General features: G+C 38.5%; 1 protein-coding gene across 1 annotated transcript; it reads left to right on the plus strand.

The window, feature by feature from the left end:
- The first annotated feature begins 19,560 nt into the window (after positions 1–19,560).
- Positions 19,561–47,883, plus strand: LOC131167010 (peroxisomal nicotinamide adenine dinucleotide carrier). The gene is made up of 11 exons (XM_058125731.1): positions 19,561–19,873; positions 19,990–20,067; positions 20,216–20,290; positions 22,032–22,162; positions 24,049–24,103; positions 38,562–38,675; positions 45,570–45,638; positions 45,706–45,816; positions 46,012–46,080; positions 46,813–46,867; positions 47,299–47,883. The coding sequence occupies exons 1-11, from the start codon at positions 19,793–19,795 to the stop codon at positions 47,490–47,492; spliced, it is 1,032 nt and encodes a 343-aa protein (XP_057981714.1). The 5' UTR covers positions 19,561–19,792; the 3' UTR covers positions 47,493–47,883.
- Positions 47,884–72,089: the final 24,206 nt, after the last annotated feature.

Here is a 72,089-nt window from a genome sequence, read left to right on the forward strand (position 1 = left end):
ATTTTCACACTTTTTTTTTTCTTTTTAAAAATCATTATAACCTATCCAGCAGATCATAATCAACCTAGACCTGTGGGTACCAAGGATATAACAGAAACACAAAACGGAAGCCTAAGCAACAGGAAATATAAAATCATAATATCATAAACATAAAACCATCCATCACAATACTAGAGTTATTACATCCATTACATTTGTATACACACCCCAAAGAGAAACTAGGGTCACTCTTCACAAAGTCCATCTGACCCTACCAAAACACTTATCCTTCAAAAAGGGCAAACCAACCGTAGCTACCTCAGCAGAGCTTTATCCGCTCTCCTATCAGGGGCTCCTGAAAATTTCATGTAATTCGGGGTGAGACACCTCTCAATAAGGGAAATAAACTAATACTAGTGTGTGGTAACATGAGTATTTCTGTGTTCTATATAAAATCATATATAAACATATCAGTATAACTATCTGTATCATATATGGGAAACATATATTCTCATATCATGGCAAAACATACATAATTTCATAAGCATAACTCATCTCATATGACTATAATACGAACACGACCCTGGTAGGTTAGCTGGTTGTTGTCATGTATTACTCCCATATGACTGGATTGTGTCGCCCGAAGGCGGGACGTGACAATGGTCGGCCGATCACTACCAAGTCAAAAGTACAGTTTGTAAGTCCGATGGGTCTGCTAGACCTGGTTCGTACACTAGGGGTGCTCACACTTCTTAAAACCACATCGACTATCCATCCTCATGCTACTCCATACAATAGCGTTAACACAATATCATGATGATCACGAACACATAGCAGTGGTACCGTGCAAGTGCTAGCCTAAACCAAGCCAACCAGGTTCTGATAACATATAACATATAATCAAACTGTGATACATGAATATTTCATACTATTAATTGCCAAATCAATATCATCACATCAATTTGCATATTTAAATACATTATGAAAATCATTAGTTCGTATGCCGACATTTCATATTTTAACATAGCTTGACCTATACGCCGGCAAATTATATCCATAGCACGACCTGTACGCTGGCAAAATATATCCATAGCTTGGTCCGTACGCCGAAAAAACATATCCATAGCACAGCCTGTACGCCGGCAAATCATATCCATAGCACGGTCTGTACGCCGGCAAATCATATCCATAGCAGAACCCGTACGCCGGCAAATCATATTCATACCTTAACTCGTACGCTGCCAAATCATATAAAATTTCTTGGCTCGTATGCCGGTTTTTCATATTAAAAATTCATATCTTTATCATATCCCTAGAAAATAGTATTTCATTATAATTTCTACTTATGCCACACGAAATAGGTTTTATATATATTTAAACATATCATCTTTTACAGCAGTATTTCCCAACATAAAGCATATATAAATATATTTATTCTCCTGAAATCAGATGTTGTAATGACATACATACATTTTCATAAAATAACTAACTTAGTTTATCCCCTTACTTTATTCCTAAAGAGCCTTTAAGAAAACAATCCTGCACCCGCAGGGTTCCCCGTTCAATACCCTGAAAACAACATTTTCCGTAATTAAACTTTAGTATTTCTATGGGTACTACGCTTTCTACAACTATCAGGAAGTCAAATATTGAGTAGAAGGCCTTACCCTGGATCTGGGATGGATTCCGAACTAACCCCATCGATGATTCACTCCAGTAGATATGTTGAGAACTTCTCTAGGAGTGTCATGGTGGCTTCGAATCGTCAATTTGGCAGCAAATGGACCCAAAAATTGAGAGAAAAGGAAGGAGAACCGAAGAGATGGAAAGAGAGAAATTATGTGGCAAAAATCAGCCAAGGAATGGCGTTTAGGGCTACTTATACTATGGCCTTCATCGACAAGTCACGTCACCTCGTTGATGAGGCCCAGAAGACAACTCGTCAATGAACTCTCGCTTCATTGACGAAATTCAGAATTATCCAAACCCCCCCCCTCTCGGTATTTTATCGTCGATGAGATGTGTCTTCGTCGACGAGGTCCTCATGATCCTTCATCGACGAAACCCTGTGTTCGCCAACGAAGCCTTGATAAATTTCTTAGGTTATTACATTTACGTTGTTAACTAACACCCACGCTCCCGAACGCTAGGATTCTAGTTTTGGCTACCTGAAGGACCTGAAAAAAATTTGTATATTCGGGGTGAGACATCTCTTAGTAAGAAAGAAAGCGGTTTATATCAGTATATGACATACAGGTGTTATTTCAACTTAAAAACATAACATGATACAGTTCTAGTATTTTCACAATTCAATTCCAGTACATACAATACCAAATATTCGGTCAGTGTCGTCACACTTAAGCACCCGATATCCTTCAATAACCGAAGCCTCACAGCGATATCATGCTAATACGGTGTCCACTCACACCCATCGGTGATCAGCCAGAACAAACAGGTGATATTTCACACCCTCGGATATAGAGTTGGACACTCTCGCCCACGGTAATTAGCCGAGACATGTAGTCAGCGTACGGTAATTTGCCGTCTCTGCATGTTTTACAAAACCTATAACAATTTGGAACTCATGTTCCTATACCCATCAGCGTACAATAATTAGCTGCCTCTAGTTGTTTTACAAAACCTGGAACATTTTACATACAACAGTTCATTCCAAACTTATTTGAGCATACTGCAATCATATCGTTTTCAATTCGAGAATGTAGTTTAATACAAATACATGTACGATCATTCCATTACTACAGTTTTATACAATATACGATTTTCCAACGAAAATAAGGATGATACTTGAAACCCCCAATTTTTCCAAAAATTGTAACCCGAAAATCATGCATTTTCACCCAATAGATTTTCCTAAATAAGTAACCAAAACATACATATAATCGTAAACTACATGTTTATCGACTCAGATTTCAAGAATAACTGATATAAACAGAATCCCCTTACTTTTTCTTGAATACCAAAATACGAACTATACGGCTCCAAAACTACGAACTGAGTTCCCAAAACCTAAACATCCAAGAACTATACTTCACTATAATTCTTACTACTACATATATACCAAAAACGAAAATGAAATCGGACCCTTACCTCAATTTTGGGTCAAAACCTGAAAATCCTCGAAACGAATTTTCGATCCGCTAAAAACATAGAGCTTCTCCTCCTGATCCACGTGGTAACGTTGGATCGTTGATTTCGACAATTGACAGCCTGAAATCTTAGAGAGAGAGAGGGAGAGAGAGAGAGAGAGAGAGAGAGGGAGGATTCGAGTTCGAGTTCGAGAGAGAGGTTTTGAGTTTTCTTCTTAATTAAGCAACAAAAGATCCTATTTATAGACCCTTGACCCAGTCCAATTCGTTGACGAGATGGCACCTTCGTCGATAAATCATCCACACATTTCGTCGACAAATCAACTCCTTCGGCGACGAACCCTATTCCGATATTTTACAACCCATTCGGTATCTCATCGTCGACGAGACTCTGAATTTTGGTGACGAAGAGTATGAGGGCCTTCGTCAACGAGAACAATGGCTTCATCGACGAAGCCTGCAAAATTTACTTTTTTACCATTTTGTTATTTATTCAATCTACATATCTCGAGTCAGGTTCTTACACTAAGGGGGGGCTGAGCTTAGTTGTTTAGTTTATGTACATGGTTTGTATGTATGAAGTTATTGATATTATATGAGAAGCAGTTTATTTTGATATATAAATATTAAAACTCATTTGTCACACACTGTTATAATTTATTCCACCCTTACTGAGAACTGTCTCACCCTAGTGGATTAACATCTTTTTAGGTTCTTTTAGAGATCGAGTTTGAAAGCCTGGGGTGGGACAGTTTTTGGGTAGTTTCTTTTTGGGGTATTGTGAAATACTGGTATATATACAGATATATTTGTACTGGGTTATGTTTTAAATGCTTGTTATGGATACGGATATCTAGATGTTGAAGTGTTCGTTTTTGGGTTGTTATGTAGAACTCTAATATTTATTTGAGGTTATTTATTTATATTCCGCTGTGTGCATGATAATTATGGTATCAGATACAGGTGATTGGAACACGTGGCACCCGGGCCCCACTTGGCAGGCTCGAGGCTTTACACCGTAGCGGTTCTCGTTTGTTGATTCGGGCTGAATCCAGATCAAAATCTTAGAGAGAAGGTAGAGAGAGGCGTTTTAGAAAGAGAAAACAAAAAAAAAAGTGAATTCTTCGTGAAGAAGCAACCTCAAATCTTTTTATACATGATGTTGCCACGTGACTTCGTTGACGAGAAGACAGGGTTCATCGACAAACCACAAAAGGAAATTCGTCGACGAGAAGTTGCATTCGTTGACAAAACCTAAGATCTGAAATTCACTCACTCGGGATCTCTTCGTCGATGAGGGACTCTGGTAGCAACCTTCCTTGAATAAGCACTGGGCAGCTTTCCAACATCTTACTACAGAATGTTACACTCTAGTCGGTGTACCCACTAACAACCACTCATCCATCACTTGAGTTTCAACCCCACACAGTTTCACAAAACTTGCAGATTTAAAAGAATGGGTTGCTCTCAAATCAAATAAGACAATAACTCTATTCGAAAGCAATAACATGGTATCTGTCACTGTGTTTCCATCATGTTCCGCATCTACTCGAGTAAGAGAGTACACCCTCGTCGGAGCTGTGTTTGGTTTATAGTTTCCTAGAGGCATCTGATTACTCCGACGATTCTGGCTTGATGCATGCGCATTGCTCCTCTGTGCCTGACAGTTTCGGTACATGTGGCTTGATTTGCCACAGTTGTAGCAGTTATCCAAGAACGATCGGCATTCACTATCATGCCACTTACGGCACCTGGTGCATTGCGCAGAAGATGGATCCTCCCGAGGACCCTGTCGTTCGGTATTCTAGTGGTAACCTGAACCATAATTCTTCTTCTTCCACTGTCCTTGTTGAGGACCAGTCTGAGAACCAGAAGATACTAGCCTCCTCCTCTGTTCTTGTACCACCTCATCCCCCTGGAGGTCAGTCTTAACTATGGTGACTTTATCCACTAGAACAAAGAACTCTCGAATCTGCAGCATTCCCACAAGCTTGCGGATATCCTTCCGCAGATCCTTCTTGAACGTCCAAGTCTTCTCATACTCATTTGAGATCAAACACGGTGCGAAACGAGATAGCTCAATATATCTGGCAGCATATCTTTGTACCGTCAGGGTTCCCTGAGTCAGAATCAAGAACTCATAAGCTTTTGCATCACGAGTGGAAGCCGGGAGTATCTCTCAAAAAATACCTCTTTGAAGTGGCTTTAAGTCATGCCAGATGGACCAGCTCTCTGCTTCTCAAGCAGACTCACAGTCGTCCACCATTTTTCAACTTCTTTTGCCAACTGAAAAGTAGAATAGAGAACCTTCTGCCGGTCAGTGCAGTGCATAACTTCAAATATCTTCTCGGTCTTCTGCACCTAGTTCTTTGCTACTATCAGATCGGGTCCTCCAGTAAACGTCGGAGGGTGCATGCGGGTGAACCTCTCTATGGTACGACCCGTAGTAGTAGGAGAATACTCACATCTCCTAACACTTTTCCAATCTCTTGCATGACCTGCCTCGTCAAACCCCGGGGCACAGAAAGAGACTCGTAACTCGCAGTACCCTCGGAACCACTATCCAAGTTGTTATCTTTGGGCTCCATTCAGAAAGTAAGATAGGAATCGGTTAGAATTCCTATATCATATACAATTTAACGCAATCTTTGAAAGCTAATCATGTTAACTACAACTCTCACGGGTCCAGGTTTGTCCTACAACATCGACACGAAACCATCAATGGTTTGCCGTGATTTTACTGAAATCGTCATTCCAGGAAAAACATAGAACATCGCCAATGAGTCCCCATCTAGTTATAAGACAACCCTCGACCTACTCTACCCATTCCCTACATCCTATACTTTGGTATGTACACATATTCTCGCCTAACCAAGTTTACAATACCTATCAATCTGGTCTTGCTCTGATACTAAGTTGTCACGCCCCGAACCCGCAAATGGGTCCCAGGTGTGATTTTAGTAACCTAACCTATCTCTATATCAATTAAAAACATACATGATACTACACCGAATGAGGGTCTGACCCCGTGGGGTACACGTATACCCTATGCACATTCACATACATATACATACACATCACATACGCAGCAAAAATGTTCTTTCTAATACATACAATGTACCATACCAGAGTTAATACATAACTAGAGTCTGCGCTCCAAAATATGGTACGTACCCCGAGTGTCTATAAAACCCAACAATGACAACCCAGTTAAAAAATCCGTACTTACACAAGTACTATACGCAGCTAACCAACAACCACGCTCCTATTACGCTAGGACACTAGTGACTACTACTCGAAGGACCTGAAAAACATTTGTATAATCGGGGTGAGACACCTCTTAGTAAGGAAAAAACAAGTTATATAAGTGTGTGGCGTACAAGTGTTATTTCGACATAAAACATAACACATTATAGTTCTAGTATTTTCACAGTCCAATTCCAGTACATACAATACAAAACATACGGTCAGTGTCGTCGCACTCTTCAGCCGACACCGGCCGCATTACACGGAGCACCTGATAACTTGACATTAGCTGAAGCCTCACAGTGATATCGTTGCTAATATTAGCACTCGATAAGTTGGCATTAGCCGAAGCCCCACAGAGATATCGTTGCTAATACGATGTCAACTCAGACCCATCGATGACCAACCAGACAAACAAGTGATATTTCACACCTTCAAATATAGAGTCGGACTGTAACATCCTTCAATTTCTTAATATAAAATGTCACATAATAGATAAAATGGTCAACCCAAACCCGTGGGTAGCGGGGATATCTTTCAAACACAGCGGAAAACCTAGCAGCAGTAAACATAAAATCTCAACATCCAATCATAAAACATAATACCAAAGTTATTTACATTCCCAAAATACTATATTTATTTACAATCTTTCAAAAAGTCAAAAATGACACTAGGACCTTACAACAAAAATCTCCTAATCCTAGTTCAACGCTTACCCTTCTAGTAGGGAAGCTCCACTCACTCAACAGAGGCCTTGACCCGCCGGTTTCTTTGGGTTTCCTGAAAAATGTGTTAATGTTCGGGGTGAGACACTTCTCAGTAAGGAAAAATAAACTAAATACAGCTGTGTGGCAACATGAATATTTAAAATTCTTATACATATACAGTACATTTCATAACTCTGAAAATAATCATAATATCATACTGGATAATCATGTACTTTCATATTTGTTAATAAATCATAACATACATAAGCATCTGTTATAACTGTAATACTGAAAATATATCCAGGATGAATAGCTAGCTAATGTCATGTATTACCCCCTATGATGGGTTGTGTAGCCCGAAGGCGGGACCCAACAATGGCTGGCCGACCATTGCCGAATCAAGTACGTCTGTAAGTACGATGAGCCCGCCACACCCTGATCCGGACTACCAGGTGGACGTCCACACTCTACTGAAAGTCACATCGACTATCCATCTCCCATCCCCTCGTGGAATGGTTAGTACTAATCTGACGTAGATATCTGATCTACAATATAGCTACGGTACCAAGCCCTGAACTGAACTAAACTAACATCCTGGTTGTAATAACATAATACATGAACATACATAACATCATCACGACCTCGTTCCGAAAACATAGATACGGCCTCGCGTCGAAATCATAAATACGGCCTCGTGCCGATAACATAAATACATGGCCTCGCGCCAAAATCGTAAATACGTCCCCGTGCCGATAATATAAATACATGGCCTCGTGCCAAATACGTTTCAGGTATTTACATTCTGAAAATAACTCATTTATCATACATTCGTCAAAATGATCGTAACATAACATATCTTTTCATAATACCTGAAATCATACTTTGTTCATAACATCTTTCATATCATAATATGTTTACATAACATAATATTCGTGCCACACATGCACTGTATAAAATCATACTTCTTATTCTAAAATCATAATTCTCTAGCATCTCATACATACATATATGTTTCATCATAATAGCAGTATTTTCCAAACGTACATTTCACTCATAATTAATAATAAATTACATGGAAAATAATTGCTTTAGTTTATTCCCTTACTTGGCTATTGAAAAAGCCCCCAAAAATCCTAGGCTAACCCCCGTATGATTTCCTGATCAATACCTTGAAACTCAAAACTCCCAGTATTAATCATCAATATTTTCATGCGTACATCAATTTCTATAACTACCATAAAGTCTAATTTGGCTTAAAAAGCCTTACCTCAACCTTGGAATGATTTCCAACTTCACTTTCCCAACGATCCGCTCCGGCAAACTCGTAAAGAACTCCGCCAGGAGCATCGTGGTAGCCTCAAATCTTCAATCCGACATAAAGCTAGCCCAAAATCAAAGAGAGAGAGAGAGTGAGAGAGCCGAAGAGGAGAGAGAGAGAGTGGAGAGAAAGCTTGGAAATGAATAAAAATTGGATTTTTACATATATATAGGCAGCAGAATTCGTCGACGAGCCCAACCTTCGTCGATGAGTTCTTCACAAATTTCGTTGACGAAATCCAATCTTCGTTGACGAAATTCAGTCGGCTCAAAATCCCCCTCTCGGTATTTTCTTGTCGACGAGGCCCTGTGTTCGTCAACGAAATCCTTAAAGCCTTCGTCGATGAAACCCTGTGTTTGTCGACGAAGCTTGGCAGCTTCCTTCTTTATTTTTGTTTCCATTCCCCTTTCTTTTATCATTTAAATTCCATTTTAAATTTGGGTTGTTACATCCTCCCCTCCTTATAAAATTTCGTCTTCGAAATTTACTATTCATGTAATTCATCATCCCTTATGAGGCAAAAATGGTCTACTTATTTTATTACTCACCCTCACTTGTGGTGGAGGAATACCGTGGTTACAACTCAAGTTCTGGGAGTTTACATATATCAAAAGAAAATTCCTCCCAAAACTAAAATATCTCACGCTATCTAAACATTACATATACCTGTACAAAAACATTACATATTTTACTTACATTTCTAATTACATTTAAGCTTCTGAGAATAGTTGCGGATATTTTTGTCTGATCTGTTCCTCGAGCTTTCAAGAAGCCTCTTCTATTACATGATTCCTCCACAAAATCTTTACCAGAGGAATCTTCTTACTACGCAGTTCCCTCTCTCTCCTATCCAGAATCTACACTGGTACTAGGCTAGTGAGTCACTGAGCTCCAACTCACCATAACTGATAATATGAGAAAAATCTGGGACGTATTTTCTTAACATCGATATGTGGAATACGTCGTGAATTCTGGATAATGAAGGTGGTAAAGCTAACCTATAGGTCACCGGTCCCACTTTCTCTAAGATCTCAAACGGACCGATGAACCTAGGGCTAAGTTTACCCTTCCTACCAAATCTCATAACTCCTTTCAGTGGAGCTATCTTCAAAAATACGTGATCACCCACGTTAAACTCTAAATTCCTGCGGCGATTGTCGGCATAACTCTTCTATCAGCTCTGAGCTGCACTAATTCTTTCCCTGATAAGTCGAACCTTATCATATGCCTGCTGTACTAGCTCTGGCCCCACAACTCGCCGCTCACCCATCTCGTCCCAATATAAAGGAGATCGACATCTCCTACCGTACAAGGCCTCAAACGGTGCCATGCCAATACTGGACTGGTAACTGTTATTATACGAAACTCTACCAGTGGCATGAACTGAGTCCAGCTACCCCCAAATTCCAATACGCATGCATAGAGCATATCCTCTAATATCTGTATCGTCCTTTCAGTCTGCCCGTCTGACTGAGGATGGAATGCCGTACTGAATGATAGCTGAGACCCCAAAGCCTCCTGTAAACTCCTCCAAAATCGTGACGTGAATCGCTGATCCGACACAATAGATACAGGCACCCCATGAGAACGAACTATCTCCTGAACCTAAATCTCTACTAATCGGCTGAGGGAATAGCTGATCTTGATAGGAAGAGAATAGGCGGACTTGGTCAATCGATCTACTATCACCCAAATAACATTTTGGCCATGTGATTTCGACGGCAGCCCTGAAACGAAATCCATGGATATATGATCCCACTTCCACTCTGGGATAAATAGCAACTGCAACTGACCTGCTGGCCTCTGGTACTCAGCTTTTACCTGCTGGCACGTCAAACACTGGGCTACATACTCGGCAATCTCCCTCTTCATTCCGCTCCACCAGTAAAACTCTCGCAGATCCCTGTACATTTTTGTACTGCTGGGATGAACCGTATACAAAGATCTGTGAGCCTCATCTAGAATAGTCTTCTTGATGTCAACATTAGCAGGAACACACAGTCTGGAGCGAAACCGCAAAGCTCCATCATCTAAGATGCAGAATTCCTCTCCCTGACCACTCTGCACTCTGTCCATCACCTCTACTAACTCTGGATCTTCCTTCTGGGCAGCTTTAATTCTTTCCTGCAAAGTAGGCTGTACCACTAGGCTGGCGATACATACTGGAGTATTACTCTCTATCAACTCTATGCCGAGTCTCTCCAGATCCATCATGATCGGATGCTCAATCTCCATAGCTACCAACGCTGATACTCCAGACTTCCTGCTTAGTGCATCAGCTACCACGTTTGCTTTCCCTTGGTGCTAACTGATAGTACAATCAAAATCTTTAATTAACTCCAACCACCTTCTCTATCTCATGTTCAATTCCTTCTGCGTGAAAAAATACTTTAAACTCTTATGGTCAGTAAATATCTCACACCTACCCCCATATAGATAGTGCCTCCAAATCTTCAGTGCAGGGTAGTTCTTCTCATATTCTTTCAAGTGTCGTGAGGCATAGGCTATCACTCTCCCTCGCTGCATCAATACACATTCGAGCCCTTTATGGGATGCATCACTATAAATTACGAACTCCTTTTCTCCTGAAGGAATCATCAACACAGGCGCAGTGATGAGTCGCTGCTTCAACTCCTGGAAGCTTTATTCACATTCATCGGACCACTCAAACTTCGCTTCTTTCCTGGTCAATCTAGTCAACGGGCCTAACAATCTAGAGAAGCCCTCAACAAACCTGTTATAGTACCCAGCCAATCCTAGGAAACTCCTGATCTCATGCACGTTCTTTGGTCATACCCAGTCTACTACCACCTCAATCTTACTCGGATCAACAGAAATACCACCCTTGGATATAACATGTCCAAGGAAGGTAACCTGCTTTAGCCAGAACTCACACTTCTTGAGCTTCGCATATAGCTTCTTCTCTCGCAACACCTGTAACACTATACTCAGATGTTCCTCATGCTCCTCTGGACTCTTCGAATACACCATTATATCATCAATAAATACTACCATAAACTGATCTAAGTACTGGTGAAAAACCCTATTCATAAGATCCATAAACACTGCAGGAGCATTCGTCAACCCAAACAACATAACTAGAAATTCATAGTGACCATACCGTGTTCTAAATGTCGTCTTCAGAACATCTTCCGCCCTGACTTTCACCTGATGGTACCCTGAGCGTAAATCTATCTTCAAAAAGATCTGTGTCCCTTGTAACTAGTCAAACAAATCATTGATACGCGGGAGCGGGTATTTATTCTTGATAGTTACTTTATTTATTTCTTGATAGTCTATACACATCCTCATGGTCCCGTCTTTCTTCTTTGCAAACTACACTAGTGCTCCCCACGACGATACACTAGGTCGTATGAAACCTTTATCAAGCAAATCCTGCAATTGGTCTTTCAGTTCTGCCAACTCTATTGGCGCCATTCTATACGGTGCTTTAGAGATAGGTGCCGTACTCGGAAGGAGATCAATGGGAAAATCTACTTCACGATCAGGCGGCAAACCTAGTAATTCACCCGGGAATACGTTTGTAAATTCTTTCACCACCGGCGTATTTATAAGCTTCAATTCATTTTCTGACATTCTTTCACAAAAGCCACGAATCCCAGACAGCCATTCTAAAGCAGCCTCCTTGCCTGAACTGCTGAGACCATTTGAGGTAAGGACTGCACTCGTGACCTTGTAAATCTAAATTCTGGTTTCCCTAGAGGTCTGAATATCACTTCCCTGGCACGACAGTCTATAATAGCAGAATTAGCCGCTAGCCAATCCATGCCGAAAATAATGTCAAACCTGTGCATATCTAATACCACCAAATCAAAAGATAAAATCTTCCCCTGAACATCAACTAGACAACCACAAAGTACCCTACTACATCTCACCGCTGACCCGGTCGGTGTAGCCACTAATAACTCGACATCTAATGATTGCGTCTCTGCCCCACATAATTTTACACACTCCAAGGACACAAACGAATGTGTGGCACTAGAATCAAAAAGTGTAATAATTTGAAATGAAAACATACTAACTGTACCTGTCACCATGTTGCCGGCCGCCTCAGCGTCGACAACGTCAAAGCAAAAACTCTAGCTAGGGCCGTATTCCTCTGCTAGCCTCCTCGTGATGCCTGGTAACCTTCTCGTGCAGGTCTAGGAGCAGGAGCAGTACCAATCTGTGTCGGACACTCCCCCATCATATGCCCTAGCTCCCCGCGCCTGTAGTAGACACCTTGCCTAGCACGACACTCCCCCGGGTGTCTCTTCCCACAAGATGGGCAAGCTAGAGATGGCTGTGCACCCTAGAAACCATGATTCCCGGTCTCTTGTCTCCAGTCCCTATAATAGCCACCTCTCTTCCATGCAGCACGGCCGACTTCCTGCTGGGAACCACAAGGTGTAGACCTCTTCTTCTGCCTCTGTTCTTCAGCTTCCAACCGATCACCAATCTCCGCTATAGTGGCTCAGTCCACCAGTTCAGTAAAATCCTACAACTTCAATATCGATACCTGCTTGTAAATTTCTCTCCTTAAGCCTTTTTCAAACTGTCGTACCTTCTTCGCCTCATTTGGAATGATGTATGGGGTGAAGCGAGATAGCTCAATGAACCTCGCCGCGTACTGCTGCACTGATAGCTGTCCCTACTTTAGATTCAGGAACTCCTTAATCTTAGCCTCCTTAGAAGAGGCTAGAAAATACCTGTCGAAGAATGTTTCTTTAAACCGTTCCCACGTCATCTTTACAGGCACAATCCTCTGCTGCTCTAATACTCTCACCGTCGACCACCACCTCTCGGCCTCTCCAGTCAGTCTATAGGTGGCAAACAACAGTCTCTACTCTTCTGAACACTGCAGCACTGCAAATATCTTCTCTATCTCCTGCACACAATTCTTAGCGATTGCAAGATCTGTCCCACCTGAGAAAGCTGGAGGACTCATTTTTATGAACTTCTCTATCGAGCTACCGTGGCCTCTAGACGAACCACCCTGTCCCTTCGAACTTCTAGCAATTTCCGCCATCACTTGTTGTGCCACGCTGCGTAAAACGGCATCTAAATCACTACCTGCAGCGCCTGAGGATCCAGCACCCTCACTCGCACTGGCATGGGCTCTATTGCCACCAAGGTCCATCCTGAAAAACATGTAACTTAACTCAAAACCTCATTCTCTATACATATCACTCAGCTCATATGGTATATTTTCCTAATTAACTCATCACTCTTGATCTTAATTCAAGGTTCAATCCTGCAACCTAGATACCCAAACTGACGATAGTTTACAATGAATTTCTTGAAGTCATTACCTCAGGAAAATTACACAAACCACCATGGAAGTCCTGCATCTAGACTACAAAACTAGACCTCAAATTCCCTTATCCTATACTCTGGTATTATTATTGCTGCACTCTAGAGTCTACAGAACCTAATATCCTAGGCTCTGATACCAAATGTAACGTCCCTCAATTTCTTAATATAAAATGTCTCATAATAGATAAAATGGTCAACCCGAACCTGTGGGTAGCGAGGATATTTGTCAAACACAGCGGAAAACCTAGCAGCAGTAAACATAAAATCTCAACATCTAATCATAAAACATAATACCAGAGTTATTTACATTCCCAAAATACTGTATTTATTTACAATCTTTCAAAAAGTCAAAAATGACACTAGGACTTCACAACAAAAATCTCCTAGTCCTAGTTTAATGCTTACCCTTCTAGTAGGGAAGCTCCACTCACTCAACGGCAGCCTTGACCCACCGGTTTCTTTGGGTTTCCTGAAAAATTTGTTAATGTTCGAGGTGAGACACTTCTCAGTAAGGGAAAATAAACTAAATACAGTTGTGTGACAATATGAACATTTAAAGTGTTTATACATATACAGTACATTTTGTAACTCTGAAAATAATCATAATATCATACAAGATAATCATGTACTTTCATATTTGTTAATAAATCATAACATACATAAGCATCCGTTATAACTGTAATACTGAAAATATACCCAGGATGAATAGTTAGCTAATGTCATGTATTATTACCCCCCATGATGGGTTGTGCAGCCCGAAGGCGGGACCCGAAAATGGCTGGCCGACCACTGCCGAATCAAGTACGTCTGTAAGTACGATGAACTCACCACACCCTAGTTCGGACTGCCAGGTGGACGTCCACACTCTACTGAAAGCCACATCGACTATCCATCTCCTATCCCCTCGTAGAATGGTTAGCACTAATCTGACGTAAATATCTGATCTACAATATAGCTACGGTACCGAGCCCTGAACTAAACTAAACTAACATCCTGGTTGTAATAACATATAATACATGAACATACATAACATCATCACGACCTCGTGCCGAAAACATAGATACAGCCTCGCACCGAAATCGTAAATACGGCCTCGTGCCAATAATATAAATACATGGCCTCGCGCTAGATACGTTTCAGGTATTTACATTATGAAAATAACTCATTTATCATACATTCGTCAAAATGATTGTAACATAACATATCTTTTCAGAATACCTGAAATCATACTTTGTTCATAAAATCTTTCATATCATAATATGTTTACATAACATAATATTCATGCCACACGTGCGCTGTATAAAATCATACTTCTTATTCCAAAATCGTAATTCTCTGGCATCTCATACATACATATATGTTTCATCATAATAGTAGTATTTCCCAAACGTACATTTCATCTATAATATACAGGTATAACATTTGCTTTTCTGAAAATAAATTCACTCATAATTAATAATAAATTGTGTGGAAAATAACTGCTTTAGTTTATTCCCTTACCTGGCTACTGAGAAAGCCCCCAAAAATCCTATGCTAACCCCCATATGATTTCTTGATCAATACCCTGAAACTCAAAACTCCCAGTATTAATCATCAGTATTTTCATGCGCACATCAATTTCTATAACTACCATAAAGTCTAATTTGGCTTAAAAAGCCTTACCTCAACCCAGGGATGATTTCCAACTTCGTTTTCCCAACGATCCACTCCAGGAAACTCGTAGAGAACTCCGCCAAGAGCGTTGTGGTAGCCTCAAATCTTCGATCCGGGGTAAAGCTAGCCCAAAATCAAAGAGGGAGAGTGAGAGAGCCGAAGAGGAGAGAGGGAGAGTGGAGAGGAAGCTTGGAAATGAATAAAAATCGGATTTTTACATATATATAGGCAGCAGAATTCGTCAACGAGCCCGACCTTCGTCGACGAGTTCTTCACAAATTTCGTCGACGAAATCCAGTCTTCGTCGACGAAATTCAGTCAGCTCAAAACCCCCATCTCGGTATTTTCTCGTCGACGAGGACCTGTGTTTGTCGATGAAATCCTTAAAGCCTTCGTTGACGAAACCCTGTGTTCGTCGACGAAGCTTGACAGTTTCCTTCTTTATTTTTGTTTCCATTCCCCTTTCTTTTATCATTTAAATCCCATTTGAAATTCGGGTCATTACACGGACACTCTCACCTACTGTATTTAACTGAGACATGGCGTTTCACAAAACCTGAAACAATTTGGAACTCATGTTCCTATACCTTTCAGCTTACGATAATTAGTCGTCACAGCTGTTTTACAAAACCTGGAACATTTACATACAATAGTTCATTTCACACTTATTTGGTATACAACAAATCATATCGTTTTTATTTCGAGAATATAGTTTAATAAAAATCTAGGTACGGTCATCTCAATGTCACAGTTTTATACAACACACGATTTTCCAACAAAAATATAGATGATACTCGAAACCCCCAAATTTTCTCAAAACAATAACTCAAAAATCCCGTATTTTCACCCGATAGATTTGCCCAAATAAGTAGCCAAATCATACATACGATCATACATGTTTACCGATTTCGATTTCAAAAATAACTAATATAAACAGAATCCCCTTACCTTAACCCAAAAATCATAACACGAACTCAACGGCTCCAAAACTACAAACTGAGTTACCAAAACCTAAACAACGAAGAACAATACTTCCTTATAATACTATTCTCTACAAATCTACCAAAACGAAAACGGATTCAGAGCCTCACCTCGATTTTGGGTCAAAACCCGAAAATCCTCGAAACGAAATTCTGAGCCACTATCCTCGAAGAGATTCTCCTTATGATCCGCGTAGCAACGTCGGATCGTTGATTTCGGCAACAGACGACCCGAAATCCTAGAGAGAGAGAGAGAGAGAGAGAAAGAGTTTTCGTGTTGTAGAGAGAAAGAGAGAGAGAGAGGATTTTTGTTTTCTTCTCAACTAAGCAAGCCAGAAGATATTTATAACTTGGTTGACCTAGCCAGACTCGTCGACGAGACGACGTCCTCGTTGATAGGCCGTAGAAGGAAGTTCGTCAATGCCAAGGTGGACTCGTTGACGAGCTTGAGATTTCAGGATTTCCCAAAATCCTTCGGTATCTCCTCGTCGACGAGCTACTAAATCTCATCACCGAGCTAAACAAAAGGCCTTGTCGACGAGCCCTATTGATTTTTACCTTTTTAATTTTTTTTATCTTTCTTATTTATTTAATTCACCTATCTCAGGTCGAGTTCTTACAATATAAATATAAAACACAAGCTTTCATAAGCTTTTAATTTCATTTCCAAATCCATTCACACACAAACCATGTTTACCAGTGAAATTCCCAAGAACAGGGGAGAATACACGCACATACATGTAGCTCCCCTCTACTCTGATATCGTTTGTATCCTTGCCCAAATAACTTGGGTTCAGGTACAACTGATACTCACCAGGGCACTCACCTTACTCAGTAAGCCCTCAGGCAGTGTGTTTTACTTCGCTTTATTTATTTATATTATTAACTCACGCTATATCATTTCTCATTTCCATTCTCATTTCCATTTCCATTTTATTTCCTTTTCATTTCCATTTCGTTCCCATTTTATTTCCATTTCGTTTCCATTTAATTTCCATTTCATATCTAGCTCATGAGTGTCCTCGGTAACTAATACATCCGCATCTGTAACTCATGGCCGCCCTGAGGATATTTTCCATGCCATGCTTCACCCCATGGTCGAGGTCTCACTCCATATTTCACGCCATGCTTCCCCCCATAGTTAAGGTTGTGCGGCCCAAAAGCTGGACCTAGCCGCGGTTTGCCTACCCAGTTAGATCAAAATAAACATACCATATACTCGTATATAGTACAAATGACTTGCCATATACCCTGATATAGACTCAGGGGGTAAAACTACCATTCTCACAGGCTCATTCGAATTCTCATGCCACACGCTCCACGAGTTTGTGTGGTTGCACTTAATCACCGCGAGCAATGGTACCGTGCTCATTACAACAATATATCCACCCATCAGGATTCCCAATTTCATATATCAATATTTCACAATTGCAGTTTTTCATAATGCAATTTTTTCACATTTCTAGTATTCTCATTTCACATTCATATTGCAGTATTCATGTTACAATATTCACATTCTCATATTCACATTTCAATATCCATATTGCAATATTCACATTGCAATATTCAAATTCTCATATTCTCATTCCAGTGGTCACATTTCATCATCCTTATTGTAGCATTAACATTGCAATATTTCCATTTTTAGTATTCACAACTCATTTCATCATTTCAATGATATTTTATCAATTCAATACTCATTTCATCTCATAAGAACATATACATATCCAATTTCACATTATTCACATTTTTCAATAAAACATTTTCATATTTCATATTTCATCATTTCTCAAAAAATACTTTTCAGTACATATCACTTTTCATCATCTTTCACATTTCAATCTTATATTTCAATACACATTTCATAATCCCACTATTCCTAGTATAAATCATTTAACCCAGTTTCAAATGCATTCCAGTACAAATCATATGCCACACAATTTTCATTGGATATTCATATCATACTAATTTCAAGTAAAATATCATATTTCAATTTCTCATATTTCCAAACTAGTAATTTTCAGAAAAGACTGCTATAATTTATTCTCCTTACCTGATTTACTGAGAGGTCCGCTAATACCGTAAAACATACGCTGCTCAGCGTTCGTAGTTCAAAACCCTAAAAATCATATTTTCCCCAAGTCATTCAACGCAACCTTCACAATATTAACATTTAATATTCTCTAGGCTCTATATACTTCAAAATAACTATAAAAATCTAAAATATCCCACTCACCCTAGTTTTGAGATGGTGTTTCGAAACTCCAAACTAAAAATCTACTCTGCCTAAGTTGTAGAAAATCTTTCCAGGAATCTCATGACAGTTCCCGATCGTCAATCAGGGCTATAACAAAGTCGAAAATGAAGAGAGAGGGAGAGAGAACTGTGGGTTTAGAGAGAGAAAGTGAGAGGAGAGAGAAAACGATGCTGAAATGAGGGTTTACATATAGGTATATATAGGCCGCCATTTGGCGACGAGTTCAAGTAATTCGTTGATGAACCCCATGAAGACACTTCATCGACAAGGAGACTAGTTCGTCGACGAAAATGAAATTTCCTGAAATTTCTCAAACTCTCGGTATCTTCTCGTCAACGAGATACGTGTACTTCGTCGACAAAATTTATGGGACATTCGTTGACGAAAACCCTGGATTCGTCGATGAATCCCAGCTATTCCCCCTTTTAATTTTCTTTCATTTTCTTATTCTTTTCCTCTGTTTTTCCTTTATTACTTTTATTAATTTAATTTTTCGGGTCTCTACACTCTCTCTCTCTCGTTCTCCTTCTCGAAAAAAACTCTCATTCCCACTTTTTAAAACTTGTTACCAACTTAAACATAAAAAAAGATTCCTCAAAGGTTGTTGGGACCTCTCATACCTATTTCCATCTTGCAAATATGAAAAATAAAAAAAATTATAAATCTTATTCCTCATTTGATTGCATATTCTAGCATCATTTTTAAATTTAATTCTTTATAGTTTATAAACATTCGAAAATCTTATTTTGGAAAGGGTCGCCCCGATAGAGTATCTTCATACAAGAACTTCTCTTACCTGTCTTAGATAGTTTATCAACAAAATAATTTAATTTATTACATGCCTTAATCATAGTCATATTGCATTATTGTGACAACAAATTAAACTTTTAGGACCCAAGTGCAATTATTTTGATACTTTGGGACAATAATGCAATTTACCCAAAAAAGGGCAAACAGTGACGTGCAACATAAACTGCCTTGCCCCGTCGTCTGTCTCGCCGACGTCATTTTTGCTTCTTGAACGGAACCGCCGAACCAAATGAAAGTGAAACGCATAAGCATGGGGGGTCCGCTCCTGCGACGGCGAACGCCATCGGCATGAAAACGTTAGTTTGATACAGTCAAACTTACAGAATCTCTTCTCCAACTCCTTCTATCTTCGTTGCTCCAGAATTAGATCTCGTCCCTTCCTCCCTTTTAAGGACTCAGTCCTATTTTTACCGGAAATTATGTCAGACGCTTTGATCAATGGACTGGCCGGAGCTGGAGGGGGAATCATCGCTCAACTCATCACCTACCCTCTTCAAACAGTGCGATTCCATCTTTTTTCACGATTTTGAAAGAAAGTTTCGAAGCTTTGTGATTTTCCTATTTTGTTAATATTTGTCCCCTGATTTTAAATTCGTATAAATTTGTGCTGATCTAGGTAAATACTCGTCAACAAACTGAACGGGATGTGAAGAAGGAGAAGAGGAAGCTTGGAACCATTGAACAAATGTGTCAGGTTTTTTTAACTTGTTCCTTCTTCATAAATTTTTTGTATTTCATTTCATTGTTTTCGTCGTGGTTTTCTTCATGATCACCATGATCATATTCTTCTTCCTACTTTTAATGTTGTTTAGTGTGGAATGTTTAAATACGGCGATGATCAGGTTGTAAGACAAGAGGGATGGGATCGGCTATACGGAGGCTTGGCGCCGTCGCTGGTGGGCTCGGCTGCGTCTCAGGTGAGTTCATTTTAGCTGTCTCTTTGGAGTCTGGAATTACTTGTATGCGCCTTGCTTACTTAGCTGACGCTGACGTTGACTATGTTTGCTTTTGGGGGAAAAGGGCTGGGGTCTTTGATTATAATAATTTTATTAGGGTGTTGAACAGAACATTACTACTTTATTTGCTATGATGCATAGTGACTATCATGTTAAAACATGAAATAAAGAAGAAAGAAAATAAGCTTCAAGCGACCAGTATTTTTCCCCTGCTTGTGTTTGACTTCAGTCAAGATTATAAAAGCTTAAGCAAATATCAACCCGAAATGCACAATATAGAGTTTGTTGTATGTTGAAACATATTTTATTTTTCTAACCAATGAACATTCCTCATTTGAGCTTTATGACATTATCAATTGTCTTCTCAAAATCGTTGGGTTCGAGTCTGCCTATCACATGATATTTGATTTTGCTAATGGTGATTTGAGAGGTTAAGCAGTCATGCATTGGTTTGAAATGGTCCATCCGACATGATTTGAGGGTAGCTTTCCACTTCACTAGCTCTAGATTCCAAAGTGGTTATCCTCAGCAGTTAATGCCTGAACCTTGAACTGTCTTTAGTAAAATGCCATGTCTCTAAGAACAATGGTCTTTAATTCTTTCCTGGGCCTTACTTCACTTCTAGCCTGAAGGCCAGTAGAGCTGGCCAACAGCTTGTCGCAGATAGCAATGATGGCCAAAAAGGATATGTCGTGACAATCAATGGTGAGGCGTGTATTGCTGACTAATAATGACAACGTCAACACTATTGTGGGATTATTTCTAGGAATAGGATCCTAAATATGAGTAGTGGACATAGAGTAATGAGTTGTATTAGCGTTCCACTTCATTAGCTCCAGAATCCAAAGAGGTTATCATCAGCAATTTATGCCTAAACCTCAAACTGTCTTTAGTAAAGTGCCATGTCTCTAAGAACAATAACCTTTTAATTCCTTCCTGGGTCTTACTTCACTTCTAGCATGAAGACCACAACAGATGTTACAAGAATCTTGTTGATCTTGTACAGAGTTTGATTAATAAACAAAAACACCGTTGCAATTTTCACAATTATCTATGATGGTTTTGGACCTGTGGCTTTTAGACACGAGTTCAAAGTTTGATTAAATGCAAAATTAAAATTAGCTTTGTGTTATGCACATCATGAGCAGAATTAAAGAAGCCTCGTTTTTTTGTCCTTTTGTTTTTGTGGTGGTGTTCTTTTTATGATTTCTATCCTTTTTTGTATCTCATTTTGATGTTTCAACTATTTGAAAAGTGATTAAGCTTGCTTGTTCTGATCGTCGCTCAAGATCAGGTCTCGACCCAGACATGTACATGTTGAAAAAAATGGTGTCAATGTTATATTATTTGCATTTTATGATTATCTAATCCAGTTAATGCCATGGCCTTTAACTTTCCCTTTTTCAATTCACACAAGTATTTGGACTTCAATTAACTTTAAACTCACTCCTAAGAAGAGCTATTGAAGATTTTCATTCAGTTGCAGTGAATTTGCTGATTAGAACACAAGTACAGGTGTAAATTGCTGTAGCACATGTTATAATAATTACACTCATGTTGGTATGCCAAAGTATCATTGATCATCTTTATTTTCATGACGAGCTTTGTATGCTATTGTGCTTTTCCTATATGTTGGCTCATAAAGAAAATGCATAAATTTGCTTGCTCTTATATTTCTGAACTCTAGATTTTTATGGCACAGGGTGTTTATTATTATTTCTATCAAATATTCAGGAATAGAGCTGAAGCTACTGCACTTGAACATAGTAAGAAAGGAATTGGTGATGGATCAGTTGGGATGTTCTCATCACTTGTGGTGGCTGCTCTCTCTGGGTGATTTGCTTTGTTTTTTGTTTTGGTGATTTACTTGTTTGTAGAGTAGTAGGAAATTTCAGTTCATTATTTTCACTGGCATTCAGTTACATTTGTGGCATGCCTTGTTTTTGTTCTAGTTCTCTAATCATTTTGATGTGGGACTGTGGTTCAAACATCATTCTAAACAGAGAAAATATTCAGCACATTGCCCTTAAATATTTTTTGTGCTAAAATCATCATTTTTACGTATTTTTTCTGATCGTTTTTGTCTGTGCTGCATTTCTTTTCAAGTTTTGACTGTTCTAAAAAAAACAACAAACACAACAATAACAAACCTTAAGTGCCACTAGGTGAGGTCATTACATGAACCCTTTTTCACCAATTCACCCTATAGAGGGCATTTCCCTCCTCTAGCTTAAGAGCTATTAAATTCTTCCTGACTATCTCATTTTTGGTTATTTTAAGCTTATCCCTACCCCTTTTAGTACCAGAATCAATAATAAACTCACTCCTTCCCACAGTTGCACTACTAGGCCCGTGTTTCTAATGTCCAAACCATCTAAGCTGCTCCTTCCTTATCTTGTCTTCAACCGTTGCTATTAGTTTATTGCATATATGTTTGTTCCTTAATTTATCTTTTAATGTTATACCACTCATCCACCTTAACATTTGCATTTCAGCAAGTTTTACTTTTTGTACATGTTGTTTTTTAGTTGCCCAACATTCTGATATGTAAAAGTATAGTTGACCTTATAGTTGTCTTGTAGAACTTTCATTCTAATTTTAAGGGTAATTTTATGATCACATAACACACTTGACACACTCCCCCATTTTACCCAACTTGCTTTAACTCTCTGTATTACATCCTCATTGATTTTTCCTTCCGCTTGTATGATAGATCCAAGATATCAAAATCTACTTGTGGTTTCTTGATTATCAAGTTTAATCTTTAGTTCAATACTCCTCCTTATGTTACTTAAATTACATTTCATACATTCCATCTTATTCTTACTTATCCTAGAACCTTTAGACTCTAAAATAGTTCTCCAAAGTTCTTTGCTCCTACTTTCATCAATCGAGACAATACCATCTGCAAACAAGATACACCAAGGGATCTAGTTAACTTTTGATACATCATATAGTTGAATGGATGCCACCAACATTTATTGACAAATGTATCTCCTTGAAATTTTAATACACCTTACTTATCTCTTCGACATTACTGTTAATTTTGGTGTTATGGAGTATTGCAACCTAACTCAGTCTAAACTATGAACACCTGGCCTGGTTTGGCTTATTATCATTATCACTGATGGTGTTGATGGGTCGAATAGCCCCATATAAACCCTAGTTCTAGGTTGGAGGCTTATGTAACTGAATCAAGAAACAAGCCTGCACATGAGTGGTGAAGAGTTTCCTTGTTGGCGTTTAGATGGTTGCATATGAAAAATGATGCTTTCCATCATGATAAGTGTTTGTAGCACTGACTTGAAGATATTTGGCCTAATAGGAGCTAATGATTGTACATTGGGCTTTTATGCATAACTGGGCCTCATCGGTCAAATGCTTGATGGCCTTGTTAATATGTTAAGTTCATTTAGGAATTGAAACTAAAGCATATTGGACCATTTTTATTTTCCTTGCTCTTGTAAGTGAAGAAAGTTGTTTAGTTATGGGTTAGTCACTAACTTGAACCATGTGCAAATTGGATATTGAAATGACTGAGGTCATTTCCTCAATTTTTTTTTTCTTTAAAGTAGTTGTAGTGCTTTTCGAGAGAAGTTTTTCTAATGAATAGGAATATATGGAATTGTCTAGGGATGCTATCAACATTGTATTTTGTTTCATTTTGTTGGATTTATGTGGGATGATGCTTATAAATTGCTTGTTCTTTCCTTGTGCAGGTGCTTGAATGTGTTGTTGACAAACCCTATATGGGTAGTTGTAACCCGAATGCAGGTTAGAATCTTGTCAACATTCACAATAAGCATTTTTTTATGGCCCAATACTTGAAATTGGTGCATAAATTTGCTTTAGATATGCTAATTAGAAGTCAATGGAAATCTTTGGTTATTTTGATGATTTGGCAATTTGACATTTCAATATTTACCCTAGTTGGGTCTGTAGAATTATTAGATATCTGTCAGCCTTTATTAGAGGCTGATCTTTAGGATATTTACAGCTAACAAATCAATTGATTTGTTAGCTATTTTTGGTTCCACGATCCTTGGGGATTTGGGTAGCTTGTTACCTGATTCTGTAGATAGTCTTTCCTATTTTACTGCTTTCCATTTTAAATAGGATGTTCTATTTTTCAGTAGGTTGTAAATATCCCTAGTAATTAGATGAGAATTATCATCTATTTAAAGGGAATGTAATATTTTTCATAAGTGGAATATTCAGTTTTCTTTTCCCTATCTCAACATGGTATCAAAGCATCCTTTGTACCCTAATCTTCCCATATGACCAAATACGGTATGGTTAGGGGGAGACGCGACTCCACCTTTTTAGTCTCAGACGTCACCACCAATCAGGAAGTCATGGTCTCAGGCAACAACAACATTTTAGATAACAACAGTGATAGTAGACCAAAAAAAGGGTGGCCGTGGTTTGATCATATGTCCTAGTCACACCAAGGGCACCTGTTGGAAAATCCATGGTAAACCTGGAGATTGGAAACCTTCCCGCTTTGCCAATGACAAAGAAGGACGGGGAAATTTTGCCTCGGTAGATGAAAAACCAACACCACCCGAGCCCAGTCTCTTTAGCAAGGAGGAACTAGAATTATTGCAGAAAATGTTCAAATGTTCAGCCAATCTTCAGCCACCCCTTACTACTGTGGTTGGTACCGGTTCTTTGGCACACAAAGGTAATTTTTTAAATGCTCTTAATGTTAAAAAGGAGAAGCTAGGTCAGTGGATTATAGACTTAAGAGCATCGGACCATATGACCGGAGATAGAATAATATTTTCTACTTATAGTCCCTGTTATGAAAATTTAATAGTCAGGATAGGAGATGGTTCACCCTCAAAGGTGGTTGGTACAGGTTCTGTTAAAATTTTAGAGAACCTAACACTCAACTCAGTTCTATTAGTGCCAAATTTGGATTGCAATTTACTATCTATTAGTGAACTCACTCAGGATTTCAATTGTGTTACTAAATTTTTCACAAATATGTGTGAATTTTAGGTCTTGGATTTGGGGAAGATGATTGGCAGTGCTAAGATGTGTTCGGGGCTCTATCTTCTCGAGGTTAATGATCCTCCTCAAGGAACAACTCACAAATCCAATTGTTTAGTGTCTAGAAGTCAAAGTTATTTTTCAATCATTCGTTCTAATAATGATAGTGCAATTATGTTGTGGCACTATAGGTTAGGACATCCAAATTTCTTGTATCTCGAGAAACTCTTTCCTTCATTATTCAATAATAAAAATCCAAATGATTTTTAGTGTGAGATGTGTCAATTTTCAAAACATGTTTGCAACTCTTATCCCAACCTAATGGGGATCGGTATGCCTTACCTGTCTCTTTTTTAGATGTTGTGACATGTGAACGATCTCTTGATGTCCACATTTCCTTTACTGAAATGATGATACGTGGATGACCTCCTGATGTTCACATCAGTTCATAATTGTTTGTAGGTTTTGCATGAATTATTTGAAGACTTGTTTTGAAGACTTTTTGATTTGAAGACTTATCTTGATAAAAGACTTTATTATTATATTTTGCTTGGACATTTCATTTCAAGACAATTAGGTGCTTGAAGATCCAAGAAAAGTGTTGAAGCAAGAAGACCCATGTGCGCCCCACACGGCTCCATTGGGCCCCACACAAAATTGGGCCTCCCTTTGACTTTTGTTTTATATTTAATTTGTAATCTTGCAAGACAACTTGCTTGCTTGCTTGCATGTGCATGCCTTAGTAAGTTGTGTGTGTTGTAAGTTGTGTTAGTATTTATTATGTCTAGTGAGTTGGAGTGTTAGTAAGTTGTGCTTAGTATTTATTGTGTCTAGAAACTTGGAGCATTTATTTTGTTAGTAACTTGTACAAGTAATAATGTGTCTAGTAAGTTGGTGTCTTTATTATTTGTGTCTCCCATGCTTGTGTGGAATTGTTAGTTGTTTAATGTCAATGCTTTGTCCCCCCATGCTAGCTATATATATACCCCTTCATTGTAAGAACTATGGAGAGAGAAAAAAAAGTTTTGAATATTGATATTGAAAGGAAATTCCTTTGTTAAAGCTTGTTAGCTTTGTCCAATCCTTGTGATTGTGTAGTAAGAGGCTACGACGTTCTCTCCGGAGATCAGGTGGTGAGAGACCACTGACCTACTAGCAACTCCATCTCCATATCCTCCCTCCCTCACTCTCACGGCCACCACCAAAGTTACATCCACATGGCCAGCACTTTCATATTACCACACGAACACCATCAATCCTTTGCATTGCTGCGTTCAATTGGTATCTCACAAGCTTGATCCAAGGACCTACGATGTGATCCAGCTGCGTGTTGGGCAACATCTAGCATCCATTGAAACTCTTGGTAAATCAGTATCTGTTTGAACCTTTACTAAATCTTGTTAAAGCCTTATCGTCAATTTCTGAAATTTCATATTTGATAAGCCTTTGCATCCATAGACTTCAATATTTCAACTTGCTAGCTTGAAATCAATTGTGGAATATTGCTGTGCTAAACTTAGAATTTTATTCTTGAAATATTGAAATGACATCCTCGATGTATCTAACTTAATACCTTTGTGAAAGAACCAATTGGGACTAAATTTTGAACAGCACCATACACCCTTTCAAAATTTCCCAACATGTGAAATGTCCTCTGATTTATTGTGTTTATGTTTGGAGAACTGAATTCTTAATTTAAAGTGTTTGAGTGTGTATGCTTGCTTGTGAGGGTTGAATTAGTAGGACTAGATCACCCTCTCCCGTCCTACATCATCTTGGTATCAGAGCCTAGGTTAGAATAGGCTAAACCCTCAAAGTCCAATTTCCTTAGCCCGCAGGATTTTAGTTTCAGTCTGAAACAACTGCAGGATTTTGCCTAGAACAGCCCACCTATATTCTGAATTTTGGATATTTGGAACTTAGTTTGGTTAGGTTTACACTTGACCGTACTTTGTGTGACCAAACACCATTCCAAGGGCTTCCCTAGTGTGTCCGAATCCTTCCCCAACCCCTAGGATGCCTACTTAAGTCAGGAATCCTTACTGAGGTCGTAGGATTAATGATGAAAGAGAACCACCTATGCCTCCTAGAGAAAGACCTCCCCTCCTTCCTCAAAGACGAGTGAATCGTCAAGATGACTTTGCTAGGAGACCCCCACGTCATGAGCCCTATGCCCAACATTGAGATGATGAGGACTATGACGTTGATGACCTTCATGTTAGGAGATCTTACCAAAGGGACCATTGTGATCCTTACAAGGATGTAATGAGGATAGAAGCCCCAACCTATGATGGGCAGATGGATCCTAAAGTCTTCCAAGATCGGTTGACTGGGATGGATTCCTATTTTGATTGGTGTAAGATGACTGACCTTAATCAGGTTAAGTTTGTAAAAATGAAGTTAACAAGGCAAGCCAAGCTCCATTGGATGAATGTTGAGAGGCAGGAAGTAAGGTTGGATCATCGACCTATTGAGCATTGGGATTTAATGAAGGATAGGTTAAGGGAGAAATATGTACCCCTTAGTTATAGAGAGCACCTTATAGATTAGCTTTATAGCTTGCGTCAAGGTAGCATGACTATTTTAGAATACACGAGTCAATTCGATGAGTTGTCTATAAGATGTGGTGTTTATGAGACTGTTAGTCAGTAGATCTCCCGATTACGACTAGGATTAAAGCTTGAACTGAGGAGAAAACTGTTTCCGCATCACATTGAGTCCCTTGAACATGCCTATAATTTAGCTCATGACTTTGAGCAAATGACTAAAGGGCCCATGGGAAAATGGTTTGATACCTCTTCAAATGAGTCATACTCTTGAAAGATACAAAGTTATGACAAGCCCCGACCGGCACAATCAGGTCAAGTTACCTTCCGAGGGAGCAATTCCACAGTCCAACAATCTATGGACATAAGAAAAGCACCCATGACTGGATCCTCTCACCAAAGTTCTGGCAGTGTAGTGTACTTTAGGTGCTATAAACAAGGACACTTTTCCAAACAATGTCCCACTAGGAACTTGGCACTTGCTAGGGAAGATAGTGAGAAAAATAAGAAGGAAAAGAAAGAGACTTGTGGTGAATCTTTGAACACCATAAGTAAAAAGCTGTGTGAGCAGGAAAGTCAAGATACCCAGGAAGTGAATGTGGTTGTTACTAAGGAGACTGAAATATCCTTTCCTAAGAAAGAAACACCCCTAGAAGTATCATCCCTACCTTCTGAGTTTAAGGATGTCACCTCTGAGCCACCTAGTGAGTCATCTCCCATGAGAGACAATCACTGATCTTGTTCCTTATTCATCTCTGCCTCATTTACTACATTATAGAGTGAACCTGATAGAACATGAGGAGTTGAAACAAGTGATGAATTAAAGGAACATAACTTTATTCAGAAGAGTTTAGGTCCACTTGCCTGCCCTACTTTCCCTAATCCCAAGAAAGATAACACTTTGAGCACATGCATCGATAATAGAGCAACCAACAAGATTGTCATTGAGAATGGGTTTCTCAAAACCATTGTTTCCAATAGAGATGTACAACTCATAGGTTACTTCCTGAAAGCCTTGTGGACTATGCTAGGCTCGTATTTTAGTGTCAATTAGTCTTTTAGTGCTTACTACCCTCAAACAAATTGGCAAGTTGAAGTAGTGAATAAGAGCCTTAGGGACCTATTGAGATGTTTGGTAGTTGAAGTCATCATAGCTTGGGATCTATACCTTCCTGTGGTCAATTTTGTATTCAGTAGTTCAGAAAATATTACCACATGCCTTAGCCCATTTTAGGTTATCACAGGATATAGTCCTAGGAAGCCTGTAGATCTTATTCCACTAACACTTAAGTCTAGAGTGAGTGAGCCGACTGATGCTTTTGCAAAGCATATACACAATCTACACTCTGAAATAAGAATGAAGATTAATTTGAATCATGGACATTATAAATCTAATGTTGATATACATTGCATGTTGAAAGAAATTTCAAAGGGTGATATGGTTATAGTCTGTATTCATCCTGAGTAGATTCCTGTAGGAAAAGTGAGGAAGTTACATGCTAACAAGATGGATCATTTCAAAATTTTAAAGAAAAGTGATTCTAATGCTTACATGCTTAATATTCCCATTGATTTTAGCATAAGCAATGTTTTTAATGTTGAAAATCTAACCCCATTTCTTGTAGCATCTTCTTTGGTAAAACCTTCAAATTCTAACCCTGCAGGTGACCCCACTCCATTCTCCACTTCTTTTGAACCTGAAAACCAGAAATTGTCTTTGCCTCCACCCTTACCCATGCCTAAGAGCCTTGATGCAATCTTTGATGACAAGACAAAGTTCACACAGGTAGGATCATATTGAAAATTCTTGGTCAAGTGGAGAGGTACGCCACTTCCCGAGAGGACGACCTCCTGATGTCCACATCAGTTCATAATTGTTTGTAGGTTTTGCATGGATTATTTGAAGACTTGTTCTGAAGACTCTTTGATTTGAAGACTTCTCTTGATAAAAGACTTTATTATTATATTTTGCTTGGACATTTCATTTCAAGGCAATTAGGTGCTTGAACATCCTATTTGAACATCCAATAAAAGTGTTGAAGCAAGAAGACCCATGTGAGCCCCACACGGCTCCATTGGGCCCCACACGGAATTGGGCCTCCCTTTGACTTTTGTTTTATATTTAATTTGTAATCTTGCAAGACAACTTGCTTGCTTGCATGTGCATATCTTAGTAAGTTGTGTGTGTTGTAAGTTATGTTAGTATTTATTATGTCTAGTTAGTTGGAGTGTTAGTAAGTTGTGCTTAGTATTTATTGTGTCTAGAAAGTTGGAGCATTTATTTTGTTAGTAACTTGTAAGAGTAATTAATGTGTCTAGTAAGTTGGTGTCTTTATTATTTGTGTCTCCCATGTTTGCGTGGGAATTGTTAGTTGTTTAATGTCTTTGTCCACCCATGCTAGCTAAGTTTATTAATGCTTTGCCCCCCCATGCTAGCTATATATATACTCCTTCATTGTAAGAACTATGGAGAGAAAAAAAAAAAGTTTTGAATATTGATATTGAAAGGAAATTCCTTTGTTAAAGCTTGTTAACTTTGTCCAATCCTTGTGATCGTGTAGTGAGAGGCTACGTCGTTCTCTCTGGAGATCAGGTGGTGAGAGACCACTAACCTATCTAGCAACTCCATCTCCATATCCACCCTCCCTCACTCTTACGGTCACCACTAAAGTTACATCCACATGGCCAACACTTTCATATTACCACACAAACACCATCAATCCTTTGCATTGCTGTGTTCAATTGGTATCTCACAAGCTTGATCCAAGGACTTACGATGTGATCCAGCTGCGTGTTGGGCAACATCTAGCATCCATTGAAACTCTTGGTAAATTATTATCTGTTTGAACCTTTACTAAATCTTGTTAAAGCCTTATCGTCAATTTTTGAAATTTCATATTTGATAAGCCTTTACATCCATAGACTTCAATATTTCAACTTGCTAGCTTGAAATTTGTGGAATATTGTTGTGCTAAACTTAGAATTTTATTCTTGAAATATTGAAATAACATCCTTGCCGCATCTAACTTAGTACCTTTGTGAAAGAACCAATTGGGACTAAATTTTGGACAGCATCATACACCCTTTCAAAATTTCCCAACATGTGAAATGTCCTCTGATTTATTGTGTTTATGTTTGGATAACTGAATTCTTAATTTAAAGTGTTTGAGTGTGTATGCTTGCTTGTAAGGGTTGAATCAGTAGGACTAGATCACCCTCTCCCGTCCTACATCACAACCAACCCTACAAAGCTTCCCAACCCTTTTCAATGATTCATAGTGATGTGTGGGGGCCATCTAGGATCAAGAATATTACTGGATCTCGTTGGTTTATATCTTTTATGGATGATCACGCTAGACTTACCTAGATATTCCTCATGAAAGAAAAGTCAGAGGCAGGTCTGATTTTTAAAAATTTTAACACCATGATCCAAACACAATTCCAAGCAAAAATATAGATTGTGAGAACTGATAATGCCAAATAATATTTCAAATCCATTCTTGATAATTATCTATTGAGTCAAGGTATAATACACCAAAGTTCCTATGTCAACACTCCTCAGCAAAATGGAATTGTCGAAAGAAAAAGCCGGCACCTACTAGATGTTGCCCGCTCCCTCATGTTCTCTACACATGTACTGAAACACTTTTGGGGTGAAGCCATTCTCACTGCAGCCTACCTCATAAACAGGATGCCCTCTCGCATTCTCAAATTCTAAACTCCCCGTCAAACTCTACTTCAGTCCTTTCCCAATACTCGACTCGTCTCCACTATTCTCTTCAAAGTATTCGGGTGCTCAGCTTTTGTTCATGTTCATAGTCAACACCGGGGTAAGCTTGATCCCAGAGCCCTTAAGTGCATTTTTCTTGGGTACTATCCAAACCAAAAGGGTTATAAATGTTGTTCACCAACTACTAAAAGATATTTATCACTCCATGGATGTCACCTTTTTTTAGCAACAACCATATTACCCCCAATATGAAATTAAGGGGGAAATTACATAGGAATTCCAGCTTTGGGATATTGAAGAGTTATCTCACCCTTCTTCTGATTCTGGCCCTTCTCACCTATCACAAATTTCTGAATCTAATCAAACTATTGACTCCATTTCTCCTTCACATCCCTTCTTAGAATCTGCGGTGAAACATCAGCATCTGGACACTATTCAACCAACAAAAAATTATAAGTTGATTACCTATTCACGGAGGAGAAGGAACCAAAAGGAGATAGTACAACAAGCGCATCCCTTGAGCAAATCCAAGAGTCTGATCTGAGCCCTAGATCAAGTGAAAATCCACCAAGTAACTCTAATCCTAAGACTTCCCAGAATGAGTTAACTAATGATGATAGTGATTGTCCTATTGCTGTGAGAAAAGGTGTGAGATCATGCACAAAACACCCAATATACACCTTTGTGTCATTAGGGGCTGTCATCGAATTTTAGATCTTTTGTTGCCAACCTCGACAAAATCCAGATTCCTAATAACATACAAGAGGCTCTCGGTACACCTGAATGGAAGTTTGCCGTATGGGAAGAAATCAGTGCACTAGAAAAAAATGGAACATGGGAGATCACAGAATTACTAACTGGAAAACGTCTAGTAGGTTGCAAATGGATATTAATTGTGAAATACAATGAAAATGGAAGTTTTAACAATTCAAAGCTCGGCTGGTAGCAAAGGGATTCACTCAATCATATGGAATCGACTACGAAGAGACATTTTCCCTTGTAGCCAAGTTAAATACAATGCAGGTTCTCTTATCTTTGGCAGCAAATTTGGACTGGCCTCTTCACCAACTAGATGTCAAGAATGCCTTCCTCAATTGAGACCTAGCTAAAGAACTCTACATGGAAATTCCTCCTGGATTCGAGACACAAGCTACACACAACAAAGTCTGCAAACTTAGAAGATCTTTATATGGGCTCAAGCAATCCCCAAGAGCCTGGTTTGAGAGATTCACAAAGGTAGTCAGGAGTTATGACTATTCTCAATGTCAATTAGATCATACACTATTTGTTAAATACTCTCCTAAAGGAAAAATTTTTATCCTCATTGTATATGTGGACGACATCATTCTAATGGGAGATTATGAGGGGGAATTAAGTACTCTCAAAAGTCTTCTAGCTAAAGAATTCGAAATCAAGGACCTTGGGAATCTCAAATACTTCCTAGGCATGGAAGTGGCACGGTCAAGGAAGGGAATCTTTGTCTCCCAAAGGAAATATGTTCTAGATCTTTTGAAGGAGACTAGGATGCTCGGATGCAAGCCAGCAGATACTCCTATGGATTCAACAACCAAACTAGGAGCCAAGGAAGACAGTGCACCAGTGGATAAAGGCAGATATCAAAGACTAGTTGGAAAACTTATATATTTGTCTCACACCCGACCTGATATTGGCGTTTCTATCAGTATGGTGAGTCAATTCATGAACAATCCCAATGAAGAACATATGGAGGCAGTTTATAGAATCCTACGATATCTAAAGCTAACACCAAGTAAAGGATTATTTTTTAAGAAGAATCAAAGAAGAGATATTGAAGTATTCAGTGATGTAGATTGGGCAGGATCAATACATGATCGAAGATCAACTTTTGGGTATTGCACATATGTGTGGGGAAACCTAGTTTCATGGCGAAGTAAGAAGCAATCAGTTGTGTCAAGAAGCAGTGCAGAAGCTGAACTCAGGGCAATGGCACGGGGCATCTGTGAAGGAATATGGCTAAGAAGGCTTCTAAAGGAATTAAAGATTTCAAGTGAAGAACCCATGAAGATGTTCTGTGACAATCAGTCAGGCATCAGCATTGCAAAGAACCCCGTTCATCATGATAGAACAAAACACGTGGAGATTGATTGACATTTCATAAAAGAAAAAATAGAGGAAGGAATAATCAAGATGTTGTATGTGCCTACATGTCTCCAAACAACTGATATTCTTACCAAGGCTCTGCCAAGAAAGAATTTTGATGATCTGAGGTCCAAGCTGGGCCTAATCAATATTTACCGCCCAACTTGAGGGGGAGTGTCGAATTATTAGATATCTGTCAGCCTTTATTAAGGCTGATCTTTAGGAGATTTACAGCTAACAAATCAGTTGATTTGTTAGCTATTTTTGATTCCACGATCCTAGGGGATTTGGGTAGCATGTTACCCGATTCTATAGATAGTCTTTCCTATTTAACTGCTTTCCATTTTAAATAGGATATTCTATTTTCAGTAGGTTGTAAATATCCCTAGTAATTAGATGAGAATTATCATCTAATTTTTTTCATAAGTGGGTGGAATATTCAGTTTTCTTTTCCACATTTCAACAGTGTCCTTGTATACAGAATGGAAATGAGTGTAAGTCGGCTGTTGTTATGAAGGTTTACAAGTGTTGACAGCAAGGAAGGAGGGGAAAGATAAGAAAATCTGCTTGTGAATAATTTTATGAATTCAAATTTGCGGGAAGGCATATTTTTTTAAAAATAGATGATGATGAGAATTTTTATGTCGAGGAATCTAAAAAATGATCTATGGTTAGCGTGGAGAATAGTGTGAATAAAATTCAGAGGTAGACAAAATGGGAGGTTGTCTCAGATAAGGATAGTGATTTTGCTTGTGATAGTGGTCTACTGTTGGGGGATATTTCTTATGTGCCCCCTTCTCTGCTTGAAGGTTTAGAGGATGTTTCTATCGTTGAGGAGGGGGAGCTGGACGAGAATTTGTTGTGAGTAATCAGTGTAAGGATGGGGTACTACCTATTCCTGTGGTGAAGATTAGTGAGCAGAATGTTGCTGTGAATAATCAGCATAAGGATGGGATACTACCTACTCCTGTGGAGAAGATCAGTGAACAAGATGATGCTGTTCTAAATCTTTCGTATATAATGGGGTTGTGGATGACTGATCATGGAGGGAATGAAATTTGATTGGATGGAGCTAAAAGTAATTTAATAAAATTTGGTGGGAATTAGCAAGGCTTCAAAGTTCTGTTGATTACGAAGGGAAGGGTTTTAAGAGGGGTTTTCTTAATTAGGATTTGTTTTAGTTTTTTATTTGTTTTTATTTTTAGTTTCTAGGTTTTTTTTTACTTCTATTTTTATTCTTTATTTTTTGGTTTTTGAGGATCTCTTGTCCTCCCCTAGCTTTGTAACTTTCTGTATTCTCTTTCTTAATAATACATTTAATTTTTTTGAGAATTAACTTTCAAAATTCTATATAGCTTCTGATGAGACTCTATAGAAAGTTTTTTGTTAGTTGACCAGAGTATAGATTGCCTGATGCCATTCCTAGCAGCAGCAGTTGGAACCAAGATGTCGGCATGGCATTGGTTTCATCATGGTGTAGCATTTATTTTCTTAGTTTACAAATCTCAATAAAGAGGTCATGCAGGGGCAGCATCAAGGTTCTGCAGCCATGGAGAAATTAGAAGAGAGGAAGGGGAAGGGAGGAGAGAAGAGATACCAGGGGGAACACTCACGTTCAACTGCAATTTAAATTCATTAACTGCCTGCCTGCAACATGGCTTTCACACACTATTTTTAAGAAAACTTCTTTACATAAAATTACACTTAAATTCCTAAAACTAAGTTATGTTGCAAATATACCCCTACTTCACACAAATATCATAAAAAGCCCCCAAATACACTTAATCTTATACTAATTGATATTAAACACACTTAATAAACTGCTAACTTAACCCAGAAATTCCTTTACTCTTCTTAATTATTCTCCAGCAAGGATCTACCGAAGGTCTTGCTTCTTGTACTACATCAACTCTCCCCTAGTTAGAAACAATTCGGCCTTGAATTTTGAAATGTTGGAGGATCAAAAGGGAGAATCAAACTTGGACTTTTTCAAAATCTAGCGCTTGAATGAGACAAGAACTTACGTTTCATTGGCAGGACCGTAGACTTGATTTGAAAATTAGCATCAATGAACTCATCAGGGATGACAAACTCTACAATAGGAATGTTTGAAGGACTTTGGATGTCTTCAAACACTTCCATTACATTGCTTGCAGTGTCTTCAATTTGAATAACTTTGAAATGATCACTAACCTTAGAGCAGGGTTCAAATTGATTTTCTTCCCTTTCTAGTGGAAGACATAAGTGTTCCCATGTCCTTGAGTTGCACCAAATCATCTAACCAAGAAGAACCAAGGAGTATGTGGGCAATCTTTGTATGTATGATATCACACCAAACATTATTAAAGTAAGCACCTATTTGGCTAGGAACCAAACATCATTCACTAACATGTATGGTAATGTTGTCAATCCAAGATATCTCATAAGGCAGTGGGTGAGGTTCTGGATGAAGTTGCATACGAGTGACTCCTTTTCTAGAAACCACGTTCATAGGACATCTTCCATCAAATGATGAATTTTCGTACATTTCCTCCACACTTGAGAAATGTGTGGAAAAGCTTGAACTTATGCCCAAGTAATGATAAATGGCATTCCTTTGTCCAATAATTTGGCATCATATTGCTGTATTTATGCAATATGCTGCAGCTATAGATCACCAACAGCCCTTTAACATAGTTTGCCTTCAATTCTCAAACTTATCATGCAAACCCATAAAGTTAACTCTGAATTTTGAAGAAATATCTTTAATTCACCTTGATATTGATTGTCCTGCTGAAATGAAACACATTTACGAAGAACACTCACAAATTACAGCAACGAAACCTTATTTTGATGCGGCAGCAACAATTTCTAGGATTTCGTGCCAAATGATCAGCCTTGCTTAAATATATTGTATCTGCGATCAAAATATCACCTTGTAGGTCAAAATATCTTGAATAATATTCAAAATCTTGTGGCTGAAGCAATTTTTCGCGAGACTGGAAATAGCAGAACACTGTGGAAGTTTCCCAGACGCAGGTCGCCGGCGTGTGGGGCACGTGCATTGCCGGCAAGGCACCTCTGGCAATGAAACTTTGGTTGAGGGGAGATCAAGGGATGAGGAGTTTAGTTGTGGTGGCAGTGTGTTAAAAAAAATCACCAAAAGCTAGGAATTCAAGGGGGTTGACAGCTGGGATCCTTTTGGCCGGCGCCTGAGACTTTTCCGGTGATTGGTAGGCGATGAAATTATAGGGAAAGGGACATTGGGGTGTTCTGTTCTGTCTTTGATGGCGTGGATGGTGTTGCAGGATGGTGACTGGAAAGTAGTGTTCGAGCAAATGGGCACATTGTTGGAATTTCAGAAAAAGATCAGAAACTGCAGAACTGCTTTTTGGGTTTTTTTTTTCAAAAAAAACTGAAATTCAGAGAGAGAGAGAGAGAGAGAGAGTTAACAAACTGAAGGAGAGAAAAGAAGAAGATTGGGGGGGGGGGGGGGGGGGGGCGGAGTTGCTGGACTGAAACTGCCAAGAGACAGCAACAGAATTCAGAAAAGAGAGAAAGTTGGAGTTATGGGAGAGAATTAAAGAGAAGAAGAAGAAGATAAGGAGAAGAGAAACAGAGAAGAAGAAAGAGGGCAGAAGGCTGCTGGGCAGCGGAGCCTTAGGGACAGAACAGGAGATCAGAACAGAGAAGAGAGGAGAAGAAGAGAAGAAATCAGAAGTAGAGAGAATTGAGAGAATTAGGAGAGAAAATTAGAAGAAGAGAAGAAGAGAGGTGGAGAAGAACAGAACAGAAGAGGAGAGAAGGGGACGATGGGGGATTGAAATGGAGGAATGGAGATCGAACTTGGGCTCTGATACCAAATGATGCAGGGGCAGCATCAAGGTTCTGCAGCCATGGAGAAATTAGAAAAGAGGAATGAAGGGGAAGGGAGCAGAGAGGAGATACCAGGGGGAAAACTCACGTTCAATTCCAATTGAAATTCATTAACTGCCTACAACATGGCTTTCACACACTATTTATAAGAAAACCTCTTTACATGAAATTACACTTAAACCCCTAAAACTACATTACATTACAAATATACCTCTACTTTACACAAATATTTCAAAAAACCCCAAAATACACATAATCCTATACTAATTAAGACTAAACACACATAATAAACTAGTAACATAACCCAACAAGTCCTTTACTTTTCTTAATTATTCTCTAGCAAGGATCTACCCAAGGCCTTGCTTTTTGTCCTACATCAGGAGGCTTCTATAAGATTGTCTACTAGTGTAAAGCTTTTTAATATTTCCTTGGAAAGCCTGATTTATTCTTGACTTGTATGGATATTTGTTCTTGAAAACAAAGCTGTGAATTGTTGGGATGTAGGATGGAATGCTGCAAAGTCCAAAGAGTTATGATAAACCATTGTCATGGAAAACTGGTCTTGCAACTGCTAGACTTTAGCTTAAGTAAGAATGTTATCTAGTTTATGGTGGCTTGCTCAATGATCATCTTTCACCCTGTCACCAAAAGGAAATAGAAGTTTTACTAATAGGTATTGCTTTATGATTTGAATTGAATCCCAGGGTAATAAATTGAGATGTTTGTTTTGGTAATAAATTTATGTTATGCTATTTTTAATGCTGAGTATTTCATTATTAATATTTTTTCATAAAATTTGAAGCTTCATTACTAGTTTCAATCCCATTGGTTGTAAAATTGAAGTTGCATTTTATTCAAGAACTGTGTATGTCATATATGCTGTACTTTTAATGTTCTCATCAAATGTGAATCTCTGTTTTTCTCAAGCTCAATTGATGTGTCTGTCTTTTGTAGTTCTTGTGTTAATAATTTTTTGTTTACTTTACAGACTCACACAAAAATGTCAAAAAATTCTCAGCCTAGTCATGATGATGCACCTGCTTCTCTGGATGGAGCTGCTCTTGCTGCAGTGGAGCCTCCTCCCTATGGAACTGGCCATGTGGTATGTATCTTATATTCTTTTGCGTGCAGTCTGTTCAGCTGGGATGTTTAGTGCTACTAAATGGATTCTATTTCTTTTAGAACTTCACTTGGAACTTTTACTGGATGTCAATTGGTTACTGTTAAGGCTTGATATGCGTTGTTGGCTCACAATTGTATGGCATGGACTTTTAGGTGAAGCAGTAATGTAACAAGGTATAAACTAATTCAAAGGCATCGTTACTAGGAGAGGTCCTGGATTCTATTCTTCTTGTCCAAATTTAGGATGTGGTGGTTAAAAATTATCTTATTTCCCATAATGGTGCTGTTAATCATTTGTTTGTCTTTCCACATGTAATTGGGCTGCACGTGCAGGGGAGTGTTAAGGATTGATGTAGCTGCTTAAGCTTTTAAGTGGTAATCAAACAGTTACGCATGATTTTTTTTTTAAAAAAACTACGCCAAAGAGGAGGAGGATCAACTGTGTGAACTGGATTTTCTCATTGTAGTTTTGTTGTCCAAGAGTTTTTGATGCAGGTTGATCAACCTAAGTTGAGAATGACCTGATCTGGTTCTATAGCAGAGATAAATAAGAGAGAATAACTGAGAAGGCTACACAGCTACAAACCTGGTCCTCGGGTATGTTTAGTTAAGGATAAAGGAGAGCTTTTTAATTATTTATAAAACTGATCTTTGTGTGGAAAGACGAAAACTTTCTATAGTTCAAATAACTCATGAGCTCTTATAGCAACAATTATCACTTTTTTATTTCTAGCATAAATCACCACTCAAGTGAAAATTGCTTTTCCCCCTGATGTAGGACAAGTATTAGAATTTAGAGGTAGAGAGAGAACTAGAAGAAGGGAAGGGGAATTAGGGGCAGAACAGAACAGAGATGGGGGAGGAAGAAGAAGAAGCGGCAGAAGGAGAACCTGCGGGAGAGAGAAACAGAGAGAGGGAAACTGCAGCAGTTCTGATTTCAAATGATTGACTGTACAATAACTTACATGTCCAGGATTTATACCCATTACTGACTAAAACACGTATTTACATAAAAACTTAGTAAAATAATAAATTACAAAATAACCCCAAAGTAGTCAAATACACAAAATTAACCTAAACTAACTAAACTTCTAAAATAACCAGGGTTTTCCCAAACTAAAATAAAAACCCTAGCTACAATATAAGTATCTAAAGTTCCCTATTTGCGGTTCTCCATCAAACTCCCCTTGTTACAGAAAACTTGACCTCAAGTTCTGAATTGGTGGGGTAACTTTAACTCAACGAGTGCGAACAAAATCAAACTTGCAGTCAAATCAAGAGTAGACACGATCTGCACTTCATCATCAATCACCACTGGATAGTATCTAGAAGATCCTCCAACTGCAAGTACCATAGAAGGCTGCAATGTCCACTAATAAAGTAACAAGTCCTTCTAACAAGAAATCAATTTAATATCAAAATCTGTTGGCAGCTCAAGCAAATATGCATTTGGTCCATATCCAGAATGATAGACAATGTTTCATTATATTTGTTAAAGAAAAGTGTAAAGGGAGAAGATGCAGGGGGTAGAGGCACAAGTTTACTGGATTGAGGAGAAATTATATCAAGGGGATTTTTAACAATAGGTTCCATGATTAAAGAATTTTCAACAAACTTTGGAGCAACCAATTGTTCCTCACTTTTTGGGTTGGAAATGTAAAATTGAGGTTGAAGAGCAAGGTCATTGACAAATATATCTGTCCTAGTAGTTGCAACTCATTTTTTATGTTTATTGCAAGTCTCAACAACCAAGTTTTGGTGACAAGTCAAGGTCCATCCCGGGTTAGAGGCTCCAGCAGTGTTTAGGGTCACTAAAGAAAGTCTACGACTTCATTTTGAGAAGATTCATGACTCATGTCTACAGAAGAATGAAAAAAAAAAACTGTGCATTGGTAATATGCAAATCATTTATGTAGTCATGATATTCTATTATGCAATAATTTGGATGGGCACTTTTGAAATCCTCAACAAGTTGAGTTTTCTCTAGAAAATCTTGGGTGGATCTAGGAATACCTTGTGACCATTGAGAAATTGATCTAGATTAATGGAATTCTTTAAAATAGGAAGTGGTGTGATGGGTTGGTAGCTGGAGAAATCTCTCAGCTTCCAAAACCATATCGTAAGTTTTTGAACATTTATATACCTTCTGATTTCATTCCTCAACCCTGTCTTGAGCAAAATTACCATTCTAGGTTCCTTACTTGGTAAATTTAAAGTAATAAGTGGTGACACTAGAAGAGAGCTGTTTAAGACCCACATAATGGAACTGACTTTGTTTTTTTTTTTTTTTTTCAACTGGAGAGTAAATATGGCCTGATGCAAATTCAGATAAGTACCAAATATATGAGCAATATTAAATCAATTTCTATGGAGTCCAAGTAGTGTAAGTTCATACAATTTTACCAAAAGGTCCTTGCTATGACTTTGTTGCTTTGATATATTCTGCAAATATTTCACTTCAATTTCTTGCAGATGCTCCAAGAAAACACTTATCCTCAAAAAATATGTTTTAAACAATGGAAGATGGATTTTTTCAGACCAACATCAAAATCTCACGAAGGACGACCAATTTGTCGTAGTAAATCTCAAGACACACTGGCTGGGCCTCAATCTGAATGCTGGCAAGCCTTCAAACTCTGAAAATTTATGTTGGCAATACACTTATCTCAAACTAACTTCCCAATTTCTCAAGTTTTCACAAAATAAAGCTCACAAAATGCAGCAAGTGAATTCTGATCCAGTGTTAGTGCTGAGATTATCCTCCAAACATGTATCACTGGCTAACACTTGAATTTCCCCTAAATTCTGCTTCAAAATCTCTAGGAAAACCCAATTTTTTGCTGCTGGAGGCAATTTTTTGCAAATCTAGAAGCATGTAAACTCTCTAGAAGTTTTCCCACTCGCAGGCTGCCGGCGTGTTGGGCACATGTGTTGCCAAAGAGGGTCCTCCAGCAATGATGCTTCGTCTGGTCATATGTCAAGGGGTGGGGATTCTAGTGAGGGTGGCTGTATAATCAAGGAAGCAGCCAGAAGTGTGAGAATTTGAATGGGGGTTGGCTGGAAAAGTTTCAGCCAGCGTGTGGGGGCTCTCCGGTGGTTGGATGGGGATGAAACTTCACATATAGGTGTTTCAAGGACGTCTGTCTTCGATGGTGTAGTGGTGTTGCAAGATGATATCTGGAAGTTATGGTTTTGAACCAGTGGTATGAGCATAATTTTCTGGAGAAGTTGCAGGCTGATAAATAGTGCTTCAGCTCCTGCTGAATTTTGAATGGTTGTGTAGTGATCGTGGTTTGCTTTGATGCCAATTTGATGTAGGAGAGAAGGATTCAGAAATAGACAAGGGAAAGAGACAGAATTAGGGGCAGAGCAAACAGAGATGGAGGAGGAAGTAGATGAAGAAGGAAGAAGAAGAAGAAGAAGAAGAGGCAGAAGGAGAACTTGCAGGGGAGAGAGAGACAGAGAGGGAAACTGCTGCATTTCTAACTTCAAATGATTAACTGTACAATAACTTAGAGGCTGTTTGGTATCATTGTAAAAATTACAGAAACGAAAATCAGAACCGAAAGCCAAAAACTAGAAATAAAATCTAAAAACAAGAAACCAACAACCTGTTTGTTAATATTTATAAAACTAAGATAGATTAAAAATTTAATTAAAAAATGCTCATTTTTGTTTTTAAATCAGATAATACTATAAGAATATGATTAAAATAATAAAATTGCAAAATAATGCACATTTTAAAAATACTATAATAAAAATAAAATTTATTATAATTATTTTATTTAATTGCTATATTTTTGAAAGTTATTCTATAGTAAAAATTTTTTGGACATGACAATTGAAAAATAGTAAAATTATATTGTAATTGCTTTTATTATTATTTTTTTGCAATTTATGCATATATTTTTTATTTTAATTATATTTAAAATTATATGATCATTTAATTTTAATTTTAATTTGAAAGCGAATAAAATGAATGATTTAATTCAAAAAATTATTTGTGGATATTAAAACTTTTGGCAATAGGTTGCCGAAACAACTGAAAATCATAAAATCGTTTTAAGTTTTTTCACAAATAGCTAAAAACCAACAATTGAAATAGAGAACTGACAACATAAACAAACATGTTGTAATCTATTTTTTCACTGTGTAGAAATAGAAAACAACAATGATACCAAGTAGACCTTTACACGTTCAGGATTTATACCACTACTAGCTAAAACACATATTTACATTAAAGCCCCAACAAAACAAGGAAATACAAAATAACCTCGAAGCACTTAAACACACAAAAATAAACCTAATTAACTAAATTTCTAAAATAACAAGAGGTTTCCCAAACTAAATATAAAAACCTAGCTACAATATAAACACCTAAAGTCCTCCATTGGTGGTTTCTCATCACCCCCTATTTGGCTTTAAGGTGAAAGTGACTTAGCTGGTCAACAAAAAATTCAACTAGCTACTGCTGCACTTGTGTGAACAATGAACATATTGGCTGTCACTAAGATAATCCATTCACCTTAGTCTGTTGCTTATGCATCAATTTATCCATTTAAAAAGGAGAAACCGGATTCAACTAGAAAACCATGCACATACTGGATCTGCTCAGTAAAAATCCTAAAAATTGGCTGTAACCTTCATCTTTGTTTAGAATAATTTGGTTGACCACAACTCAATCTTGTGTGTGATGCTTCTTATGATTTAATGGTTTTAAGACAACTTCTCTTCATGCCCCTTTCATTAGCTTAACCCATTGGTTTTACAAGGTTGAGCTGACAAACTCTGTCACTGTTGTCATCACACAAAGATCAATAAATTTTTGTAGATGTAGTGATGATATCAGATTTTTTATAAGAGAAATGAAAGTGAAAATAATATAGTACAAAATGCCACTAGAGGTTTTCTTAGACAATATGGCTAGCAGATGTGAAGGAAATTTTTTGTCTTGAGGGGTTAAATGAAGTATAGGTATGGAAAGTTAGTTACATGCAACAATCACTGTTAGGTTACCACTTTACCTGAAAGCCTAACTTGTTACATTGTGATCCGACAATGTATATCAAGCTTTAACACTGCCCCGCATGTGCAGCTCGATTGCATGTGAAGAGAAACAATGATAAATAACCACCATTACAGGCCAAAAGATAATTTCTAACCACCACACTATAAAAACAGTTAACAAGATTAGAACCCAGAACCTCTTGGCAAGAATACGTTTGATACCATGTTAACCCTTGATCCAATGATGTCTTAACTTTATATAGGTATTTCAATTGGCACCAAACTCCTTATAGGATATGTGCAATTTCGTATACAATGTTACTAGTAAGTTAGTAACATGAACAACCTCGTGCTGCAATAGCCACTGCAGTATCATCAATTTCTTTACCAAATGCTTTTTGATTGGACTTGGTGGACTGAAGCTAAATTTTAGCCCATGTGCTCATTAATGCATAAATATGCAATTTCTCCTTAAACATTCCACTTAAAAATTTTGCATGACAAAATTTGTAACTAATGATTGTACCATGTTATTTGTAACTTCTTGTTAGCGTTTCTTCTCTTCATTGTCATGTTTTTGAATGTGGCTCTACAGGTGTGCATTTATGTTTGTGTGCCTGTGCATCTTGTCTTTCTGTGTATGCACTTGTGTGGGTGCACAGTTAGATTTTCCCAAGCATCACATCAACATCTGTGTGTGACTGATGAAATTTGAATGCAAGCATGGAGAAATATTTTTGCTCCCATTCTTTGTAATACAGAGAAGATGAAAAATGGGATCAATTTGTTATGGTGGAGACTTCAACTTTGAATCTCCATTCTTTTGGTTTCTGCATAGAAGTGGAAGGGCAATGATAATTAATAAATGGGAAAATATACATTATTGGTTCTTTCGTCAATTGAAAATCAATGCTACCAGTCAGTGTTTTAAAAGGCTCAATCAAGGCTTGCCTCAAAGCAAGGCATTCCTAAAATGCCTCAAGGTCCAATCTAAAATACCAAATTCCAAAAAGGCTAACACCTTACATGCTGAGGTTTACACATTTTTACAAAAGACATTTGTTTTTCGGCCTTTTTAGTTGAGGCTAATGCATTTTGTGTTTGTGATTATGAAGTTAGAATTGGTTAGAAAATTTTAACTACATGTTTGTAAAAAGGAATGTCATAATATGAGTTGATTTATAGAACTCTTGAACCTCAACTTTTCCAAAAGAACTGAGAGTTGTATCTTAGATTATGAAAATAGCTTAAACTTTGAAATAGTATAGCTGTCTGTTGTCATGATTTATGCCATGTATTAAGTTAACAATTTTTTATTTCAAGTAATTTGCAAAGTATATCTAATTTTTCTCTTTTATATTATATTTGTGATTTTCTTAATTTTTTATTTATTTTAAATATATATATAATTTATTTAGCATATTTTTATCTTGAAAACATATTCTCAAAAGGCTTATGCCCCAAAGCCTTAAGGCTTAAATCTCGTCTCTTAAGGGTTAAAATGCCTCGCCTTAAGCCTTCGTCTTTTGAAACATCGCTATCAGTAAAAGTGAAAAAGGACAGCCATTGTTGTCTTCTTGGAATTACTTAAGAACATTGTGGAGACCAAGGATAATCAAGATCTATTGATAGGATTTTACATTAGATAGTTATATTGGCAGGGCTTATTTAAATGGTTGGTGGAAAATGCGTATAACAAGGGAATTTAGTGATCTTTTTGTTCTTTATAGAGCTTGTTGCTGATTTTAATGGTGCTATGCATAACCCTTTTGTGACTTCTGAATTCTTTTTCAGACTTGACCTTTGATCCATATTATGTTAGCTGCTGTGCATTGATTTTTGGATTAAAAATGTATGCAATGTTCAGATTCAAGAAGTCTATGATGAAGCTGGAGTTTTGGGTTTTTGGAAAGGTGTTTTCCCGACATTGATCATGGTATGTGATGAGTGACTCTTTCATGTGCTAATGGTTGGTCACTGATTGTTCCTGCTATTGTTCACAGGTGAGCAATCCTTCCATACAGTTCATGCTGTATGAAACCATGTTGAAAAAGCTAAAGAAAAGACGTGCTTCGAGTAAAATTGGGGGTAGCCCCAGGGTAACTGCTTTGGAGGTTAGTTTTTACCTCAATTCCTTTACTTTTCAGAATCTCTCGTCTTCATGTAATTTCTAAAATTTTTACCTATCGTTCCAGTAGGTGCATACTTCTCTCCCCTCTTCCTCACCCTCACTCACCCCTCACCACCCCACCCCCCCCCCAAAAAAAAAAGCTTTCTTTTGCTGATCAGGTCGCTCAATATTTTGTTAGATATTTCTCCTTGGAGCTTTGGCAAAGCTTGGAGCTACTGTTGTGACTTATCCTCTTCTGGTAGTGAAGGTAAGGATAGAATATGATGTCCCTAAAACAAAATCCTACCATGGAGGCTTGTCTCGTGGCTGGAGTTGGTTACTATTTACTAACAGAAACCTTTATATGAGCCAACTCTTTCAAATTAATTTGGTCAAATTGTCCGAAGTGTTATATATATATATATATATATATATATTAGCTCCATAATGGAATGATAATTAGGTAGTTAGCAGGTTGCAGGCAGGTGGCTGCCAGGTTGGGGGTAGGAAGTTGAATTAGTTGAGGATGTTTCATTATGCAAGGGCATATCTTTCCCCTTTTTTTAGCAATACCCTATTACCAGACCTTTGTTCCAAGTAAATTTAGATTTGAGAATGGACTGTAGTTCTGTTGGCCTAGGTCAAATGTGCAATCAGTAAGCGCTTTAGGCAGTGCCTGCACCAAGAAGGTTTTTTAAACAGTACCTCAATCAACCTATTGGTAGGGTTGACCATTTACCTCCAATTAGAGGCAGCTGCTGAGTAGCATTAGCCCGAAAGGACTGGTAGTGGAGTCTGCAAATCTCTAGCAAACATATGCCTCTATGGATTAAGCTCTATTTGTTCCTTCCTGACTTCGCCTTCTGTAATTCTTTATTTTTAATCAAAATTGTCATGGTTTTAGATCTTGATTGGTTGTTGATTTTGGCTTGTGTATTTTTGTCCCTCTTCTTTTTTGGGTATCTATTTTGGTTTCTTATTAATTTTAATGCATGTGCAGTCAAGGCTTCAGGCTAAACAAGTTATTGGTGGTGACAAAAGGCATTACTATAAAGGTTGGAATTATTATGGTTATATATATTTTTTTCCTTGTATAAAAAACTTAACAAGTTTCAAAGATGGTTGATAGTCCACAACATTTTATGATTTTGCAATGTAGAAAACTTTAGGATTATGCCCAATCCTAGACATTCAAATTCTTTTGCCCATTCTTTTGATTGTAGCAATTCATCCTTTCTTCTCAGTGTTAATGAACAAGAATATTCACAATTATCCAGTAAAATGCTTTGTGATTCATCCATTGAAATTGGCCTTCATTGTCTAAAAGATGATTCTTAGAATCTCATAGAGCCTGCTTGGGGTTTCTTGTTTGCTCAATCTCATTTTCCTAAACCTTCTATTTCATTATTCTCTATATTTCCTTTATACATTTTTATTAGTTCCATCCATGTTGTGATATTTTGTTTAATCAAAATTTCCAACTTAGGCACAGTTGATGCTGCTGTGAAGATGGTCCGCTATGAAGGCTTCTCTGGCTTCTATAAAGGGATGAGCACAAAAATCGTACAAAGTGTCTTGGCTGCTGCTGTTTTATTCATGGTTAAAGAAGAACTTGTCCAGGGAGCTCAGCTGTTGTTTACAAAGAATGCCATTAACAAAGCAAGAGCAAAGCCTCCATGATTGAAAATACTATTCTCTTACTCTTTGTTCAGTCTTCCTTGGGCACAATTTGATCTTAAAACAGGATGCTCAAACAGGCATGGGATATAGGAGCCTGGTTGGGAAAAATATATGATCGCTAGTTCATCTTGTGCTTGATTATGAATATTTATTCCTCCTGTATAACTGTATATTAGCAGGAAGTCTGTCATTGATTTGTTGAAAGAATGAAGACCTAGCAATTCGGCATCGGACTACTGTCATACGAAAGTTGAAACACACCAATAATGCATTCTTAATTTACTGTCATGAAAGGTTTGTCTGGGCAGTCCAGTATCAATGCAATGAGAAACAAAGTGGGTACTCAATATGCCGTGGATTATGTTTGTTTGTTATTATAGTGTGTTTGATCTGCCGTGTCTAGCCAATGGTATGAGTTTTTTTTTTTTTATATATTTTTTTGTCCCCTCGCCCTAAAATTGGCCGTGGGCCACCCAGCAGGATTTACTTGGGACTGTTTGGTATCACTATAAAAATTAGAGAAAATCAAAAATAAAAATTAGAAACCAGTAACTTGTTTGGTTAATATTTATGAAATTAATATAAATTAAAATTTTAATTAAAAAAATGCTTATTTTTATTTTTAAATTAAATAATATTATGAAAATATGATTAAAATAATAAAATTATAAATAATGCATATTAAAAAATTACTATAGTAAAAATAAATTATATTATAAATATTTTACTTTAATTGTTCTACTTTTAAATTTTACTTTACAATAAAAATTTTGTTGGGCATGACAGTTGAAAAAATAGTAAAAAGTATTTTATAATTGACTTTATTACTATCTTAAAAAATTTATGTATATTTTTTTAATTATATTTAAATTCATATGATCATTTAATTTTGATTTTAATTTAAAAGTGTATAAAATGAATAATTTAATCGAAAAAGCTAATTTTGAATATTAAAATTTTAGCAATAAGTTATCAAAACAATTGAAAATAATAAAATCTAATTTTTAATTTTTTAGCAAATAACTGAAAATTGATAATAGAAACAGAAAATTAATAATATAAACAAATGTGTTTTTATAATCTGTTTCTTTACTACGCAGAAACAAAAATAGAAAATCAAAAACAATGATACTGAATCGGCCCTCAAGTGGTAAGGGCAAATTTGAGTTTTGGTGATCTCAAGGTTCAGGATTTGATTCCTCACTTGTATTTGCCTAGTGAATTGTTAGAGATGCATCAATGGGCAAGTGCCGCCTAAGTGGGTCAAAAGGGCTCTCCCATATTAGAGATGCATCAATGGGCAGATGGTAATATTTTTATCTAGTGCCGCCTAAGTGGGTCAAAAGGGCTCTCCCATATTAAAGTTACAGTTCATGAAAAAAAAAAAAAAAAAAGGCCGTGGGCGCAGAGGTTGTAAATGTGCAATGGGCTAATGAATTCTTCCTAAGCTTGCCCTTGAAATTTCAAAAGATAGTTGTTCATGAGAGCTTTAAAATGGCAATATTTTTTTAAAAAATTATAGTTATAAAATTAAGGGACATGAAACAATCAAATTTCAAATTATTTGATGGTATCTTTGGAATTTCTTAAAATTTGTCTTCTAGAATATACTTGTAAATACACATGATTTGATGATTAGAGGTTCTCTTTCATAATTTTTGTCACGCCCTGAACCCCGAAATGGGACCCGGAGGTGAGAATGTAACCTAACTTGTCCCTGTATCATATAAATCATTACAAGATATAGTACACTGGATGAGGGTCCGACCCCGTGGGGTTCTTAGGCACCCTAAACACATCCAATCAAAACATATACGCAGCGGAAAAAGTCATCTATATACACATATGCAGTACCATACCAGAGTCTATATAAGAGCAGAACATGACTCTAACAAAACGTACAAACTGGGTGCCCAAATACAACTCAAAATGGCAACCTAACAAAACTACAGTCCTAACACTTACCCAAGCGCTAACGCAGTACATCGGCCACTACGCTCCCTACACCAGGACGCTAGTTCTAGTTACCCGAAGGACTTGTAAAAATATACGTACAGTAGGGGTGAGACACCTTTCAGTAAGGAAGAACACAGGTTATATCGGTGTGTGGTATTTGAGTGTTATCATGATACAACATACACGCAGTTAAATGCATTCCAGTACTAATTTATATAGTGCATACACGCACACATACGGAGGCCATTTATACTCAGCCCCGTCACAATACATACACATGATCAGTAATCCTTAGTGTCGTCACACTCTTCGGCCTGAAGTCGGCGCGCGACATACGGAGTTGGCCCGTAGCCAACCCACGAACACGGCGCCACCGGCACATGACTAGTCCCCAACTCCCATGGCATCGTATCGGCGCTAAACTGGTGGATCCACACCCTTCGGCCTGATCTGCCGGAATAGGCTCACACTCTCGGATATAGAGCCGGACACTCTTGCCTACATGGCAGGCGATAACACACCCTCGGATATAGAGCCGGACACTCTCAATACCCGGAATAATTTTGAAACCGTGTTCCTACTAGCATTTCAACATATCACACACACATGTATGCTCATATAACCAAACAAACCACACTCATTTGGTAATCTAAATCGTGGTTTTCCAAACAAATACAGTTTTAACAAAGTTAAGGCACAACCATCTCAATATCACAGTATAAATCACACATATGGTCGATTTTCAACAAATCCCGGGATTCAGCCAGTCGCCCCTTTTCCCAAAACTACAATAATGAAAAACCCATAGTTTTCCCCTTTAGATTCTCCCCAAATGAGTAGCCAAAACACACACAGGAACATGGACCACAGTTCCACCGAGTCCGATTTAAAAAATAACCAATATAATATAGTTTCCCTTTACCTTAACCCTGAATCACAAATCCCAAACTCCAAAGCTCCTAAACAGCAAACCGAGTTCCAAAACCTACAAATCACAGTACAGAAAATACTCACAAGACTGATACCTACAAAACTACCGGATCAGAATTGAAAACCAAGCCTTACCTTGATTTTACGCCGAAACCCGAAATCTCCAAATCGAAATTCTGATCTGTCGAAGTTGTACAGAATCCTTCCACGATCCTCGTGGTAACTTCCGTTTCCCGATTCTAACAACGATCAGCGAAGAAATCTAGAGAGAGAGAGAGTATGGAGAGTTTAGAGAGAGAGAGAGAGAGAGGAAGATATTTTAGAAACTTAATGAAGAAGTAATAGAACTTTCCTTTTATAGCTCTTGACCCGGCCCAATTTCGTCGACGAATCCTGATATTTCCCATTTTCTGAAACTCCTCAGCTTTTCCTCGTCGACGAGAAAAGCATACACTTCGTCGACGAAATCTGGCTTCGTCGATGAAGCCTGGTAAATTTCCAATTTTGCCCCTCTCTTAATATTTAAACCCAATTATCACGGTTCAGGTTCTTACAATTTTATCCCTTTTGAAAATTAAAAATGAGAAAATACTCAACACTCAAGTGATTAAAATTAAAATAATAATTTTTTATAACAACAAATTATATTATTTTTATTTATAATTATTGATTAAATATATGAGAGAAATTGTTATTTGTATTGAACTAAATGCTTTAGTTATGTAATTGCTTGTTAATCTTACCAAGCACCAGAAAATTGAGAGACACCAGAAATTTATGTGGTTCGGTCTAGATTGACCTACGTCCACAGAGCACACCACAATCCACTAAACAATCGGGAAAGAATACAATCTCTCAGGCTTCTCTTCTCTCTTCCTCACTCCTCTACACTCTCTCCTTCCTCTCTGCATATTACCTCTCAACAACTTCTCTATTTATAGATAGCCAGAGTAAATCACAATAAATAAAATTGAGGAATTACATTCATCTACAATTAATAGTCGCGGCTTACAGCTGCGGACGAGTCTCCAGCATGTAGATCACAGCTCATGCGTCTCTTGACTCTAGCTACACAACAATCTCCCACTTACAAACGAAGACGCCTCCTCAACTAGTATCAGTGTATGAATAAATAATGTGCTCAAAATATACCTTTAGACATGAAGATCAACTGAAGTTGAACACAACTTCATCTTCTCTACAGTCACCACTTTTGTTAACATATCTGTCAGATTCCTGCTATCTTGGATTTTTTTAAGGGTCAACACACCGTCCTTTATCAGAGATCTGAGGAAGTGATAACGCAGTCCAATATGTTTAGTTCTCGAATAAAATGTGGAGTTCTTTGCCAGATGTATCACACTTTGACTGTCACTGTACAAAACATTCATCTCCTGCTTTAATCCAAGCTCTGTTAACAAACCCTGAGACCAAATCATCTCTTTACTGACTTTTGTCACTGCTACATACTCAGCTTCTGTAGTGGATAGAACAACAATCTTCTATATCTATGACATCCAACTAACAGTTGTTGTGCCAACAGTGAATATATACCCGGTGGTGCTTCTGCAATCATCAATTTCACCTGCAAAATCAGCATATACAAACCCTTGAATTTTCAAATCGCTTTTTTCAAAACATAGGCACTTATCAATAGTTTCATGTAGATATCTCAAAATCCACTTCATTGCTTCCCAGTGAGTCTTCCCTGGATTTGACATATACCTATTGACAGCTCCCACTACTTGGCCAATATCTGGTCTAGTACCAACCATAGCATACATGAGACTTCCAATGGCTGAGGCGTATGGTACCTTAGGCATAAAATCTTTTTCTTCATCTATCTAGGGAGACTGATCCTTAGAGAGACGGAAGTGACCTGCCAATGGTATATTTACTGCCTTGGCACTACTTATGTTAAACCTCTGTAAAATACGACTAATGTACTGTAATAACCTGAGGAATTTTTCAGCATCTCGTCGATGAACACAGGGGATTCGTCGACGAGGATATAAAAGGAGCTCGTCAACGAGGATAGGTTTCGTCGATGAGAAAATACCGAAAAAGGTTTTTAGGGCAGTCTGAAATTCATCGATGAAATTCCTTAAGGACTCGTCGACGAGATGACGTGTCTCGTCGACGAATCCGGGGCTATAAATAATGAAAACCTGGATTTTTCAACACAAAATTTTTGTAAAAAAAACTTCCTCTCTCTCTCTCTAAAACATCTCCCACTCCTTCTCTCTTCGATTCTGGGTCCGTTTCTTACCGGATTGAAGATCTGAGGCCACCACAATGCTCCTGACGAAGTTCTCTACAAGTCTGCTACAGCTAATCGTTGGTGGAGTTAGTTTGGAATTCATCCCAAACTCAGGGTAAGGTGTTTTATTTAGAATATGTTTTCCCTGCAATTATAGGAAATGTTGTATGTAGGAAAATATTGATGTTTTGTTTTGAGGGATGTCGCTTTCAGGGTGTTGAGTGGAGAACCCTACGGGTGTAAGGCCTGAGTTCAGTGAAGGCTTTTCAGAAACTAGGTAAGGGAAATATGTTATGCTAGGAAATTTGAATATATTAATAGAAATTTTACAAACATGTATGTATATCAGTATTTATGTAGTTTTTACAGAATATGTGATTTTAAAGTATGTGTGGCCTGAGTAGATATTATTTGATATGGAGTTTTATACAGTTTTTCAATATATCAAGTTGTACAAATATAGTTAGATATTTACAGATTTTATATAGACAGAATGTGTACACATATACGGTTTTTATTCAAATGATTACACAGACATATATATATATATATATATATATATATATATAAGACAGTATACAGATGTTTATTCAGATCAGTATATATAGTATTTACAGAATGTTATGTTTTTCCTAAATGCCATAACACTCAGAGTATACAGACAGATTATACAGATAGAAGATGCTACATATATTACAGTATTTACAGTATATAATTATAGTGTTACGGTTATTTTGGAAACATGATGAAAATAGTAAAGAGTATATATATAGTATCATATCCCTGTGAAAAGATTACAGACAGATATAGATATAGAATACAGATACAGAATACAGAGCACGGTACCGTTGCTAATACAGATAGAGTGCAACCACATATCTCAGATAGTGTGTGGGTACCGTCAACTGTGCTCAGAGAGTATGCAGCTCCCCAGTTCGCTGGGTTGAGAGGGCTAGTTTGACGAGGTAGCAGTCAGTCCCTCGCCTAGGAGAGTATGCAGTTTGATCGGGCTGAGGTAGTGTAGAGTATAGTGACTTTCCTAGAGTGCCGACCAGGTTAAGTCCCGCTTACGGGCCGCACAACCCTGTCATGAGGGGTCAAATCATGACATACATAGTTCTAGGGATAAAGCACAGTTATGTATATGTATACAGTTTTATAGTATTTGATAAATATAGTATGATACTAGCAGTATGAAAAGTAGAAAAATTCAGATGATACAGTTATGTTTTAAACTGCGAAAAATGTAAGATTTGCTTTACAGACTTATCATTTTATTACAGCTCATATGTTATTTAAAGTATATATATATATATATAAATTAGTCGCCACACACTAGTAATAGCATATTTCCATTTACTGAGCGTCGACTCACCCTATTATTCTAACATTTTTCAGGTGAGCCAGTTAGGCGAGCAGATCAGGCTTGCGGATAGAGATTTCTTGATTATCCTGGTTGTAGGGTGAGTTTGTGACAGGGTTTTGTGTGTTTGGGGTAGATGATACTGGAAAGAAATGTTTTATGGCTATAGTTTGTATGTATTGAACTCTATTATTGTATAATATATATGGATGTATGACTTATGTTTTCGCTGCATAGATATGATTATATATATATATATATATATATAAATGGATATAAATTTTGAGGTTGTTACATGTACTCTGACTAAGATAACTGTAACGTTCCTTGTTGCTTATCTTTAGAGATCCGCATCTCAAGAATCTGCTTTGCAGGATCCAAGTCTTTCATATCAAACTCCCTTGACAATTGCTGCTTCAATTTTTTGATTTCTTCTATCTAATCCTGCGACTAGCATATTATCAACATATAACAATAGGATAATATAGCTAGTACGGTACCTCTTGAAGTAGCAACAATGGTGGGCATTGCACTTCTGAAAATTGTTCCTCTGCATGCAACTGTCAAATTTCTTATACAACTGCCTAGGAGCTTGTTTGAGACCATACAAGTTCTTCTTCAATTTTCATACAAGATTCTCTTTACCTTTAACTGAGAAACCTTTTGGGTGTTGCATATAAATTTCCTCATCAAGATCACCGTGAAGAAATGTCGTCTTCACGCCTAACTGCTCAAGATGTAAGCCCTCTGAGGCAACAATACTCAACATAGATCTGATGGTTGTCAGCTTCACAATTGGTGCAAAAATATCAGTGTAGTTAATTCCTTCATTTTCTTCGAAACCTTTGACAACTAACCAGGCTTTATATCTCTTGGATCCATCATGCTCTTCTTTAATCATGTACACCCATATGTTGTGAAGAGCCTTCTTACCTTTGGGCAACTTAACTAGTTCCTATGTTTTGTTGGAGGTAAGAGACTTCATCTCGTCTTTCATTGCAAGCTCCCACTTGCTCGAATCTCCTGCCTGGCATGCTTCAACATAACATTCAGGTTCTCCTCCATTTGTAAGAAGTAAATGATTCACATACCTCCTATTTGGTACATGTTGCCGAGAAGATCTCCTAAGCTCTGGTGTAGGAGTAGGAGGTGGTGGTGCAGAAGCCTACGAAGCAGAAAGTATAAAATCATATACGTCTCATCATAATGTGCAATACAACATACCAGAGTACTACAATCACTATCTCTCCGTATATACATTCCAAAAATGGAATCTAGGGACAATGCCCACAAAAACCCAACTATCCCTACTAAAAACTTACCCTTCCAAAAAGGACTGATAATCCACACTATGTCAGCGGGGCTTTTCCCGCTTTCCTATCTAGGGCTCCTGAAAAGTTAATGAAATTTAGGGGTGAGACACCTCTCAGTAAGGGAAATAAACTAATACTAGTGTGTGGCAACATGAGTATTCTGTGTTCTACATATACCATACATAACATATTCAATACTGTTTCTCAAATTTGGGAAAACATAAGTACATCAAAACAAGGCAGAACATACTGCATTTCATAAACATATCTCATCTCATATCATAAAAATAATATCATAAAAACAATCCTAGTAGGTTAGCTGGCTGTTGTCATGTATTACCCCCACATGACTGGGTTGTGTGGCCCGAAGGCGGGACCTGACAATGGTTGGCCGACCACTGCCAAGTCAATAGTCTAGTCTGTAGGTCCGATGGGTCTACCCAGACTGGTCTGTACACCAGGGGCGATAACAGCACACTTCTTGAACATAACCACATCGACCATCCAATCTCACACCACTCCGTACAGCGGCGTTAACACAAATATCATGATCACGAGGACCATGGACACATAGCAACGGTATCGTACAAGTGCTAGCATAAACCAAGCCAACCAGGTTCTGATATCACATAAATATAATCATTTTCACATCGATCATATCATTTGCATATATATACGTGTATCATGAAAATCATCGGCCCGTACGTCGGCAAATCACATAGCACAGCCCGTACGCTAGCAAATCACGTAGCTTGGCCCATACGCCAGCAAATCACATAGCCCAGCTCCTACGCTGGCAAATCACATAGCTTGGCCCGTACGCCGGCAAATCTCATCCACATAGCACGGCCCGTACACCGGCAAATCATATATATATATATATATAAAAATATCTCGGCCCATACGCCGGTTTTCCATCATAAAATTCATATCATCCACATTCCTAGAAAACAATATTTCACAACATTTTATACTCATGCCACACAACAGATTTTCCACATATTCAACAAACGATCATTTTCACAGTATTTTGCAAACATAAAACATATATATATATATATATATATATATAAACATATACGTTTTCCATAAATCAAATGATAAGTATATATACAAGCATTTTCTCAAAAAACAGAAACTAGCTTAGTTTATCCCCTTACCTGGTTCCTGAACAGCCCCTAAGAAAGTCTTCCCCACCCCCGCAGGGTTCCTAACTCAACGCCCTTGAAAATGAAAACTCATAGAATTAAACTTTAGTATTTCAACGTGTATAACATTTCTTATAACTACCATTAAGTCAAATTCGGCTTAAAAGCCTTACCTCAACTCAGGGATGATTCCCAACGTTCCCAATCAACATCCCTGGAAACGGAAACTTCCAGTATTAAACTTTAATATTTTAACGCATAGAACACTTTTCTCAATTGTCACAAATCCAAAAATTGAGTATTAAGCCTTACCCTGGATTTGGGATGGTTTCCACCTTACTTTCACCGATGATCCGCTCCAGCAGATTCAGAGAGAACTCCGCCAGGAGTGTCGTGGTGACTTTGGATTGTCGATCCGGTGAAGATCTGGCCCGAAATCGATGAAAGAAGGAGAGAGGACCGAAGAGGAGAGAGAGAGAGAGAGAGAGAGAGAGAGAGAGAGAGAGTGTTAGCTTCCTTAAGAAGCTTAAATTTTGGATTTTCCCATATTTATAGAACAGCAGGATTCGTCGACGAGCTCGACCTTCGTCAACGAATTCTTGTTAATTTCATCGACGAAATTCAGTCCTTCGTCGACAAAATTAAGTCGATTTATTTCCCCCTCTCGATATTTTCTCGTCGATGAAACCTTGTGTTCGTCGACGAAATTCTTAAAGCATTCGTCGACGAAACCCTGTGTTCATCGATGAAGCTTGGTAGCTTCCTTTTGTTTCTTTTTCCCATTCCCTTTTCTTTATTATTTAAATTTCATTTAAAATCTTGGTCGTTACATCCTAACCTCCTTATAAAAATTTTGTCCTCGAAATTTACCGTTCACATAACTCGTCATCCCTTAACCAAAAAAAGGTCTACTCATTTTATTACCTATCCTCACTTATGACGGAGGAATACCGTGGTTACAATCTGAGTCTTGGGAGATTACATATATACAAAAGAAAATTTCTCCTAAAATTAAAGTACTACACCATTCAACCATTACATGTACCTGCAATAGAAAACTACTTAACTATTTACATTTATCCACTCAGACCTCTTGAAATAAATGCGGATACCTTTGTTTCATCTGCTCCTCGGACTCCCAAGAAGCTTCTTCAATCGCATGATTCCTTCACAAAACTTTTACCTGAGGAATCGTCCGGTTACGTAGCTCTTGTACTTTCCTATCCAGAATCTGAACTAGTACCTCCTCATATCCCAGTGAATCATTAAGCTCCAACTCGTCATAACTGATGACATGAGAAGGGTCTGAGACGTATTTTCTCAACATAGCAACATGGAATACGTCGTGGATCCTGGATAACATAGGTGGCAAAGCTAGCTTGTAGGCTACCGGTCCCACTTTATCTAGAAACTCAAATGGACCGGTAAACCTAGGACTAAGTTTACCCTTCCTTCCAAATCGCATAACCCCTTTCATCGGAACTATCTTCAAAAATACGTGATCACCCACGTCAAATTCTAAACTTCTGCGGCGATAGTCGGCATAACTCTTCTGTCGGCTTTGAGCTGCACTAATCATGTCCTTGATAAGCCGAACTTTATCACTCGCTTGCTGCACAAGCTCTGGCCCCACTACTCGCCGCTCACCCATTTCATCCCAAAACAAAGGAGATCGACATCTCCTACCGTACAGAGCCTCAAATGGTGCCATGCCAATGCTAGACTGATAACTGTTGTTATACGCAAACTCTACCAATGGTATGAACAGAGTCCAACTACCCCTAAAATCCAATACGCATGCGTGGAGCATATCCTCTATTATCTGTATCGTCCTCTCAGTTTGCCCATCTGACTGTGGATGGAATGCCGTGATAAACGATAACTAAGACCCCATAGCCTCCTGCAAACTTCTCCAAAATCGTGATGTAAATTGCGGGTCTCGATCTGACATAATCGATACTGGCACTCCATGAGAACGAACTATCTCCTGAATGTAAATCTCCGCTAAAAGGCTGAGGGAGTAGCTGATCTTGATAGGTAGGCGGTCTTCGTCAACCGATCAACAATCACCCAGATGGCATTCTGGCCATGTAACACCATCGGCAGTCTTAACACGAAGTCTATAGATATATGATCCCACTTCCACTCCGGGATAAATAACGGCTACAACTGTCCTACCGGCCTCTGGTGCTCAGCCTTTACCTGCTGGCACGTCAAACACTGGGCTACATACTCGGCGATCTCTCTCTTCATGCCACTCCACTAGTACGACTCTCGCAGATCTCTATACATCTTTGTACTACCAGGATGAACTATATACAAAGATCTGTGAGCTTCCTCTAGAATGGTTTTCCTGATCTCAGTATCTGCAGGAATGCATAATCTAGAACGGAATCGTAAAGCTTCGTCATATGCAATACTGAACTCCTCCCCCTAACCATTCTGTACTCTATCCATCACCTCTGCTAATTCTGGATCCTCCTTTTGGGCGGCTTTAATTCTTTCCTGCAGAGTAGGCTATACTACCAAGCTTGCAATACACACTGGAAGATCACTCTCCACCAACTCTATGCCAAGTCTTTCCAGATCCATCATAATCGGATGCTGGATCTCCATAGCTGCTAACACAGGTTCCTTGGATTTCCTGCTTAAGGCATCAGCTACCACGTTTGCTTTTCTTGGGTGATAACTGATGGTACAATCAAAATCCTTTATAAGCTCCAACCACCTTCTCTGCCTCATATTCAGTTCCTTCTGTGTAAAGAAATACTTTAAGCTCTTGTGGTCGGAGAAGATCTCACACTGCTCGCCATACAGGTAATGCCTCCAAATTTTCAACGCATGTACTACTGCAGCCAATTCAAGATCATGGGTATGATAGTTCTTCTCATATTCTTTCAACTGTCTGGATGCATACGCCACTACCCTGCCATGCTGCATCAATACACAGTCAAGTCCCTTCAAGGACGCATCACTGTAAATGACATACCCCTCACCCTCAGATGGGATGACCAACACTGGCAATGTGACTAACCTCTACTTCAGCTCCTAAAAACTCTGCTCACAGTTGTCGTCCCACTCAAATCGGACATTCTTCCTCGTCAGTCGTTTCAAAGGTCCTGACAAAGCTGAGAACCCCTCAACAAAACGACGGTAATATCTCGCTAGCCCCAAGAAACTCCGGATCTCTTGGACATTCCTCGGTCTAACCCAGTTCACCACCGCCTCAATCTTACTGGGATCTACAGAAATACCGTCTCCAGATATAACATGCCCCAAGAACACGACCTTCTCAAGCCAAAATTCACATTTATTGAATTTGGCGTATAACTTCTTCTCCCGAAGTGTCTGCAAAACCTGCCTCAGGTGCGTCTCATGCTCCTCATAACTCCTCGAATAGACCAGTACATCATTAATAAACATAACCACAAACTGGTCTAGGTGTCGGTGGAAGACTCTGTTCATCAAGTCCATAAATACCGCAACAGCATTCGTCAAACCAAACGACTTAACAAGAAACTCGTAATGCCCGTACCTGGTCCTGAAGGTCGTCTTCGAGACGTCTTCTGCTTTCACCTTCACCTGATGGTAGCCGGATCTGAGGTCAATCTTTGAATACACCCGTGTACCCTGGAGCTGGTCAAACAAATCATCAATACGGGGTAGAGGATATTTGTTCTTGATGGTCACTTTATTAATCTCCCTGTAGTCTATGCACAACCCCATAGTCCCGTCCTTCTTCTTCACAAATAGAACAGGAGCTCCCCAAGGAGATACACTAGGCCGTATGAAGCCCTTATCAAGCAGATCCTATAGCTGATTCTTCAGTTCTGCCAATTCTACTGGCACCATTCGGTAAAGTACTTTAGAAATCGGTGCCGTACCTGAAGGTAGATCAATAGGGAAATCTACCTCACGGTCGGGTGGCAAGCCTGGTAACTCATCTGGGAAAACATCTGTAAACTCCTTTACTACAGGCGCGCTAGCAAGTTTCGACTCATTCCCTAACATCTCTTTCACAACAGCCACAAACCCCTGACAACCACTTAACAGTAGTCTCCTAGCCTACATAGCTGAAACTAGCTGAGGCGGGGATTGCACTCGCGACCCTACGAAATTGAATTCCGCTTTCCCCGGGGTTCTGAATATCACCTCTCATGCACGGCAATCTATGCTGGCAAAATTAGCCGCTAGCCAATCCATGCCAAATATAACGTCAAACCCGTGCATGTCTAACACTATCAAATCAGCAGACAATATTTTCCCCTGAATCTCTACTAGGCAGTCGCGAAGTACCCTACTACACCTCACTACTGATCCAGTCGGCGTAGATACCAATAATTCAACATCTAATGATTGTGTTTCTACCATTGCTTTCCAAATTTTAAAAGCATCAAATACATCAGATTTGTTCTTTAGGAAGTAAGCTCATACTTTCCGAGAATGATCGTCAATAAATGTTATGAAGTAATGCTTTCCACTTGTGGATGAAATGGTTGTTGGTCTCCATACATCTGAATAGACTAGCTCAAGTCTCTCCTTCTTTGGGATACTGGAGTTCATCTGAAAACTGACCCTCTTCTGTTTCTCAAATATGCAATCCTTACATGTGTTAATCTTCACCAACTGTAAATCACTCAACTTTCCTTTTGAGTGCATCACCCTAAGTTCCTTCTCACTCAAGTGTCCAAGTCGTTGATGTCAAATATTGCTATCATCATTTCCTGTAGCAACTGTAATAGACATGCATGCATTAGGAATTACATAAAGAATACCACTTTTCTTACCTCGTACAATCGTCAATGCACCATTCGAAATCTTCCATTCATCACCAATGAAAGTTGTGTTATATCCTTTGTAATAATCCAAAAAAAAAATTAAAATTAAAATTAAATTTTAATATAAAAAAATGATATTAATTAATTAATTTATTATTATTAATTAAATAATATAATATAATATAATATAATATTATATATATATATATATATCAGTTTCCTGAAGGATCACGAAACGGATTGTTTATTTTATATTATTTCCTTTTCTTCTTCTTCTTCTTTCTTTCTTTCTTTCTTAGTTTAGCGCAGTCCTCTGCTCCTCTCTCCCACTCTCCTCCATCTTGTCTCCATTATTCGGCAGATCAAAAATCCAAAAATACCGTTGGGCTCTGCTCGCCGCCACCGACATTTCTACTCGAGCGGATCTTGTTGTGGGAGCAGCATAGGCATATCTCCCGGGGTAAGACCAAATCTTAAACTTATCTCAATTTCTCTTAAATTATAAACCCCATTAACAAACGGAAATTTTCAGGAGACTCGTGGGGAGATTCTCTACAATCTAGTCAGAGCAAGTTTTCAAATTGGAGTTCCGGGGTACCATTCATAAATCAGGGGTAAGTTTGATAATTTAGGATTTCATTAGGCTATTTAAGGTATTCAGGACCTAGGGGGATTTGAGGCAAATTTGCTCTAGGAATTATGAAGGATAATATGGTGAAGTTTAAATTTCAAGATTTTAGGGGTTTTTTAGCACCTAGGGCGTAGGTCGAAGTGTTATCGGGTTTTTTTCTTCAGGAATCAAGTAAGGGGATTAAATTAAGTCAAGATTTTTATTTAATTTGAACCGATTAAATTAATATATACATTTATTTATTTATTTATTCATTTGGAAATTTAAATGCTATTTTGAAAACCAACCGTTCGAAATTGGTTTTATAAACGTAGGATATATGGTATGATATTTTTGAATAAAATGAACGGTCGAAAGCTTGTTTATTTATATGGATATGTTAAAATGTGGAAAATTGTGTGGCAGATGATTTAATTTGTATGGATTATTGTATATTTGGATTTGGGATTTTGAAATACTGGAATTGTTTTGAAAAATACTGGAAATGCTTGTGAAAATACTGGAATTGTTTATGAAATGTAGGGGTTTAAACTAACAGCCAGTGGCCGGGTATTGTTTGATTGGCCAAGGGTCAGGATTATTATTTGACGACCGAGGGCCGAGTTTTATTTGATGGCTATATGCCAAACTGTATTTTTGGCCGGCGGCCGGGTTTTTGGAATAACAAGAAATATATGTGAAATGATGTTTTAAATGATATTTTCTATTATTTAAATTGCATGATATGCTTTAGGAACCCTGGGGACCAATGTAGTGTGAGCACAGTACCGTTTCTAGTGATTTGTTATGTGGCCGTGTGCGCCCACACCTATGTTGAGAGGTGTAGGGTGGCCTTGTCCGATTTGCCTACGTGAGGAGAATGCACCCTTGGGTGAGGACAATTGGACCAGCAGTTGGAGCTGCGTGTACCTGTGAAGTATGTTAGCGGAGAGTATGGATGACTACTGTCTGGGTGGATCCCCCAAGACATTAGTCCAGCCTTCGGGCCGCACAACCCGTGCCATGGGAATGTAAATGACGTGTTTGTCACAAGGAGTGTCTTATATGCACATTTATAAATTTATGTGAATACGGTTAATTAATAAGATAACTTCGAGGGCTTATTGAGAAAGGTGAGTGCCCTAGTAGCATTAATGGTATTAGAGCAGAGGGAAGCTACTTGTATGGGCGGGTAATCTTCCCTATCCTCGGCTAATTGTGTGTGTGAGTGTAAAATAAGAATGTTTTCATAAATGTGATTATCTGTTTAGTGAACTGGTTATTTTCCATACACTAAATGCATGCTGGCCACACACTGACATTAACTTAGTCTTTCCTTTACTGAGCTGTGCCTCACCCCTACTTTACAAACTGTCTTTTTAGGGAATCCTAGAGATCGGGTTTAGCGGGCTAGAGGAGCCGGGCTAGAGGTGTAAATTTTATGTAAGTAGTGTGTGGATAGAGATTTTCTTTTTGTTCAGTTTTATGAGACGTAATTATGTGAAAATAGATATATTTGTGTATAAAGATAGTTAGAACTCTGGTAATGTAATTTGAGGATTTTATATTTTATTTCCGCTGCATATGTGTGTTTTATATTTGGTGAATAAGATATCAGGTACACTGAAGTCACTAAAGTAGCACTCCGGGCCCACGTGGCAGGTCGAGGCTGTTACAGGTGGTATCAGAGCCTAGGTTTGTTAGGTTCTACAGACTTCGAGGATTGATAATTACCAGAGTATAGGTTGAGATAAGATAGGAATAGGATTGGGTAGGTTAATATGAGTTTAGTCTTGAAGCTTGGAGGCAAAAGTTTGTTGACGGACTTCTTTGATTTTCTGAATTAGTCGCAAGTTTCAAAAAACCATCGGTAAATCCATTGATGGTTTCATTTCTAGGTTGAGGGACTTGAACTCAAAAAATTTAGGTTGGAATGTTAGGATGAGATGGTATGTGTGTGAAGTTAATGTTAGGATGGGGATTTTACCTTAATGGTTTAGTGATAGAATTGGAATATGAATTATTAAATTAGAACCCATATATTATATCAATTCCATTATTCCATATTTGCTTTAATTATGTTAAATTTGAAATTTCTAAGTCGGGTTATATCCTATTTACATACTGTCAAATAGTGCCATTGTATTATTTGATTCGGGTGCAACCCACTCGTTTGTGTCTCGGGGATTTATTAAACTATGTGGGTTAGGGGTTCAACTGTTAGAGACAGAGTTAGTAGTGGGCACACCGACAGGGTCAGTGTTAGTATGTAGTAAGGTGATCAGGGATTATCTAGTTGAGATTTAGGATAGAGAGTTGTCTGCTAGTTTGATAGTCCTTGATATGCATGGTTTTGATATTATTTTGGGCATGGACTTGCTAGCATCCAGCTACGCGAACATTGACTGTTGTAGAAAAGAGGTGGTATTTAGACCTCCTAGGGAGCAGGAGTTTGTATTTGTTGGGTCGTGTGTGCATTCAGCACTACGGATCCTTTCGGCTATCCAGGCGAAGAGGTTACTTTTGGGGGGATGTCAGGGTTACCTTGCAATGGTGAAACAAGCGCCGAAGGAAGAACTCAAGTTGGAAGATATCCCAGTGATAAGGGAGTTCTCTGATGTTTTTCCAAAGGATTTACCAGGGTTGCCTCCTGATCAGGAGGTGGAATTTGCAATTAATTTGATTCCAGGGACAACACCAATCTCCAAAGCCCCATACAGAATGTCTCCAGCTGAATTAAAGGAGTTAAAGGAGCAACTACAAGAGCTTCTAGATAGGGGGTTTATCAAACTGAGTGTATCGCCCTAGGGTGCACCGGTGTTGTTTGTGAAGAAGAAGGACGGGTCGATGAGGATGTGCATCGACTACCGAGAGATTAATAAGGTAACAGTGAAGAACAAGTATTCATTACCCTGAATTGACGACCTGTTTGATCAGCTTCAGGGTACGCAAATTTTCTCTAAAATCGATCTGCGATCTGGATACCATCAGGTGAAGGTTAGATTAGATGATGTAGCGAAGACTGCTTTTCGGACTCGGTACGGCTATTGCGAGTTCTTGGTTATGCTGTGGTTGACGAATGCTCCAACAGTATTTATGGATCTGATGAACAAGGTATTCCACAATTATTTAGACTAGTTTGTTATTGTGTTCATAGATGATATTTTAGTCTATTTGAGGAGCCCTGAGGAGCATGAAACTCATATGAGACTAGTACTTCAGGTGCTCAAGAAAAAGAAGTTATTTTCTAAACTTAAGAAATGTGAATTCTGGCTAGAGCAGGTTGCATTTCTAGGTCATGTGGTATCCAAGGAAGGGATTTTAGTGGATCCGAGCAAAGTGGAGGTTGTAGTTGACTGGGCAAGGCCGAAGAACGTGCAAGAAGTTAGAAGTTTTCTAGGTTTTATCGGAAACTACCGCCGATTTGTCGAGGAGTTCTCCAGATTATCAGGGTCTTTGACACGACTTACGAGGAGGAATGTGAAGTTTGACTGGACTGACGAATGTGAGCAGAGCTTCCACGAATTGAAGCAAGGTCTAGTCACTGCCCCAGTGTTGGCCCTTCCATCAGGTGAAGGTGGATTTGTAATTTACAGTGATGCATCACAGAAGGGACTTGGTTGTGAGCTAATGCAGCAGGGGAAAGTTATTGCATATGCATCTTGTCAGTTGAAAGAGTACGAAAAGAACTATCCTACGCACGACTTGGAGCTGGCTGCAGTTGTGTTTGCGTTGAAGATCTGGTGACACTATCGTTATGGTGTAATTTGTGAAATCTTTACTAACCATAAAAGTCTCAAGTACTTCTTCACCCAGAAGGAGTTGAATATGAGGCAGTGTAGATGGCTCGAGTTAATAAAGGATTACGACTGCACCATTAGCTATCACCCAGGAAAGGCGAATGTGGTAGCCGATGCATTGAGCCGGAAATCCGGGGGTGTATCAGCCTCAGCAGTTATGGCTTCTCATCATATCGTGATGGACCTGGAGAGGTTGGGTGTAGAATTGGTAGAAGGGAATCATCAGGCACTCATTTCTAGTCTGGTGGTTCAACCGACTTTACAAGAAAGAATCAGAACAACTCAGTTGAAAGATGCAGAGTTGATGGAGATTGTAGAGAAGATATAGGATGAGCATCACACATACTTTAATGTTGCTGAGGATGGAGTTCTCAAATTTCACACTCGATTGTGTGTGCCAGATGACGCAGAGATAAAGAGGAGGACTCTAGGGGAAGCTCACCGTTCTCTCTATACTGTTCACCCAGGTAGCACGAAGATGTATAGAGACTTGCGTGAAACATTCTGGTGGAGTAACATGAAGAGGGAAATTGCTAAATTTGTGGGTCAGTGATGGACATGTCAGCAGGTGAAGGCAGAACACCAGAGGCCAGCAGGACCACTTCAACCACTTGACATCCCTACATGGAAGTGGGAGTATATCTCGATGGACTTTGTATCGGGATTGCCTTCAGCGTTGCATGGGCAGAATGCCATATGGGTAGTGGTTGACATATTTACGAAAACTTCCCATTTCATTCCGGTTAGAACCAGTTATTCTATGGATAAGCTGGCAAAACTTTATGTTCAGGAGATAGTTAGAATACATGGCGTGACCGTGTCCATCATTTCATATCGGGATCCGCGGTTCACTTCCCGTTTCTGAAAGAGTTTGCAAGGAGCGTTGGGTTCTCAACTCACTTTTAGTACTACATTTCACCCTCAGACGAATGGACAGTCCAAACGAACCATTCAGATTCTTGAGGATATGCTACGAGCATGTGTGTTAGATTTTGGGGGCAGTTGGATTTGATATCTGCCGTTGGTTGAGTTTGAATATAATAACAGTCACCAGGCTAGCATTGGAATGGCACCATATGAGGCTTTGTATGGTCATCGGTGCAGATCTCTATTGTATTGGGATGAAGTAGGCAAGCGGCAGATTTTGGGACCAGAACTTGTTCAACAGGCCTCTACAAAGGTTGAACTTATTAGAGAAAGGATTAAAGCAGCCCAGAGTCGGCAGAAGAGTTATGTGGATACTCTCCGACGAGAGCTAGAATTCGAAATAGGGGATATGATATTCTTGAGGATTGCTCTGATGAGGGGGGTGATGAGGTATGGAAAGAAGGGCAAATTGAGCCCTAAATGTATTGGGCCGTTCGAGATTTTGGAGAGGATTGGTTCGGCGGCGTACATGATAGCACTACCCCTAGCGTTGTCTAGGATACATGACGTGTTTCACGTGTCCATGTTGATAAGGTACGTTCTAGACCCCTCGCATGTGATCAGTTATGAATTGTTGGAAATCGGGGATACTCTAGTATACGAGGAGGTACTAGTTCAGATTTTGGATAAGAAAATACAGGAATTACGTGCTAAGGATATACTGTTAGTGAAGGTGCTGTGATGAAATCATGCAGTTAAGGAGACTTCTTGGGAGTTAGAAACGGAAATACGCCAAAAGTACCCATAGCTGTTCAGCGAGGACTAGTGCCAGACGGGTAATGGTATAGTGTATGTAGAGAGATTAGAGTAGGTTGTGTGGTTAGTTTTGTATAGTTTTAATTATGAATAGTCTTTGAAAAAATTTGTTATGGTTATTGTAATTTCTCAAAGGCAGTACTGTAATCACGGTATTCCTCCGCCATAAGTGAGGGTAGTTAATATACGTAGGACGGAGCCGCTATGTGGGTGGCTACCGACTCTTCTATAAACAAGGATCGTAAATTAAGGAGATAATTGGTAATAGTTAACAAATTTCGAAGATGAAATTTTTGTAAAGAGGGGAGAATGTAGTAATTAAAAAAAATTAAATAAAAATAAAAATAAAAATTAAATTAAAATTAAAATTTAATAAAAAAATAATATTAATTAATTTATTTATTTTATATTATTTCTTCTCCTTCTTCTTTCTTTCTTTCTTTCTTAGTTCAGCACAGTCCTCTGCTCCTCTCTCCCACTCTCCTCCATCTTGTCTCCATTATTCGGCCAATCAAAAATCCAAAAATACCGTTGGGCTCTGCTCGCCGCCATCGATATTTCTACTGGAGCGGATCTTGTCATGGGAGCAGCGTAGACATATCTCCTGGGGTAAGACCAAATCTTAAACTTATCTCAATTTCTCTTAAATTATAAGCCCCATTAACAAACATAAATTTCCAGGAGACTCATGGGGAGATTCTCTACAATTTAGCTGAAATGAGTTTTCAAATTGGAGTTCCGGGGTACCATTCATAAATCGGGGGTAAGTTTGATAATTTAGGATTTTATTAGGCTATTTAGGGTATTCAGAACCTAGGGGGATTTTAGGGAAAGTTGCTCTAAGAATTATGACAGATAATATGGTAAAGTTTGAATTTCAGGATTTTAGGGGGTTTTGAACACCTGGGGCGTTGGCCGGAGTGTTATCGGGTTTTTTTTTTTCAGGAATCAGGTAAGTGGATTAAATTAAGTCAGGATTTTATTTAATTTGAACCGATTAAATTAATACGTTTATTTATTTATTTATTCATTTGGGAATTTAAATGCTATTTTGAAAACCAACCGTTCGAAATGGGTTTTATAAATGTAGGATATATGGTATGATATTTTTGAATAAAATGAACAGTGGAAAGCTTGTTTATTTATATGGATATGTTAAAATGTGGAAAATTGTGTGGCAGATGATTTAATTTGTATGAATTATTGTATATTTGGATTTGGGATTTTGAAATACTGGAATTGTTTTGAAAAATATTGGAAATGCTTGTGAAAATACTGGAACTGTTTATGAAATGCAGGGGTTTTAACTAACGGCCAGTGACCGGGTATTGTTTGATTGGCCAAGGGCCAGGATTTTTATTTGACAGCAGAGGGCCGAGTTTTATTTGATGGTTATATGCCGAACTATATTTTTGGCCGGGGGCCGAGTTTTTGGAATAACAAGAAATATATGTGAAATGATGTTTTAAATGATATTTTCTATTATTTAAATTGCATGATATGCTTTAGGAACCCTGGGGACCAATTTAGTGTGAGCACAGTACCATTTCTAGTGATTTGTTATGTGGCCGTGTGCGCCCACACCTATGCTGAGAGGTGTAGGGTGGCCTTGTCCGATTTGCTTACGTGAGGAGAATGCACCCTTGGGTGAGGGCAATTGGACCAGCAGTTGGAGCTGCGTGTACCTGCGAAGTATGTTAGCGGAGAGTATGGATGACTACTATCTGGGTGGATCCCCCAAGACATTAGTCCAGTCTTCGGGTCGCACAACCCGTGCCATGGGAATGTAAATGACGTGTTTGTCACAAGGAGTGTCTTATATGCACATTTATTAATTTATGTGAATACGGTTAATTAATAAGATAACTTCGAGGGCTTATTGAGAAAGGTGAGTGCCCTAGTAGCATTAATGGTATTAGAGCAGAGGGAAGCTACTTGTATGGGCGGGTAATCTTCCCTATCCTCGGCTAATTGTGTGTGTGAGTGTAAAATAAGAATGTTTTCATAAATGTGATTATCTGTTTAGTGAACTGGTTATTTTTCATACACTAAATGCATGCTGGCCACACACTGACATTAACTTAGTCTTTCCCTTACTGAGCTGTGCCTCACCCCTACTTTACAAACTGTCTTTTTAGGGAATCCTAGAGATCGGGTTTAGTGGGCTAGAGGAGCCGGGCTAGAGGTGTAAATTTTATGTAGGTAGTGTGTGGATAAAGATTTTCTTTTTGTTCAGTTTTGTGAGATGTAATTATGTAAAAATATATATATTTGTGTATAAAGATAGTTAGAACTCTAGTAATGTAATTTGAGGATTTTATATTTTATTTCCACTGCATATGTGTGTTTTATATTTGGTGAATAAGGTATCAGGTACACTGACGTCACTAAAGTAGCACTCCGGGCCCACGTGGCAGGTCGGGGCTGTTACATCCTTCATCTTCCAATTGACCAACTGAGATCAAGTTCTTCCTTAGGTCTAGAATATATCTGACATTTCTCAGCTTACATACTGATCATTCATCTTGATCTTCACTGTCCCCTTGTCGGCAATGTCCCAAGGTTGATCATTGCCAAGGTATACTTTACTGAAATCACCTGGTGTATACTCCTCTAGACAATCTCTGCTGCAGTTGGCATGGAATGAAGCTCCAAAATCTAACACACAAGACTCCTTTTTGCTCTCCAAAGAGCATATCAACTTATCATCATTTTTTGAAGAAACATTTGCGCGCTTCTTTCTTTGCCCTTATCTTATATTCTTTCTTTAGACTTTTGCACTGGTTCTTGTAATGACCAATTTTTCCACAATTCCAACACTCAATATTTTTTGTGCCCTGGGAACTTGTGTCTTGAGAACCTATGGGATTTTTGGATTTAGACTGCCTTGGCCTAGATCTGCAGCGGTTGTTTGATTGTTCATGCCTATTTCCTCTGCCTCGACTTTCTATGTTCAAGGCTAAACTCTAAGTGGAACCATGGTTTTACTGCATTTTGATTTCTTCCATCAAAATCATGTTGACGATCTCATCGTATACTAGCTTTGATTTCTCTGCGGAGCTACTAATTGCAGTAACAACACCATTCCAACTTTCGGGCAACTGACTGAGAATCAGTAGGGCACGAATCTCACTATCAAATGTAATCCCGACTAAAGCGAGTTGATCCGATAACTCGTTGAAACTATTCAAATGTCTGCTAAAACTTTCACCTGCAGACATGGTCATAGTAAATAGCCTTTTCATAAGATGTACCTTATTAGCGGCTGACGGCTGCTCGTACATACTAGAAAGCGCATCCCTTAGAGACTTGGTGGTTGATATGTGTTTAATATTAAATGCCACAGATTTTGACAACGTCATTCTGATAGCTCCGAAAACTTTCTGGTCAAGCAACTCCCACTCGTCCTCATTCATAGATGCTAGCTTACCCTTCAATGGCATGAGCAACTCCTTCCTAAACAAGTAATCTTTAATCTACATTCTCCAGAAATCGAAATTATTGTCGTTAAACATCTCGATCTTTGAGCTATTTTCGTTTGACATCTTGATTTGCTGATCTAGAGATGGAATTAGCTCAAATGGATAGCACGGTTGGATCCAGAACGGTCGAAAACGTTAGAAATGGTTCAAGTCGTTTGAAAACGGATCCGAAATAGCTCTGAAAAGCCTGGTCAAAGATCTGGTCAAACCTAGTCAAATCTGGTCAACGAAATATTCCCAAAACCTAACGAAATATACCTGCCGTTACTTGATGCCATTACCAACGCCGTTACTAACACCATCTGTTGATGTGGTAGAGAGTGGGGTCCACTGTTGACGTGGCATTTTGGGGCCCACTGGTTGGCAGATTATGTGGGTCCCACTACTGATGTGGTAGCTAACGTGACAGTTGACGAGGCACTGACTCAGCGTTGATAGGACGCGTGGCCCGCTGACGTGGACAGTTGGTCGAGTCTGGATCAACTAGATACGGATTCGAGTAGGGTGGTCTGGAGCGGGTTACTGGGTCGGGTCGAGGCGGCCAAGTGTGGAAGACGTGTGAAGCGTGTGCGGGCGCGTGGCTGGCAGGTCACCAGCGCGTGAGAACATGGTCGACTCTAGTGAGGCCCGTGTTGGCGCGTGTGGTGCCGTCTGGGCTCCTTTCGAGCTCTGGTTTGCACCGTTAGCTTCATCTTGGGCGAGATGAACGTGATGGTGGCCTCAAAATTCAATTTCGAGGCATTGGATAGAGCTCTATTTTTGGTGAAAATCTCCAAACTGGTGTTTCTGCTCCAATCCAGGCTCTAATACCACTTGTTAGGACCCTATGAGTAATAAACAAGCACCAGAAAATTGAGAGACATCAGAAATTTACATGGTTTGGTTTAGATTGACTTATGTCCACATAGCATACCACAATCCACTAAACAACCGGGAAAGAATACAATCTCTCAAGCCTCTCTTCCTCACTCCTCTACACTCTCTCCTTCCTCTCTGTATATTACCTCTCAACAGCTTCTCTATTTATAGATAATTGGAGTAAATCACAATAAATAAAATTGAGGAATTACATTCACCTACAATTAATAGCCGCGGATTACAGCTGTGAACTCGTCTCTAGCTTGTAGATCACAGCTCACGCGTCTCCTGGCTCCAGCTACACAACAATATTTATACTTCTCAGAATTAAGAATGTTAAAGGAAAAACCTAAAAAATAACACACATTCATGAATAATAAATTAAAGAGTTAGATTACATCTTTGGGAGCATGAAT

This window comes from Malania oleifera, chromosome 10 (genome assembly GCF_029873635.1).
Source record: "Malania oleifera isolate guangnan ecotype guangnan chromosome 10, ASM2987363v1, whole genome shotgun sequence".
Taxonomy (NCBI): Eukaryota; Viridiplantae; Streptophyta; class Magnoliopsida; order Santalales; family Ximeniaceae; genus Malania; species Malania oleifera.

What these genes read in the sequence shown, in the direction of transcription:
- LOC131167010 (XM_058125731.1), top strand. Translation starts at nt 19,793, where the DNA reads ATGTCAGACGCTTTGATCAATGGACTGGCCGGAGCTGGAGGGGGAATC. An exon ending in CCATTGAACAAATGTGTCAG is followed by an intron (nt 20,068 to 20,215) that starts GTTTTTTTAACT and finishes GGCGATGATCAG; the next exon opens with GTTGTAAGACAAGAGGGATG. An exon ending in TTTTCCCGACATTGATCATG is followed by an intron (nt 45,639 to 45,705) that starts GTATGTGATGAG and finishes TATTGTTCACAG; the next exon opens with GTGAGCAATCCTTCCATACA.